This window comes from Chelonus insularis, unplaced genomic scaffold (assembly GCF_013357705.1).
Source record: "Chelonus insularis isolate UGA/USDA-ARS -01 unplaced genomic scaffold, ASM1335770v1 contig_359_pilon, whole genome shotgun sequence".
In the NCBI taxonomy this organism is placed as follows: domain Eukaryota; kingdom Metazoa; phylum Arthropoda; class Insecta; order Hymenoptera; family Braconidae; genus Chelonus; species Chelonus insularis.
Window position 1 is genome coordinate 13599 of NW_023276523.1, and position 72089 is coordinate 85687.

Consider the following 72089-nt stretch of genomic DNA (forward strand, 5'->3'; position numbering starts at 1 on the left):
TAATTTTGATAGTAATTATGTCTGTATTTTTATTAAAATTTACAATTCTCAAATAAGTATTAGTGAGAATAAAATTGGCTAGCAAGATGATTTTCGGTGAGTAAATTTTCATGTCTTTCTGAAATCCATTTTGTCGTGATTTTATCAAAAACTGAGAGTGTAAAGCTGCTTGCTGTCACTCTTGCACCAGTTTCATGCTAACGAAACACTTTTTTTTTTAGTTTTCTAAATTTTATCTTCGAAGAAAAATGCTCAGATAATCATTTTTTATAAAATTTTATAATTTTACAACTTAACTACAAGATTAAACAAATAAAGTGTGAATTTAGAATTAAATGAATATTCATGTTATTAAAATTCTTATATGGAAATATATTGATTTCACTGAATATTCATTCTTGATGAGAAATTTTAATTAAATAAACATTTAAATCTTTAACTTAACTTAATCTTAACTTCTTAGTTAATCTAAAGTTCTCTTTTATTTGTCTTGCAGGAAACATATTCTGACGCGAATAATGAGCATGAAAATGAATCTGTGAATTTTTGTGAACAAGATATGGATGAACATCAATACAACAAAGATAAATATGAAAATATTTTTGAGCAAAGATATGACTAAACATCATAATAATGAAGATGAACAGAATCGTTCTTTTATTGGTAATCCTGAAAACGTGCAGGATAAAAGTGATCGGTGGTCATTTACGAATAATTTTAAAGATGTAGAGAATAAGTGTAATGATTCCTAACCTTTACATGAAAAATATTCTTACGAATTTCTTCGAAAAGTTTTTCCGATACTTGCACTCAAATTGAAATATAATTTAGTTTTTTAAGCTTGCTCTGAAATTGCTGATATAGTTAATACGTTTTCCAATTCTTCTGGGAATATTTCTGTTTATCATTTTGAAGGAATCAGTAAATTATTTTTAACTCCAATGATTACTCATCATTCATATCCTGAACGTCACTGTTATGTAGGCCCACAACCAAATACAAAATGTGTTAACAACAAAAAACTATGTTGTTATGCATGTAACACAAATTTTGATTTTAAAAAGAAACTTGAAACTATATAATTTTATTAAGTACATCCCATTAAAAAATCAGCTCGAGCGTTTGTGTGAGAAATATTATGACAAGATGGTCGATTCAATATCAAGAAAGAAAAAAAGAACAATTGACGATATTTACGATGGTTCTTTGTATAAACGAAATGTTCCTAAAAAATTTGTGAGTGTAAATTTCAGTATTGATGGTACTCAAATTTTTAAGAGTTCTTAAACGTCTGTGTACCCTGTTCTGTGTACTTTAAATGAACTACCTCCCAAAATGAGAAGAAAAAACGTTATGCTTGTTAGTTTATGGTTTGGTAAAGGGAAACCTTCTATTAATGAATATTTGAAACTATTAATTACTGAGTGTCAAGATTTATATAAATTAGGCTTCACTTATACGAACAATGGAGTTTCATACACCAAAAAATGTCAAGTTTTAAATATTATCGCAGATTCAATTGATCGACCAAGATTGAGGTGTGGAACTCAATTTAACGGTGACTACGGTTGTCGTTTGTGTTTAAATTCTGCAGAAAGAGTAAAAACAAATAATAGCCGTAAAAGAATGTACCAAATTACTAAATCTAATCTATTTGGTGATGGTTTTCGCAATCATAATGATACATTAATCCACTGTGAAAAAAGGAATACAAGGAATGAAGAAAATATCTGTAGTGTGCGACATACCAAATTTTAACATTATCAATAACTTAGACGTTGATTGGATGCACTGTGTAGCATTAAGTGTTTGTAGGCAGTTTTGTAATCTCTGGTTAGATAGTTGTAATCATAGAGAAGATTTTTATTTCTATCCATTTCTGAAGACGTTCAATCAAATCTTGTGTTCTTATCGACCGACCTTAAAATTATCTCGGACACCAAGACCGATGTCTGATCGTCATTATTGGAAGGCTTATGAGTTTGTGGCATGGTTATTATATTATAGTTTGCCAACAATGAAATTAGTGATTCCTGATAAACAAGAATACATCAAGCACTGGAGTCTTTTAGTGGACGGTGTTTCACTTTTGTTAAAATCATCAATTCTTAAATCAAAAATACATTATGCAAACCAATGCTTGATTAAGTTCATTGTAGGAGTTTAAGGATTATATGGAGAAAATCATCTAACATTCATCTGTTAGCATATTTACCTGCAAGTGAATTAAATTGGGGACCGTTGTGAATTCATTGTGCCTTTACATATGAAAATTATAATCAAGTTTTGAAAAATTATGTAAACAGCTCTAATAATGTACCGTTCCAAATTTGCTTCTTTTTTCAACTGAATTCAGCAGTCATTAATTTGGAACGATATTGTGACGACTACACATCTTCAAAAGAAAAATATTTGATACATCAGATATTGAATCGGGATTATCTGCCTAAATCTTCAGTTTCTATTCATGATAACCATCTACTTGGATCTTCTGTAAATTTAAAATATCGGTGCTCTATAGTGGTCTGGGTGCGACCCGAAAGGTCCACACGACTAACTTCCCAGTGGAAAAAATGAAAAAACAATTCGAATAGAACCCGTTTCCATTCTTTATGACAAATAGAATTGTTATAAACGAGATGAGTCTGTTTTTATTCATTTGATATGGTTAGTTACTTTATTTCAGTAGAAGAAAAAATTGTGCGCTAGAAGAATTCAAATATACCTCATAGATCTTTTTTTTCATTATTTACAACAAACTTCATTGTTATAAACGAAAAAAGTATGTTTTCATCTATGTCATACGGTTAGCAACATTTTTTTAGTAAAAGAAAAAATTATGCGTTAAAAGTACTCATATATATAGAAAGGGTCCCTATTTTTATTGTCTATAACAATTTAAAACTTATTGTTCAAATATTACTATGATCAATAATCACTTGTTAGTAACAATATTCAATTGTTATGAACACAATTCCATATTATTGACAATTATTATTGACTATTATAGCGTCTTTAATGCTGTTTTCTCAATCCTGACACGAGTTTAAAATTCTTTCATTGCTGATTTTGTTTTTCAAAATTTTTTTTTTCGATGAAACATTGTCACCATATTTTCATACAAGTATTCTAATCATTTAATATTCTTTTTTTTTTAAAGATTTCGAAGTTTTGTCTAAAATAATTTATAAATTGAGAAATTCAGGTCATTTTCCATTTTCGCTAGTTTTTTGGTTCTGCAAAAAAATGGCTAGACCGATTTTGCTGGAATTCTAATCAATTCTGAGTTACATAATTACGCGTCGAATGCAATTGGTCCCACAGCGATATCATTTTTTGTTCTCAGACGTCCACTGGAAAACGATCGTATTCGACTCTGGGGACCTTAAAACGTGGAGATATGTCCAAATTCGTGATTCAAAAAATCGGACCCATTCCTATAACTTTCCACTGGGAAGTTAAATATTATGACAAGAGGGTTAATCAAGTAAAATTCACAGTAGGAGATTATGTGTGTTTAGTAGTAGGTAAAAAATATGAAGGACCATATAAAATAATAGAAATAATGCCAGATGGTAATGTACGTATTAAAGTTGAAAATAAAGCAAGAGTAGTGCATCCTAATAGACTTATACTATCAAATATTGATAGTGGCGACAGCGAGTAGGAGAAAATTATTCTTGTCATATTTCTTTTTTCAGGCTGGTGACGAGATGGATCTAAGTCTAGAAGGGATAAAAGTGGTGGTACATATAACGGGTTTCTATGGTGAGAACTGACAATTGATACCTAAAGAGATAGCTATAGTAGGGGTAGATGAGCCAATGATAGAAACTTGGATAGTGGATCCACCTTATGATTTCTTTAAGATGAGCCCTGAGAAGAGAGATAACTGCACGATAAAAGAAGCATTGCTGGGAATTAAATGGACACAAAAAGGTTATGCATGGAGTCAGAGTCTAGAAAAATTGGCAGATATACTCAACAAAGTTGGAGACATTTATGTGATGAGAGCTGAAGTGGAAGAAATAGTGTTATATTATACAAGAAGAGAAGTAATTAATTTACTCATGACTCCAGATTTACCATTAGCAGATGAAAAGTGTGCTCATCATACAGTAAAGAATAGAGGGGGCAAGTGTGCACTGAATATAGCTTATCGAGTAAAGGATAGAATTCTGAGAGAAAGAGTGTTAGTACAAATCAAGTTAGAAGAAAATTCAGGGGGTAATAATAATAAGGGAGAAGGAATATATGAAAATATGAGACCATTATTACCTATGAAGAGAATTGCAAGATCAACAGAAGATGTGATGAAGAAGGGTTTTACAGAGTTGCATGAATTAAAATACAGTCATAGTGTAAGACAGAAAAAAACTAGTGACTGTGAAGAACTACGATACACTCCAAGGTTACAGGGAGCAGGAGAGAGAGAAGTAATAGAAAGGAAAGAAACAAAGAAAAGAGGAAAGTGGGTGAGCATTAAGACTATTCGAACTTGGTATGCAAGTATAATTACGCTCATGCTGGCACAACCTGCAGAAGCCATGTTAGGGTATGATTGTGCATCAAGCAATATGAACGTGACAACTTTTTCATTATTGGATGTAGGAAAATGTCCATCATATTCACCGATGATAAATTCCACCACAGTAAGGCTACAATTACTACAACGTAAAGAGTATCAGAGTATTAAGGTGATACAATGTAAGAAAGTGATAAGGCGTGTAGTGATGCACTGTGGTATGCATTCTCATCGTTCTATAGTACGATCAGGAAATATCCAATACAGACAAGACGTTGGAGAGAAGGAATGCAGAGAGATGCACAATACGAAGTTTGTTAGAGTTGGAATAGAACAGCGAGTATATGGAATACGAGCGAATGACACAGCGAATCTTGATATGACATTCGCAGGCAAATCAGCAACAAATGGAAACTGTGAAGGATCACATTAAAATGATCCATATGGAAATCGGGAAAAAGTAGTGATTGAAGGATCTTTAGAAGTACACATATATGATTATTATGTTGAGGTCAACTTGGATAATAATAATGTAAGATTACGATCAGGTACTACATGTGTTTTCACCGAAGGTTTGTGCGTAGACTCAGAGGGAGGAAATACCTATTGGAATTTCTTACTTGAAGATCGATATCGCGTAATAAAGAAGAAAAATTGAAGAAAGAAAAACCAGTTGAAACAGTTGTAAGGAATAGAGAAGAGCAGGTAGAAGCACAACAAAGGAGTGACGTCAAGGTTGTCCCAGAACAATACTATCCTGGCCTGAGGGAAGTCCAACATGGGCATATGTATAAGAATAAAAAAAATATATATAAGCAGAAACAATATATATAATGAATGTGTATATGTAATGTAAGATGCACTGAATTTTCTTCTATGTAAACAAATTTTTCTTTAAGTTATCTTTGCACGATAAAAAAAAAAGGGGAAAAATAAAGTCATGTATTAATATCATATTAACTTTTGGATAATCCAGAACATCATGTCATTGATAATCTATATAATCGACATGGATGGATTCATGGTGAACAAAAGGTTCTTATGCAAGGAGTTTAACTGGATAAATGTGTCAAGTGGAGAAGTTGGACATTCTTATCATCAAGTAGGAGAATATAAACGGCTAAGTGATGTAGATAAAAGGGCAGCAAGATATCTAAGAAAACGCATTCATGGGATGAAGTTTGAGGACCAACCAGGAGATAAACCGCAAGAGGACATCAGTAAAAAATTAAAAGAGTTAGCAGGTGAAGCAACAGCTAAAGGTAGACGCATAGGATACAAAGGAGGCACTCATGAAAGAGATTGGATGGAAAGATTGGGAATAAAAATTCATTTTAACTTAGAAAACTTAAAATGTCCAAGGTTTGATCAGTTATATCTCCGATATGAGACACCTGAAATCAGAAAGAAGTTAGCAGAATTAGCTTGTGGACGTCACGAGAAGATATAAAAAGTAAGAGGGATGATTGCTCATTGTCCACGTCAGGAGATTTATTTATTCATGAAATATTTGGATGAAGATGATGAAGAGTAAGTCAATGATCTGAGGGAAAGGAAAGACATAAGACTATCGTGGTAGACACATTTTTAGGGGGACAGTAAATCGATAAATTAGAAACGTGTAAATTGAGGTAAAAAAAAAACGGGGAAATATATATATATATATTATGAGAAGAAGATAGGGGAGTCGAGAGAAAGAATATCTGCAGTAATATAAAAAAAAATATATATATATATATATATATATATAAATACTTTTTTTTTGGTTGATTGGAAAGAAATATATATATGTTGATATGTATAAAAATATTAAGTCACTATTGTCCTGCATGAGAGAGCATCAGTCTAACTAGCTTATTTTTTTTTGTTGTAAAAATTTTTATAGCAAGCAGAAATGGCAGAAAAGATATTAGCAGAGATAAGTGTTAAGCCAGAAGAAGTAACCGAATCTTCAGTGACTGGGAGTGACTATTCGATAATAGCACACTTAGCTGAATTATGCAAGGAATATATGAACGCTGCACCAACGTATGTAGTAATAGACACCCAAAGAAAATTGGTAGGATGCTCAGTAATGGGTATAGAGAAATATGGAAGCAGCAAGACGTCATTACGAGAAGCTATGGAGAAAGCAGCAAATAAGCTCTTGAAGGTGGTATTGCAAGGTACTAATGAAGTCAGATTATTAACTGATGACTCCTCAAGTGAAACAACCTCATCCAGTAGATCATCAGAAGAAAAGAAGAAAGGAAAATCACCTGATGAAACAGAGATTTTCAAGCTAGAACTAGCAAAAAGAATGATGAGAGATATGCAAGGATATAGAGCTAGGATACACCGAGTAAAAAAGAGCTTGCGTCAATTAACTAACGAGGTTTAACGATTAGATACTCGTTTAGGAGAAGACGAGACAATGGTGAATGTTATTTTGTTTGGAGAAAAGAAAGAGCATTAACGTTGTAAATAAAAAGAAAGGGGGAATCTTTGAGAGAGTTTTGAATTGTTAAAAGCACAAAAAAGAAAATTTGAATTGCACTGAGTGAAAATAAAATATATATATACATGTATATATAATCAATTACATTATGTATATATAATCAATTACATTATAATATGTGTGTTGCAGGAAAATAATGAAAGGGATAATATTAGTAAGTTGGATTTTGGTGGTAACTATAGCTTTAGAGATAACCAACATAGAACAACCAGCAGGGATGTATTTGAGCCAGTGCAGAAAGTATTATTGATAAATCGACAGAGGAAGTTTGCTACTGCATTTGAGCAGAAATTAGTCAACTTGAGACCTGAACCAATTGCAGACACAATCTTAAAATTCAAGAAAATGTGTAGCAAAACAGCCTTATTTGATGTACAACATCAATTAAATCTTTATCAGCACACAGAATTAGAGAGAGAAGTAAATCTCAGCTTCTTTTTCTGGTTAGACTTGTACCATACAGTGCCAGAAATAAAAGACGATGAAAAAGGAAAATTCAAATAGTAAATTTGGCCCTAGGGAAAATGCATATGGACCGAGATCGGAAAACTGGAGATTAAGGGAATGAGACTTTTGCTTTCAAATCAAAATTCCAAGATGATATAGAAGAGTTAACAGAATTTGTTACTGAGGAAGTAGAAGCCTAAGGTAATAGTTGTGGAAGAGCCAGGAGAGGAAGAGTTGACAGTAGAACTGTGGATTGGACAGAAATTAAATAAAGAATTGACTATCATAAAAACAAATCTCTATCTTTCTTTGAGAAAAATAAATGCACCAGTGTGGTTTGTAAAGCACTAAGAACCTTTCCTATTTCTTCAATTCTCCATCTAAAATATATTCTACGTGGTCTCCGCACCCATGATGAGTAGAGGACGATTGGGTCTTGACTCGAAAAAGAGACTATTCTGTTACTGAGACGTCACAATGAAACATCTTCATCATATCTCTATACAATTATTCCAAACATTTAATATTCATATTTTCCATAAGATCTCGAAATTTTGTCTAAAAAATAATATAATTTATAAATTTCAAAATTTAGGTAGTTCACCATTTTTCCAGTTTTTTAATTCTGCAAAAAAATGACTAGACTAATTTTTGCTGAAAACCTAATCAGTTCTAAGTTGCGTAATTAGGCGTTGAATGCCGTTAGTCTCACGTCGATATCGTTTTTTGTTCTCGAGATAATCGAGCGGAAAAATAATTCCGAACGCACGTACGAACATATTCACATAGGTACATATACGTACATAGACGTCCTCTGGGAAACGATCGTATTCGACTCTAGGGATCTTCAAAAGTGGAGATATATTCAAATTCGGGATTTGCAAAATCGGACCCATTACAATAACTTTCCACTGAGAAGTTAACAAATGACAAAATGTAATTTTGATGACAATATTATTAGATCGAGTACAATATTATCTTAAGAGTACTCCAAGTTTCTTTTATTGATTAAATAAAAAATTCTTCAATTTAACAAATTTTATCAAGTGTATTGATAAACGTAGCACGAGGACATAATTCATCAACAATCTTTTCGTTTTTAAAAATTTATTTACATAAACAAATAATTCAATTTGTTCATTCCAATTTTCTACAATATTTAACATTTAAATTATTATCACTTTAAGTTCAATCCGTACTAAATTTTTGGAACAGTTATTTTTGAAAAAATCTCGGAATTTCATTGAATTGAGGAGGCAGAGAAATAATGAAATGATTTGAAAGAAATGTTTTAAATTACATTTATTTAAACAAATCAACATTGATCGCACATTACGAGTAATGTATTTTAATCTCGTACAGATAATGAATTTTCCTAGTCAAGAATTTTACCTTATTGATACGTTACGTTTATAATTTTATTTCAGCACAAGATCAGGGGGTGAGCATTATTTCGATTAACGAAAAATTATACTAATTTTTACAATAGCTAATATATGATCAATCTTATTCCAATTGTTCGAATAGTCTCTATCGAATAGTCCTCCATTACAAAGTAATTTTCTGAATAATATGTAGTTTTCAACAAAAAAATTTCATAATCAACTTAAGCTTCGTACAAAATTTTTTATCTGATTACATTTTATTTAGTTATATCTTTAATTTGTTATTATTAACGACGAACAATCTTTTGTTCAGAAAGTTCGAAATTTTTCCTTAGTTTTATTAATCTGTAGAAAACGATGCTTTTTATTGACAAATTGATGCAGTCTCCATAAATTTAAAGCGCTATATTCTAATTTCTTTCAGAAAATTCTCCATTGCAATCAAGAAATGGATTTAAAATGATATGTACAAACACACAATCAACGTTATAAGAAATCAAAACGATGATCAATTCATATTATTGTCTATTCTCATGGATCTTTGAACCTTTTGACATTTCTAAAAAAATGAATTTAGATAAAAACTTAGCTTTTGCAGTCTCACTTGTAGATTATAAGTATTAAAATTAAAAGTGATCGGCATTTAGATTAAGCGCATTAAATTACATGAAATATTGCATCTCGTTAAAGCGTCAAACGAGTTTTTATACAGATCAGTACAACTACTTTTATTTTAATTGATTAAATTACAAAAAAAATACAAGATATTATTTTAACGATACATTTATATTTTTAAACAAAAGATTAAAAACTAAAATAAAATAATGATAACAAGAATTACAATGACAATAATAATGATAAAATGTAAATAAATAACAATAAATAATGGGAATGATGTATGAATACAGTAAGTTCATTACGAACCACTAAAATGCTCTCAAATACTACTAAAAAATTACACCATTTTAATTATTATTATTTTAAATTATAATTACGAGTATAATGTATGATAAATAAATAACAGCATTTATAAAAAATTGACGTTAATCACAATGAAAATCCGTTGAAGATTTTTACAATTCATGTATGGAGAATATAATTATGTTAAAATGTTACAATGAGTAATTCATTTAACTATAAATGAAAGATCTTGCTGTTAAATTCATGCATCGATATACATATACGCATATATATACACATTAGTGATATTATATTCATGAATTAACATGCGTTTTTATGCAACTATAAATTATAGAATGACTAAACTTATACCTAAATATAAATTGCAATGTTGCAAAAAAATCGCATGTACTACACTAAATCAAAATATATTATATCCACTTTTTCAATCTTTATAAAGATAATCATAATTATAATCATGACAGTGACAATAATGTTAACCATATTCTTTAAATAATTATTCATTGTTGTAAATGTGCACATGTTGTAGGAAATAAACTAAAACTGTATTTTCTAATAGTAAATTTATTCTCAACCTATGCATCATTATATGTATTTAAATCTACAATGATAAGTATTTCTAGTTATTGTTTTTATAACGATTCCTAAAACTAAAAAAAATATCGATCATCACAGATATGGTAAAATAATGGAATAATATTATAATCGCAACTCATTTTTGATTACATATCTGATACAAATAAATAGAAATGTTGTTTGCAATATCTTTTATAATGATACTAAATCGTAATAATTTTATTCGTATGTCATAGTATGTAGTAGAATAACAGATATGAGTATTGAAATAAAGATGATTAAATATAAATGGCCAAAAAAGAATAATGTCAAAAAATAGTCGATGAAACAAAAAAAGGCTTATCTTCAAGACTACTTACATTCAAAAATTGAGTCAGGTTCTATTTAATATTGCACGGCCCGGCACAGGACTGTTACATGATTAATATATAGTCCACATGTAGTTTTATATATATATATATATATATATATTTATAATTGTATATATATAAAACATGATACGAGTTTTTTTAAATAATTCTTTATTCTATGTTTATGCATATCACTCAATACTTGCACTTGTTTATTATGAAAAAAGTTAATAACATAGTTTTACTTCGCTATAAGTGCGAACAAATCGTTTATTCAACCATCTTATCTCTGTAACGAGATCAATTTATTTACCATGTTGTAATTGTTTATTAAAAACTTTTTTCACTAAAATTTTATGATTGTATTCTTATAGTTTAAAATATACTGAGCAGGCAATTATAATAATAATTTATCAGATATTAATTAAGTACTATATATTATGTTTATAGTACTATAATCAACTTTTTACCGTGTCTACTTACATTTCAATTGTTTAGTTTACTATTATTCATCAATTATCAATGATAAGTATCATGAATATAATTGTATATCACGATAATCTACTTGTCGTCATATTCTTAAAATGGATCATCACAACGTCTTCTCGTTGTAATTTACATAAACAAGCTCATACGAATGTAAATGAATTTTTCTACGTTCCCTGCACTACAGACTACACCCAAGCCTCGCTATAAATGTCCCCTGAGCAGATAAATACCCACAATTATCAACATTTCCAGTACTTTTGTGTCTTCTTAATCGCTTATTTAATAACATTATTAACAATACTATTATCATCATCATTGATCTGCATCATCCGTATTGTTGAAACATGCGTAGGCCGCCGAACGTAGTCAATGTCGAGTTGTTTAGGGCCAACCTTATAATAAACGAAACAAAGGTGAGCCAAAAAAATCCACAAAATCGCATCATTGCTAATCACCGCAGGCAGTGTAAAGTATTTTAAACAGTTGTCACATATTGACGAACTTCCGATTCATCCCAAGGATATCGTGAAGATTCTTCACTTCTGGCTCGAGTGGGACCACGATGAGTTGCTTTAGAATGATATCTTGGTACTTCTTCACTGTGTGAACGTTTAGTTAAATCGATACCTTTGCGAGGAACCTCTAGAAGTGCTTTAGAACGAGTTAAAAATGGTCGTTGTCGACTTTTAGGTTCTTCACTAGTAGACCTCGTAATGGTTTTTGGTGATGTTAACTTTTCCTCTTTCATTTGAACATTTTCTGCCTTACTACGTAACTTTTTCCGTTTCGATTCTTTATAAGATTTGACAGGTGCTTGAACAGGTGATGGTAATATTATTTGTATCGGACTCGGCGACACTGGAATTGGCTCCCAAATAGAGGGTTCAATATATTCCGGTGTCATCGTTCTGGATGGACTTGGTACCGGAGATTCATCGTTCCATGCACCTTGATAAATGGGAAACGGTGACACTTGGTTAAGAAATCTCCAACGTGCTCGTTCTTCTTCATCTTCATCTTCTTTCTTAAGCGTTGGTGCTGCTGGTGGTGGGTGACACGTTGGTGTAATATGATATGTGTCATCAATAATATCTGTTTCATCTTGAGGCTCTGGTACCTCTAGAATACTTAATTCTGAAACCGATCCATCATACGGCGTCCATTTGATTTCACTAATTCTCTTTGGTTCACGCTTTTTAATTCCTACACAAGGCAATGGCGAGTATCCTTCATAAGGTGCCCATTTTGCATCAGTAATTGTAATTTCTGGTGAAATTAAACGTTTAACAATACGACTATTTACCCTAACTATTTGTCTAGGATCTGGATCGGGCGATAAGCTCCTTCTTACGCTATAACGTTGTTTTTCTTTCATACTTTTACTCTTAGGATCACCTATTTTTATTTCTTTTTTTTCTGGTTGTAGAGAAAAATGTGCCATACCAGCCCATTTGGATCTTTGAATTTTTCGTGTTTCTTCAGAATTCATAGTTCTTTCCTTTGGCTCCCATTTTTTGAAAGATCCTACAATAGCTTTCTGTTGGACAAGTTTCCCTCGTTCTTTTTTAGTGACAGGGGCTTTAACATCTTCGCTACCATGTTTTTTAAGCTCTGGTTTCTCCATAACAGAATCAGGTTCTTCTGATGATAAAGATTGAGTAAATATTGTTTTGTTTTCTGTATTTTTGAATATCTGAGTTTTTTTCTCATCGACAGGTGAAGATGATAACATTCTCGGTTTCGGACATGTACACCGTGGTTTAGGATTAGGCATAACTTCTGGTATTTGTAGTGTCTTCGATGTTGGTGGTAAACTCTCACGAGCCATTCCTGAAGCATCACTCAAATGCTTTCGCAAATCGTAAGGTGTTTTTAAGTGATCAGGAGGTAATGACCATTTATCAGTTTCAGCACTGTGGTGTTTCCTCAAGTCACCTCGTTCTGGATGTTTTTTTTCTTCGGGCGTAAGATCATGACAACTACACTTGGTACGCCGAGAAAGATCTATGTCCGTTTTCGATGTATGAAGAGCCCATCGATATTCTGCTGTACTAGATTGTCGTTTAAGATCCCAAGTAATGTCATTGGGAGATAAGAAATGTCCTGACCATCTTGAAGTTTCTACACTCCGGTATTTACGTAAATCAGGGTGAGGTTTGGGAGAATGTTCGGCTATCTCAGGTGGCCCTTTAACTGTAGTACTATCACACGTACAAATTAAATTAGCGAAACTGCTTTCAAGAGGTGCTGAATCAACTGCATCAAGATCTTCGATAGTGTATGAAATTGTATCTTCACGTTTTTTACCACAATCTGGACAACGGCCAGATATTCCACCACTTATTCGTCGTTGATCTAATTGTTGTTGACCAGGAAGCTCTAGAAGTTGCTGCTGTGAAACGTGCTGTTGCGTTGATGCACCAGATGTGGACGGGACCGGAGGTAGTGTTGACGGCAACAACGACTCGTCATGCTGCGATGGCGATTCTTGATCGCCTCGGAGGATGTCAGAAGGGCTCAAAATGGCATTCGTTTCTTGCAATACGGCCCAAGAGTTCTCTGTAGCTTTGTCAAGCCGCCTTGGTGGGAACGGCGACTCCGGAGACAACGAGGTTTCGATCGAGGCTACTACCAGTGAGGTTGCTATGATCTCCGGTTCCACAGGCCTGTTACAAAATTATTTAACTGGTTACTGTTTTGTTTTACATTTTAAATTAAATATTTTTTCATTTTTGGTGAACGAGGCGTCCTTACGTACAAGCTCTTTCGATTTTATAGCCCCACGTTCTGTGATGGACGCCTCCAAAGGGTGTCATATACCTTGAGCTCGGTGAATATTTCCGTGAAGAATCCAGGCTCGCTGTTGATACGTAACATCTTGGAACTTAGTCGATTGACAATCAACAAACATCGATCCCAAAATTTGTCCTTGCTGTCTTCCACCAAGAATGGTTTTAGTGGGTAGCTAATTTCGTTGCCCATATAGCTGTAGCTTAGATACAAGCATGTTAGCACAGTAGCTTGTAGTTCTCTTTCTGATGCTTCTTCACCATCTACTAATTCACGCACCAGCATATAAACGAATACCACATTTGCCGGATTTATAAAAGCAACATCCTGAAACAAAATTAAAAATAATAGTTGTATTTGCGTTTTTAATTAACCTTATTTTCGAATTGTTTTAATCATTAAAAGCATATTTATACGGAAAAAAATGTACCTAATACTGAAGATATTGAATAAAAATTATTATGATGAAAATGATTAATTATTAATTGAAATAACAGTCAATTAAGATAACAACGATCTGTAATTTTCGTTTAAATTAAATAAATGTTATTTTCCCCAGTTGGCTATGACTGTAATTATATGATATTCTCTGAAAATACTGCGATACATCAATTAGTCGTTTATTAATTAATTAGAAATGATTTTACGATATTTCTTTTGAAATGTAAATATCATTTTTTATTTATTTATTATTTTCTATTGTTTATTATTTCATGCTACTTTTACGTTTATAGCTTAAATTGTCGACAGAATTATCCAGGCATGTTTCTTCGCTCTAGAGAAATAGCTTGATCCTCCATTGTCATTAGTGAATTGGAGTGTGCTGGTCGATTTAGACTACGTCGAGTAGACCGTGAAAGCAAAGCTTCAAGTTACGATGTAGGGAGTATAGAATGAATAAACACGTGCCCCTTATTAGCCCGATGTAGAAGATATTGCGATGGTTGAACGTGAACAACATCATGTACTATCCAGCATACATATAGTATAAATATATTCTTGTAAACTCGGCAGATCTCTACGGTAACTTGCTGATTAGATCGATGCCCCTAATACTATATTAAAATTGCTATGGATCATTTTTTTATGAAGCTTTTTTACTGCCTTTTTCTATTAAAAATTAATATAAAATCTATAAAACCACCTTCATTGACATACTTTTTAGATAAAAAATTCTGTCATTTACTCATTTACAAGCTCATTTATTTTATTCAAAGTTAATTAAAAATTGAAATAAATGAACTTTCATTTGGAATCATTTTCATGAAAATTGATTTTTATTCAGAAAAAGTATTATAGGAAATATTTTTGAAATCTCATCAATATTAATACATCAGCAGAACATCCATATAAATATGGATAAAAGATATTTTATTTTTTCGTAATAGTCACCCACGTATTTAAGCGTTAATGAGTACCAACGGGGGTGTAAAAACACGATTCGTTACCCTTCTTATTATTCACTTAATTTTTTATAATGTGGTTGTTAACAATATCGAACGTGCAATTTTAAACTTGACTTAATTTCAGTTATAAAATTACAAAATAATTAACAAATATTGAAGAATAATATTAAAATATTAAAAAAAAATGCAATTAATTTGTTAAATAAAACATGTATTGATAATATACACATGTATATCATTAAAAATGAATAATGATGTTACATTAGCTCAATCCAGTTGTTAATAATGAGATTAAGCACTTTAAGTGAAAACTAAATTATTCCGTTTATCAAAAATCAGATTAACTGCGTATAATAACACCGTCACGTTTTAAAAAATAATAAATAACATGTGACATTCTATTTTAAGAATATCATAAAATGATTATTTTATTCATTTCATTATCACTGTGGTAAAACGATCATTCTTAACTCTAGCATCAATAAAATTGTTGAAACAATAATTACAGAATGACATATCATAATATTTTAAAGGTTTTAAAAATAAAAAAACCATTGTTTTAAGTGAATTTTGTGATTAAAAAACTTCATGGTGTATAAAATCTCAAGTTATTGTTATGTCAAGTTTCTAAAGTAATTTTTACTAAATTTTCAACAATCAGGCAGTAGATTAGTGTAACTAGAAATCTCTGATGACACTTGAATAGTAATTTAGTATCTTGGGAAGATAAAAATTATTGACTTAATGTGACACGTGTTGATATGAACCACAGTAGTTCAATCATTATTCATTAATTTTTTATTTTAATTCCTGTTACCAATTTTTTCAAGGTTGTGTAAAAATAAAAATCATTATTAAACACAATGCACAAATAAACGACAAATTAATATACATTATGTTGCTTTACTAAAATTATTTCAAGGGTTTGCGAAAACTCCAAGGAAAACTCTCTGTGAATTCATACTAGCTATTAAAATATAATTTTTTTAACTCTTTTTAAGTTTCTATTCACTCTATTCAAAGTTAATTTTTTTTTTATTTTCAGTCATTGTGAACTTGAGTGTTTCTGGAACATTTTAAAAATAATTTATGTAAAAAACTTTCAATGCAAAATATCCTGGCGGAGTTGTAGAATATTATTAGTTTAAATTTAAATATTGTGACATTTACAAAAAAATTTACATGCTATTTTACTGAGCAATCCTGAAAAATGAAAAAAAAAGTTTGTTCATCTTTATACCATATTAAAATAGTTAATTGTTTAATTTTCTTAGTAGAAAAATATCTTTTATGTGATATGATTGAATATTTTTACCGTCATTTTTATTTCGAGTTTCCCAGAATATCAATCAATATTTACCGAAAGTAATGTGCAGTATCAGCCAGCTGCTTAATTATAGGTGGCTGGTGCCATAGTTTAACAATTGAATAGTAATAAAAAAATTCCATAAATATTGATTCATAATTTCAATTAATATTAAAAGTAAACCAAAGCTTACAAGTGTTATTGAATTCACCATGTGTGCTGAATAATATTTACCTGCCATCCCTGGAGAAGTAAACTTCTATCGACAGTTCTAAGCCACATGACAGCATCGCCAGCTTGGAAATCTCGTAATCGTGTACATTTTTCATGAAGATAAACACCAAAACATCTGAGCAATTCTGATGTCGATGCTTGGATAACTGTTTTACGAGATCCTGCGGGTTGAGATCGTTCTGCGATCTTCTCACATTTGGGATTGTGCATTGCATGATTATTATTTGATGTTGGTGCTTTTGTCTAGAAATATATCATAAAAATTTCATCAGTTTTATTATTAGACTAACTATTCGAAATTTCAAAGTATTCATGAACCCTAAATTGAAGATTAGAATATTTATGACACTATTTCAATGAAAACTATTCAGAAACAATCTAAAACAATGAAATTTATAATTGAATTATTATATAGATTTATATAGTTTCTGAATAAATTTTCCCATGTGGACCAATTCTCAGATTACATCTCCAAGTTTTGTTTCATGAAGCAGTCATCAAAATTATTTTTATTTACCTTGATGAAGAATAAATTTATTAAATAAAATAAATAAATGTGAAATTTAAGAACTAACTTAAATAAGAAGTTTACTGTGTTGATTTTAATTTTAGTATTTAATAACTTTAACGACTTAATTCATGTAGAATAATTAATAACTAAAATGTAACAACAAATATTTACCTGTGGAGTTTGAATATTCTTATTTTTATCAACAATTGGAATGTTGTCTAATGGTTGACGAAAAGTAATATTTTTATTTTTATTATCCAATTTCTTTTTATTATTATTAATTGTACTAAATCGTTTCCAAGACCAAGCATTAATAAATAAGGAGTGCTTTTTTAAATTTTTCTCTAATGCATTTTTTTCAGAAATAATTCTTGCATTGTCATTGTTATTAAGATTAATATTAATATTTTGTAAAGTATTATTATTATTTATCGGTGGATGATTGTTCACCGTGGCTGCCGGCGCAACAACCACGACATTTTTATTTTCACGATTTTTGGCATTATTCAGTTGCTCATAATTGAAATTATTGAGTGTGAAATCTGTCGAGTGTTGATGACCAATCGGCGGATATACAGAGCTCCGGCGGTCTTTTGGACTCAATGATAAGACAGTACCCATAACTGTAGTTTGATTTTGTATTGGTTCACTTATTTGATGTTGCAGCTGATGTGGCTGCGAACAAGAATGGCTTTGAATTTGTGCTTGACTTTGGCTTTTAACTAATGTTTGTCCATGTGACTGTAAATGTATTTGGAGTTGATGATGTTGTTGCTGTGATTGTTGTGAAGGTGGTGTCGGGGGAGGCGATCTAGACGGACTTGGAGTAGTAATTCGTGGAGGCGGTGGTGGTGGAGGAGCCTTAGGTATCGAGGCTTCCCTTGAGGGTCCCGTCAGCGAGGTTGCATCCCCTGGCTCTATGGCCTCCTCCACGACGGGACCCACCACTTCACTCAGACGACCTCCCAGCCTGGCGACGCCTTTTACCTTTTTTTTCTAACACACTACTTGCAATAAGTTTCTTTCTTATGTTTCTATTGTACTTTCCTTTTTAATAGGATTTTTTTTCTTAATCACCACACACTATTCACGGTCCTCTTAACCACCTCAAATTTCTCTCGTCGCTTACGCACCCTCTCTCGATGGAGAGCGCGCCGCGACGAATATGGCGTACGATCAATACACAAAACAAGACGTACGTCTGCCACAAAAAGCAACGAATCAATTGAAAAAATTGCTACTTAAATTTGAAATTGTTTTCGAAATAAGGAAACACGAGTAGCTTTCTTTTATTAACAATGCTGGTAATATTTTCTATGTAATTATGTCTTTTTATGTTTAGATATGAATCACGTAGCAGTATCAAACATTTGATGGATGAATTAAGTTCAGAAACAAGTAGACGAAATGGCGAACATGAATCTCAGCCCTCGAATGAATTTAGTTATTTTCATAAATTGAGTTTTAAAACTTTTTTTTAAGCATGCTTTTACTTAATAATTAGATAAATTCTGTTCATCAAATTACTTATGTAGAAACCTTTTCAAGACGTATCACTATTCACTTAAACCAAAAATTCGTCACGTTCACAGTGAATGATTTTATTGTATAGCTTATACATAATTCATAAAACGCATAAACAACTTTTTAAATGAAACTAATTATTGAAAATGATTTATTTCTGATTTTTGAGTTCATAGATAAAAATAGTTAATAAATGATTACTTTACTCCTAAAATTCACAAACTTGTATTTAAAATGGCTATGTCACTACTTCTAGATATACTTTTCTATTTATTTTTGGAATTTTATCGTTTTTCGGAACCCCGGTCAACACAAAATCAAAATGAAAGCGTCGACGGAGTTCGTCGTCGCTATCGTGCGCTGCCAGAATATGGTATTTTGCCCTCTTGGACAACCAAGACGTACACTGTACGTCCCTTTTAGATTTCATGCGCGCGCACTCGTTCGATAAACGCAAACGTCAATTGTTGGGGGTGGCAAAGAGATAAGAGAAGGCTGCAAAAGGAAAAAGAAGAAAAAATGATAAAAAAAGAGAAGTCGATTAGAAGGTATGATAGAACACGTCATGTTGAGACATTCCTCTTATTGCAATCTCTTTCAAGTCAGTGGCATGATGCTTTTCCTAAAAACCTTGATTATTTTTTCTCCAGAAAAATCAACAGCTAAGTAAATACAGAAAATTGAAGTATAATAAGCGCTCTATAGTCTTGTCTGGACTAGAGGAAACTATTGAAACTTTCTAATAAAAAACCCCTTAGATTATATTATAACTAATGCGATTTCAAGCCCGAAAGTCGTTAGAGTGACTTTTTCATATAACTGTTATTTCATCACATCATAAATAAATCTAAAAAATAAAAATAATATATTTTGATATAAGTATTAAAAATTTTTAAAAACATAATATTATCGATGATAATAATGTAATAAAAACAATAAATATAGTAGTTAACAAAAATAAATAAGGTAGTTTGATAAATTGTTATAAATCATCTGATCACCTATCAAAAATAAATCACTTAGGATATTCTTTTTGATCATTTGAACACTTTACCACAAAATGTAAATTTTATTGAAATCTCTTTTCTCATTACTAATAACAACTGGTCTGAAAATTTTCTAGCCATTTAATATTAACTAATGTGGACCTTTTTTTTTATTTGCTACTTTATTTTTAGTAAAAAAAAAAAAAAAAAAAAAAAAATAAACCAAAAAGTATGCTTAGTAAAAATTTAAATAAAAAAGAATTCTAAAAATAATATTTTCTCGCAGATCGCGTTGGCGTGAAACCAGCGACCTCCCTTTTTTCTCTTGCTAAGTATCGATGTGACCCCGATTCACGATCTACTACAATAGTGTCATTATTGTTGTTACTGATACCGTGCTAATATAATATATTGTCGTTGATCTGCAACCTATAAACTGTATTCTCCTATTTCTATTTCATGTCAAGAACAAAAACAGAGTATCAAACTTTCATTCGCTGATCCTAGGTCATAGGGTAGTTTCATGAAGTTCTGCCAACAGTGTTGCAAATTCAAATTAAAACATGAAGTAGACATACATTAGAAAATTCTAGAGAAGTTTGAAATAATTATCCATTCTTTACTTTATTGATAAAGTACATGTTTCAGTTAATAATGGTATTCGAATTTGTGGTGCTTTAAACTTTTATAATTAAAATAATGAAAATCAGATTAAAACTTACATATTCTCTATTTAACCAATGAAATTTTTTACTAATAATCTGGTACAACTTCTTTTGTTCTGGCCCTTGATTTCTATCTAATTGTATACGCTATAGCTAGTAAAGTACATGTTAAAGTTTAAAATACCAGTGGTACCAATAATTAGCCAAGTTCTATTACATGGTCATTGACTAGTATTTTAGTTCTCTTAAAGTTAGCAAAAAAAAAAACCTCGATAATTCTACACATTATATAATTATCTAGATTATTATTATTGCAATTACACTAATTGTAAGAACAAGTTTGTTTTAAATCTCAAAATAATATCTACATGTATAAAAGTTAAATGCATTTTGAAATTCTATGTATTCCTTAACGCATTAAGATAGTTGCAATCATTATAAATAATTAAATTTTCATATGTACTGACACAACAGCTTATTACAATACTATTGTTGAATAAATTTTAGGATAATAATGTTTAATACTATCAATCAAACAATGATTCTGAAATTAAAAAGAACTTATTTAATTTTACGTCTAGATAAAAAACCTCCTTGTCGTTAATTAAAAATATAAGAACAGAAATATGAGTTAAATGAGAACATTCTTACAGAAAATTTTTTAATTATATCTATTCTAGATATGTAAATTTTTCTGAAATCAACAATACACTACAATCCAAAAAACACCGTTCTAAAAATTCGTATGAAAACGATTTTTATGAAAGACTTCATGTTTATTTGTGCATTATTATCATGTACTTGATAAACAATATAGTGGGAAATTATATTATTTACAATACATTATAAACTTAAACAACCAATCTGTTATTGTAACTGATAAAATAATTGACACTAAAATTTTATGCGTATCGTAAATAACGGTATATATCATCTGGAATTCTTGAAAAAATAATCTCTATTTATTTATTCAACGAACAGAATGATTGACATTGTTTAGAAAAATAGGTGGTATTTACATTTATGATTATTTTATATAACAGCGGATTCAGAAATATAGTGATGTGACTATCATGAATTCAAATGGAATTTAAAGATAGTTGTAGATCAGTCTCTTGCATAGTCAGACAATGACGTATGAAACAAGTTTTTGGTTCTCAGTTTTTCTCTCGACCGTTATCAATAACAGCTTTGCACAACTTCCAGTTCCAACGAAATTTACATCAGTAGAGAATCAAAGTGTGGTTTCAGAATCTAACTCAGATTTAAATAATAATAATCACAGTATTTCCACTATTAATCAAAATAATATTGCAACGAGTATGCCAAGTACTACTAAAAGAAATGAATGGTGGCCGCCAAGTGACCAAGAAATTACACAAACATCTCCTTATTCTACCGAAATAAAGCAGCAAGAACCAGCTTCATATTATATCTCTGGTAATTGCAAAATTATTGTATTGTAAAAGAAAGTTTTTTTGTATGACATATTTTTGATTTAACAAAATAATCTTAATGTTTCTAAACTAAAAAAATATTTTTAATTATTCTTTTGATAATAAAAACTTTTTTATGATTAATCCTACATGCTGATGATCTTTTAATTTAAAAAAAAGTCTAGGTGTAATCCGCAAGATCCGTACGACTAATTTCCCAGTGATAAGAATAAAAATACCATATGTTCTATTTATAATAAAAATGAATAGCATAATTTATAAATTATCAAATTTAATTAATTTGCTTTTTTTAAAATTCTGCTTAAAAAATGGCTGGACCGATTTTGTTGAAAACCTAATTAATTTTAAATTCAGTGATTATGCTTTGAATGCAATCGGTCCCACCTCAATATTATTTTTTGTTCTCGAGATAATCGTAACGAAAATGGTTATAGTTCCGTTCTAGGGACATTTCCAAAAATCAATTAATTGTGCTGGGAAACACTTAACTAATGAATAAATTTTTTTAGACCGTATGATGGACGGTGCAATTCGAGGGGGGGGGCACATGTGACAAATACAGGCACTATTAAAAGCGGAAAAAAATAATAATAATTTGTAAGAATCCACTTATAATCATACTAAACTGTAACTACTATCCAGTAGCTACTGTTTTATTACTCACTCTGGTTTATTATCCTAGAATTCATTCTAGGTAATATTTTAAAATTATAACGCAATAATAGTATAGTGTTACAGGATCAGCACATGTGTACTACCACACTCCGCCGTCCTTCTTATGGCCTAAAATTCATAATAATTCGCTAAAAATCGTCCTGACCTAGTCGTGGAGTAGTCTATATGTGTTTCGTTGGCCAAAAGTGGAGGTAGACACAAACATCCACTTAAAAATTGTGGTATTCGACTCTTGAGACCTTGATACGTAGGGATATATCACGAAATTGGACCAATGACTATAACTTCCCACTGGGAAATTAATAGTACATTATGGATCCAGGGCCTAAGTGAAATATTATTCGCACTGCACGTCTTATGCGACGTCATCTGTCTAAGGCGATGATAGCTCGCTTGGGTTGTGTATGATGTTTTATGTACTAAAGGTTTAATATAAGGGCTTAATTGTTATGGCTGTTGAAGAGAGTTTTAACGGGTCGATTAGAAACACGGTGGAAAGAGCTCCTGATAATTTTTTATTTATAATTCCATTTGAATCACACTAATATCACCGGTCTATAATCGGCCGTTCAAGCTCCGCTCAACAGGCATAATAAGTGAGCACTTATATAGCCTAAAGCATATAAAAAATATTAAAACATCATTTAAAATTAAATTCAATAATCTGAAAATTCCAAATGATTTAAGGTATTCAAAAATATCTGTAATTTCGAAATTTTTCCAGTACAATCACCTTCTCTTGCATTACCGCATTATCGCAGTGAAGCTTGGAGTCATTATGGTTATCCAGAATATGTATATCCAATTTTACCATCAGGTGTAAACAATCAAGTACAAAGTCTTACATCGAAATATGCTGCTATAGGTATTTTTATTGGACTTCTGACTCTTTTTGCTATTATTCAAGGTTCTATGATGACAACAAAGCGTAAAGATGCAATGACTGATGTATTAACCTCTAGAAAAAGGAGAGAATTATTCCAATCTATTGACATTGACCATATGGTAACATGAAAAGTTTTTTATACTCATTAAAATAAAAAATATTCAGAGACTATATTCAAAATTTTCTATAAATTTTAGACACCAGAGCAGCAGGATATTTTTAACAATGACTCAAAAGTAAGATGTATTCAAAGAACAATATGTTATGAAAATCGATTGTTATCGGAAGATTTCGGAGCTGGAGGGATAAAAATAGCAAAATATTTAACGTAAGAATTATAAAAAATATTATTAATAGTAGATATTAAATTAATGACGTAACAGATATAAATAAATGGTATTTACTTGGAAGGCGATATGTTAAAAATTCACTAAAACATGCACCTGGTTGGGATCGACTTATTGATGATGCAGGAGCAGCAGGACTTCGTGGTGAAGATTGCAATGTACTTTATCGTGATTGTTTCATCCCAGTTATTTCAAAATTTCATAAGTAATTTCCTGTATTCAAAGGAATTGCAACTGAAGGAAAATTATCTTACGTAGTAAATGACAACCATGTGATTTAAATAGTAATTTTTTTTTCATTTAATTATAATATACTGTATTTTTATTCACTACAAACATCCAGCCCGTACTATTTTCAAATCACTTTATTCTTTTCTATTTCATGTAGTCTTTTCTCTTCAAAAGTGTCTTTTTAGAATGTTAGATATCAAATGGCAAATAAAATGACAGTAACAAAGACAATCAATAAAAAGTTTGCAATTTTCGCTGAAGCTTTTAACTTCATTGTTACAATATAATTATCATTATCATCGTTATTATATTACCATCATTATATTATTGTAGCATCATTATCATCATTATTATTATTTTTTTCTGACTGGAAAAAGTTTCATTGTCTTCATACATGAATCATGTTAAAAAATTACTTATATCTATCTAATGAGCCAAGTTAACGATTTTGATAATGGATATTCAAATTAACAATAAAAAAGTTTAATTGTTTAAATTGATTTTTATATTTATTACTCTATCTAAGATTAAATTCATTAATAATTATAAATATAATAATAAATACTAAAGTTAATCAAATAATCTAACTGAGAATTATTTTATTTTTGATGATGTTACAAAATTGTTCTCAACTTAGAATTTGAAAAATTTTTTCTTGACTACTAGCCAAATAATAATACAATTGATCGATCAATATTACAAAAGTATTATTTCTATTTACAAATTCGAATAACAAACAAATGTTATGTGTAATTTGTCCTTGACTAGGTCAAAAAAGTGTCCTTAATGTGATGAGAAATGTTTTTCAGATAAGATGTAACAGATTTTCAATTAAATCAATAGTTATGAGTAATAGAAATTGAATGAATTTATTTATTCTTTCAATTTCTTATTCTTTTGTTGTAAGAGTTATGCTGGTATTTCTTTATTTATTATAACGAAAACTATTTTCTGTTATTGAAGAAGAATGTTTACTCCATAAAAAGCATTGTTTGTTGAGAGAAAATGTTTCTGTCAATATTAACTTTTTCATCCCTACAACATTCGACTTCTTCAATTTACAGCGTAAGTAATTTTATAAAAATGGCACTATTTCGTTGATTCATGTTGAAAATCAGTTTTTAATGAAATTCGAGTATACAAAAGTAAATGAAATAAATAACTTGAAATAGAACAAAACCATATTTCGTATAAACATTCAGAGAAAAATGATTTTTCTTACTCCATCGTTAATTATGATAAATCAAATTAGAGAAAGTAAAAAGATAAAACAGGAAGCACATAAATTCAGGAAGATTACAGTTATAATTTGACAGTAATATAGTTGAAAATAAATTAACAAACTTATAATAATATGTATGAAAAGATAATGAGAAGAGAGGAAAGTAAAAGAAGCAAAACTAAATAAATAGGTATAAAAATATCAAGCTATCTATCAATAGTTGGTTATTGATGCAATGATTGAAACAAAAATGCTTGTGGTATTTTCATTCATTTATTATATTTATTGATTATTTATCGAGTCAATGAAAAGTCATAAAATAAAGACATAAGCCTAAAATATTCTTTACAGATCAAGAATAATTTGTTTTTCTAGAAACATACTCATTTTTTCATTACCCTCTGCTTCTCACTTATCTTCAATTTGTTACAATATTGATCTGATTAGCAAATAATCATTCCATTGTTTGTAATATTTAGTCAATGTTGACTGAGTACAGTAAACTTAAAATTTACCGAATATAACTACGATTAATTCATCAATTGAAATAATGATTCAAGAAAATAATAATTAATAATTAATTAATTAATTAATAATAATAATGATAGTAATAATATTTACAACTCACTAAAACTATTTGTTTCATTTTTTTCAACTAACACTCGCCCAGGTATTATAAAATAGTATTATTACAAGAAGTAGTGCATTCTTTAGAGTTTATAGAATATTTTTCATGTCAGTGCTTTTTTCCATTTGTTGCGTAATACAATCATTTGTACATGTAATAATTATTCAAGTGTATTACGTGTAATCTATGATTTTTTTACGCTATTTACGTGCTCAGTGATGTTTTCATTTAGGCTTGGCGGTGTCACTTCGTTCTAACACTTTTCATACTTAACGACATTGAACAAAAAAATATTTATGGTTCATTCATCGATTAACAATTAGTGAGACTTTGATGTATTCAATTTGTTTCTATACATTAATGTTTTATTATTAATTATGTATTTTTTGTTTTATTTATACGTAATCTGTATGTATAATACCCCTAAGTTGAGGTCACACAGCTCAGAAGCTCGTATTTCTTCCACTTTTTTGTTAAAAAAAATCTTTCCTTCTGTCATTCTATTTTTCACATGTTATGTTCATTAAATACAAATTATCTTATTTTTTATTTATCATTAATCACGAAGAAAGGAAACATTAGTGAACGTTGAGGTGTGCATTGTTGTATTTACAGGGACGGGCAATTCGACAAATGGTCGATTTTTTGTGAGATCATAAAACGAGTTTAATTAACTGATAAAAAAGTTATTTAAGTAATTAATAATGTTAATCGATAATCAAAAATTATTCATATATTTCTTCTATTTAGAAATAAACAATTTGTAAATAAGTCAATAACTTTATTAACATTTTCAATGTTTCGAATGAAGTTATTAAAAAAATCATACAATTGAGTAGATATATAAAATTAAAAAAAAATAAAAGTTGAACTACAGATCAATGATTATGGAAGACATTCCGGAAAAATTATAGAATGTAAAAAAAGAAATTTAATTCTAACATGTTCACAAAAAATATAGGCCAAGCATTTTTCTATCTTCAAAATATTAATAATGAGATTATGCTTTTTTTTCATTTTTTTGTTTTGTGAATATATCTCTTTATCGATGAATATTATCAATTCGTTTATACTTTCTTGAATGATAATCATTTGAAAATTCATCACTTAGTCAACAACATTTCATTTGTAATTTTTTAAAAGCACAGAATTTGAAAAAACTTTACGTCTCAATTGTCTTCTTTGTTCATTCAGCCACGTACATTAGTTTTATTTTATCGTAACGGTGTTATCTCACGTCTAGCTCAAGAAGAAATATGAAATAGAGAAAAAAGATACAATTAATCTATCATCAACTTTATAGCCCGCAGCTTTTGTCTTTTTACTTGTATTTTATAATAATTTTTATACTATTCCAAACAATCTATCTCACTTTGCCCCCACAGTACGTGCACACCAACTATATTTTATTGTTTAATTAAACCTAGCATGCTTAGAAAATATTTGAAAAATGAGTCTATAATAAATGATGTTCAACTTCATCGTCTTTCTTCGTTTCATCATTACTATACACACTTCATTTGTATAATAATTATTATTGTTTATTAGTCCATTAATAAATTCTGTTTTATCCCGTTATTCTCGTTGTTTGCACTATCATGAATTCTCAATACATGTTCGTCAATGATTAGTTAACAACTTCTTCCAATCACTAAAATTCATCTTTTTAATAATTTCTTGTTTACTTTGCCCATCTACATTGCTGGACTAGACTTGAGATACACCTCGAAATGTTAAAAATTGTTTTACTTATATAAATAGCTAGTGTCAATGCGTACTGCAGGTATTAATGACATCTGGTAGTCTTCAGGGCTCGACTAAGTCTACTTATATACTGGCCAACCGTGAAAATTTACCAAAGCCATTCTAATACATGCCACGTGTCTCTGTGTTCATTTATTTTTATTCTCAAAGTTTATATTTTACATTACATATCACTTGTTATCATATTCTTGTCTATTTTGGACAATTGTACTCATTAATTATAATGACAATAATAATTAATAATAATTAAAAATAATAACTAATCATAATAATAATAGAAATAATCATGATAATAGAAATAACGACAGATATAAAAAAATCTCATCACACATTTACTATCAAAAATCACGTAATGAATATAAGAAAAAAAGATAATATTAAACAGAAAATGCAGAATAATTAGTCATGAACAACATAATTATTCATAGAATGGTACTATCGATGTATTATAACAATCAATATAAACTCTGTTATCTTCCAATTGTCTTGCCAACATAAAATAACAATACTATCTAATAATTTACTAATTCTTTTTACTTTCTCTTAACATTTTTACTTGGTATTTTTTTATCAAACTTCGTTTATTGCAAACGCTTTTTCAGATGCAATAAAATATCAATATCTAAACTTTGATGATTTTGTACCATTTTTTCTGATTTAGTTGGTTTTATTATCTATAAGAAAAACAATTCACTCAATGTAAACATTACTGTTCACATTGAGAAATTTGACGTTATCAAAAAAATTGAGACACGCGGCTACTCATATGGTGTATTCCGGAGCATGTAAAACAAGTGATGGGCAAACATTCTTCTGGCTATTGTTGCAACAACGGTATTGCGGGCTAATCGCAGTCGATGCAATTAACGTCATAGTTAACATTGACTTTGTATAGAAATCACTTGGTGGTTACCTTCTGTCACGATACAGAAGATAAGTTTTCATCGCCTGTGGTAAATTTAATTCTTGTATCTTATCCAACCGATGCTTGCCAATTCGTTGCCGAATTACTCTTCTACATAAATCCATAAGGGGCAAAGGTTCAGCTACAAAATAAAGTATACCATTTAATATATTTACTTCCTCTTATTGATTCTATATTACTCATATCGCTAATAAGTAACATAGAATATATGAGTGTTTAGACAGCAAGATTGTTTCATTAGAAAAATGCTAAAATTTAAATATCATTTTTTGTTTTAACTAAGAAACTATTTCTTAATATCTAACCACCTTTAGAATAATCATGATATAAAACTTACGATCAAGGCCACCAATGTATTTCATTGTTATTTCACAATGTCCCCACACAGCTGAGACAATTGGATATAACTTTCTTCCTTTCAATCCTCTGAAGGCTACACCCAGGTACTGGCCATCAACTACAAATGCCAATGTGCCTTCATCCATATCTAGTACAACTGTAAATAAAATAAAAACATATTTCTATTTTGTACGTAAAAGTAAGTACTTTAATTAAAAGTTTTAAAAAAATTTATTGGTACCTAAAAATTTATCTGGGACGATGAATGTTTCATCAGGTTTTAGTAACGCAGGATACGTTACACCATTGTTATTTTTCGAATCATGATAGAGTTTATTCCTACCAAGATCCCAGCCCCAACTTAATGCATTGTTGCCGACTAGACTTTGGTAGCCAACACTATGAAGTGGTGCTTCGGCTGTCGCGACACCAACCACTGCGTGAGTTCCTCGCTGTCTCGTACTCCAGTGAATTTCCCAAACATGCATTCCTTTTGTATATCCAACTTTCCCTCGTATGCAATCGGTACTCTGGGCAACTGGATGGCGATGAAACGTTAATTTATCATCTTCCTGAAAAGCGTAAAATAAAGAAGGTTTTTATATTATGTTACATTTATAATTATTAACACTCATTGTTTTTTGAATTATCATAATACCTTGACAAATATATTGAGGCTTCTATCTTCAGCATTCCAGCCATGATGAACTTGTGTTTCCCTAGTGGCGGGTGGCATATCCAGAAGTACATCAAGTCTAGCTGGTCTCGAAAAGTCTTGAGCAAGTTCTCTAGGTACTACAGGTTTGTACGCCACTGTTCCTCCACCCCCCAAACCAAGTGTACCACCGGTACCTGCTCCATTTTCACACGATACGCTCTTTACGCTACCTAAAATTTAAAAAATAAAATTAAAATCTCATCAATAAATTGCATTGTTCGAATATTTCTCATAATAATTGCCGAAATTAAGAACATAATTCAAATTATAATAAAATTAATTGATAAAAAACTTTTCATTTTCTCGTTATTTTTTTTCTTTTTTAAGGAATAAATTTCCATCATGATAATGAGTTTTAATACATGAAAGATTTAATTTGAAACAGCTGAGTAATGATTTTTGTAACATTTTTAAAGTCAATTAATCAAATACTAACAACAATATTTTTAATTTTTTACTATAAAATAAATATAAATAAGAAATTCATATTTTTTATTTACTGTTATCAAATGAAATTAAAATATTCTTGAACATTCAACATTTTAATTGATTAAAAAGTTAAATAGGATATTTTAACGACATGCTTTCGAATAGGAAAATAATCAATAAAAAACTATAATAACGTATCAGGATTATAATATTCAAATAAAGCTGTTGAGAGATTTACGGTGTAAGAATACTTTTTATGTTCTTCAAATAAGTAAGAGAAGGTAATTATTGATTTTAAATATTATAGTGTGCTAAGTATAAAAAAGGATACATTTTTATTTAGTTTACACATACTGGTAAAATATTTTTTTATATTGAAATATGTGTTAAAGAAATAAAGAAAGATAAGCACCTGATATCGTTTGACCCATGGTCATGCCCCGATGATGGGTGCGATAGTGGGGGTGGTGTCGATGATGATGGGGATGGTGACGGAGCTCAACGCAACCCGCCGACAGCTTGTACCTATAGTGTCGTGAACTTGTTGTAGTGTGATGATGACCGGTGGTAGGTGGTGGTACTCCACCGTCCTGTCCACCTCCTCTTCTGGGACTTCCACCTCCACTGCCCACAATATAGCTGCCCCCGCGACCAGCAATCACGCTGTCGTTACAAAGACCGTTGGCTCCAGTTGTGCCAGTCGTCGGCCTAGTCGCACCACGGCTGCCGCCCCCGCTCACGCAACGATTTGCCTTATACCTAAAACGAATTATTTATCATTAAAAACTCATTCTCATTGATTTTTTGCACCTAAAACAATGCTAATTATTTATAAAATTTTACATTTTAATTCTCTTGATTTTTTGACATTAAACAAATAAGCGAGAAGTAAGATACATAAAATAATCGTTAGTAATATGAGACATCAAATGTCCGATAAAAATAAAATTACTGCCGATAGAAATTCATCTTCAATAATAAATGAACCCGTATCATATCGTTTGATATAAAAAAATATGCTTCCTACGTTCATACGTGTACATATATTTCTTAACACCACTTAAAAAAACAAAATTGAAAGACAAAATGACTATCGATCCGCCAATAAAATGAAAAAGCAGATGAATAAGCCATGTAGATTATGCTTTGACATGTGTTTCTTTGTTAGTGTATAATGTAAACGTAACCACTATACGAGTGAACCAGCTCAACTCAAGTTCACCCGCTTCCGGCGTCCCTGCCATACTTCCGCTCATGGATATTTCAGACAAACATTTTGAATCCGCTGTGTGTTCGATTATTCTCGTTGTTATTCTAACATTTCCACTCAAATATTTGATTTCATTCTTCTATTCGAATGATTTATAATGATTTTTAAATGTCAAATAACTGGAAATTAAATTCAATTGAATGACTATCAATTTATTGAAAATGTTGTAGAGTTTTCCATTTTATCTGATTTTGATGTAGTGTGATAAATTCAAAACTGACATTTTTACTGAATAACACTCCAATCGAATGGTGAGAAAAAAATAAATTCATTGTGAGCAATTGAATAATGAATTTAATCAGTATCTTTATTTCGATTAAATCGCAAAGTAAAAGTGATCGTTGGCCTATCATTTTCCGGAATTCTAATAGTTAAGTTGAAAGTCTAAAAAAAGTTAATATGATTTATTAAGATATGTTACTCAACAATAACTATGATACTTCAATTTGTTATCAAACTACAAATACCAGTAAATTTAATAAAGAATGTATATATGACGATATAAAAGACCCGAGATTAAATTTAAAATTCAGTTTCAACTTCAAAATCTTCAATTCTTTTGATTTTCCAATTGCCGCATATAATTTAATTCTGTTTTGGGAATCATCAACCTCATTGAAGATTTTGATGTCTCAAATTAATCCAAAAATCTTATTTTGGTCATCAATGTCATCGTAAATTTTTATATTTTTTTTGTATGGTATTGATATATTTTCAAGGTTTAAAAAAAGTTTTATATAGTACATTTGATACCTAGGAAAGGAAAGTAGTCTAGCTCAAACCACATGTAAAATTATAACCCGAGCTGAAGGTGTGGAGTTTTGAAAAATTTATAAATAAATAAAAACAAAGTAATATTATTTTTACCTAAGAATTTTTACTGGGTTGCTCAGTAAATTCCCGAGTCAGAATTTTACTCTTATTTTGCCGCTGAACCCCCTAAAAATCTATATTTTCTCACTGAACCCGCTGAAAAAATTTATTTTTGCCGCTGAACCTCCTGACAGAAATTATTTTTGCCGCTGAACCTGCTTACTATACTTTATTTAAAATAAAAATTTTTGTCTTCATCCAGAATATCTACGCGTTTTCCATAATTATTATGAATTTATTAATGAAATATATATTCTCAAATTAGTTTTATCAACATTTGACGATTAAAAATTATTTGTAGTGATTTAAAATAATTTCTAATAGTTAGTAATGATGAGGAAATATTTTCTATAATAGCTAATTGTTTATAACAATACATTATTATATTTAATATGATTATTTTATTACTACCGAGTACAGAATGCTTTTATAAACTATGTTTAATAGTATTCAGTTCTTTTGATTAATATTTATTAAAAAAAAAATTATTAAGTTACTTTTAATAATCAGCGATTATTAATTGCAACTTTTAAATTTTTTTTTCATTATTTTGTATATTTTAATTAATTTTTCATTATAAGATTGAGTTACCATTAATAGTATTTCATTTATAATATTAATTATTGTGAATTTAAATAAGTAGAATTTATAAATTCGACACAGCGCAGTGGATGCAGGAACCTGGACTCGATCTCTCGATGCTAAGCAAAATTTCTCGTGTACAGAACTTGGATAGGTGACCGCCAGGAACACCAATGATTTTTTTCTACTTCCTGCTAGACCCCCTGAATGAAAAAATCCCACTGAACCTCCTGAATTTTTTTCTACGTTAAACCCCTTGAAATTATTTTTGCCGCTGAAGTCCCCGAATTTTTTAAAAATATTATGCCGCTGAAGCCCTTGAATCGGGAATTATGAAGGAGGTTCAGCGACAAAATATAAAAATATTTTATATTATTTTTCTTATACGAAAAAATAATTTTTTCCCGCTGATGCTCCTGACTTCAGGAGGTTCAGTGGCAAAATAAGAGTAAAATTCTGACTCGGGTTTTACTTCACGCGCGCATATGGTTCTGCATTATTGGGATATTTCAGTAAAATTTACTAAACCGCTCAGTAAATTGTATAAATGTATACTTGTAATTCGAATTTGAACTTGAAGTGGTAGTTGAAGATTTTGAAGTTGACAAAATATTTTAAACTCTATTTCGGGAAGATAAAAAAATCGAAAAAGACATTAGTAACAATAATAAAATAAAAAATAACAGAGACGTAGTAATCGGTATTTAATACAGGGTTCATAGGTCATCATATATTTAAACGGTACGTCAATGGATAAACACAACAGGGTAAAAATATGGAATACATAGCACGTAAAATGTGATAGAGGAACACAAGTATAGTATTGATCTATTTTCCTTTTGGCCCCACCTCGAGAATGTAAACCAACCCAAATTCTCTCGTCTCTTTGCACTTAATCGGTGTCTCTTAATGCACTCTGACAGACATTGTGCCATGTGAATAAACAAACTGGAGATTAATATGATATTTAAATGAAATTTCACAAATTACTACTTAAAAACTCTCTTTTTTCGACATGAAGATACGAGATTTGAATGATAATAGCACGACCAACAAAAAATAAAGATTAGACACAAATAACATCCGCAGTGATATAGAGCGCGAAAGTTGGTGTTTGTCTAACGTATTTGGTTAAATTTATCTGGTTATTTAGTATGTCTCAACGTTATCGAAGGGAAACGAGTAATTGCACGCGCACGTGTATACGAGACCATAAAGGGATTTGGCAGAGGGTGGTGGGTTTTAGCAACGGATTTGCGTGAGGAAGCCTATATCCTGGGAATATTGGGGATTCGTTGACACGTTGAAACAGCAGGAATCGATCAAACACCAGCGACGACGAGGACGAGATTATCGTTCAACATGCACACCACCAGTTACACCAGTCTAGTTATATAGATATACGTCCTCCTATTATCTCTTTTGCTGATTGCCAATGAGGTTTCCAATTTAACTCGGCAACAGAGGATTAGAGCAGATTCTGTGGATACTACTATGAAATCAAAATATACCATCATATATTTAACATTATCACCACACGTACAACCTTTTTTTTATATATAGCTTAACAACAAATAGCCTATTTCAGTTAAATATCAATTATTATTCATTTTAATAATTTAATCGGATTCTGTTATGATTCAAAAAAGTTTAACTCCATTTTAATCTCCGTCATATAAAGCTAAAATTATCAATTGAAATTTTTCATTTCTGTTCATCCCAATATAAAACTTCTGCCAGATAATAACGATTAAGTTTTTTTCTACAATTTTTTTGCTTTATGTATAAAATCATACACACACCTACACATTTATCAGCTGCCACAACAAAGGGCCATTTCCCCCAGAACAAGCCCCAAGGATTTAGATGGGAACCTTTGGTCGAGACTCTTCTCTTTTAACTTGTATTCTTTTGTCTTAGAAACGATATTTTTTTTCTGTTCTCCCTTGATTTTTTTCTCTTTACTTTTTTTTCAATTCCACGAGGATTGAGAAACAATTTCTCTCACAATTAAAATCAAATATTCTAGAAAACTTTTTTGCTGGAAACTAGATGAGCAAGCTACAATAAACAACTTGCTTTTAATTGCAATGTTAAGTAAATAGAAAAAATATTCACTGTAGGAATGATCAAATAATAATGAATTTATAAATATTGGCAAGATCAGTATAAACAATTCATGAATAATATCATCATTAGCTTCTTGAAATTACATTCAAACGTTTAATATAAAAAAAACTGTGAAAAAAGTGTATAATTAATGCAAAAATTTGTTGGCATTATAGAAAATGACTCAACTAAACTCAATGTTCATGTTTATTACTGGGATTCTAGGATTCATAAAGGAACAATACAATAACGTAATTCGATAATCATGAAAACGCACGAAAACGATAATTTGTTAATCTGATAGTAATGGTTGTGCAATGATCAATAAAGTAGTGAACAAGAATGAAATCTAAGTCAACATAGATAGCCGAATTTATTGTAATTGTATATACGTCGTGTATACATCTAAATATGAATGAAGTTATTCATAAAGTGAGAGACAGGAGCGATCAATGTACACATTAGACATACAAGTGGAGCGATATTTTATCGAACTCTGAACATTTTTCAATTACATACATATACCACTGATTATTTACAATTTAAGTATTCACATTGAACTCTGTTCAGTTATTATTTATTGGATGCTTGCGTGAATGTTATCATAAAATATAACATTATACCCGATGTATGATGACGTCTACTACGATTTCAATGATGAAATTAAGAATTGAGGTGAGAAGATTTTCTCAAGGACTACCTTGCTATCGAAGGAAAAACGAAAGGTTCAGAAATATCAAACATGTGTTATAATGACATCTTTCGTAGTATTACTGACGTATTTTATATACTTTTGACGCACGTGTTAATATATTTTACTTTATGTAAACCTTTATAGTATTCACATGTAGGCGTTCGTGATAAAAGTTTTATTTGTCCTTGCAATTCACAATATACATTAACATTATCGTGATTCTATTTAATAGATAAACTCCCTTTCGGATATATTATTTCAAGCATCAAGGTTACAAAATTTCGGGAAAAAATTGTATTCGGACAAAAATAACAAAATCGAAATAGAAAAAATGAACACGAATTAGATGTTGTTGTATAGGACAATGAACAATTGTACATTGTTACTAAGTTATGGTATTGTTACTTCATCATGCTTGGACCGTGTTCACATAATTAGGCTGTAAACGTTTTCAGACAATCACTATTGTCTTCTTACGGAACATTCTGGCAAGATTATACCCTTTACGCCTATATTCTATAAAAAAATTCAAGACACCCATTGACAACGAAAAATATATTCAAGGTTTTTCGAAAATACTTCAAGTACCTCTAACTATTCAATATCTAATTAACTCTGCTAATGATAGCCAATCAAATATACATCTATACACAATTTTATTAATTTTATATTCACTCTAATGCTCTATTCTACATAATCAGTTTAATAGTATAATTATACTATAATATCCTGAATGACTAAACATAAATAATAACAGAAAGGTTGGATTCATACATACGAAATTACACTAAATTTACTGCTATTTATATTTTTAACGATAAAATAATAAAAAACTATTTGTCAGGTAAAGATAAAAAAAAATTTCTCGTTTCAACATTGAAGAATATAAAAATAGGATATTTTTTATAAATTAATTTATCAACAATTAATTTTATGTAAAAGATTAATCATCAATATTTTCAGTTTGGATTTGAATATGGAGAGAATGTAAAATCAAAATGGCTGACATGAGTCGATCAGCGAACAGCTTGGTAGCCGTGACCTTGTCTGGTCTCGACCCCACTGTACAGCTTACTTACACATAACATTACATTCTTCGCGACTTGCCCCACTACCTTATTTGCATAAAGTACACAAGAAAAGGAGAAAAGATGTAAACAAACTTCATATACACTCAATATTGTAATACAGGAATAAAAAAATGTTATCGAATTTATTAAATGTTATAATAAAATAAAACCATATGGAGAGTGATGTAAAAAAAAAGAATATATACTTGTTAGCTTGGTCACCAGCGTGAAATGACAATGGACGCGTGTACTAACGAGAGAAGAATATAAAGAATAAACTTATTTGTTCATGTTCAAAAATAGTGAGAAAGAAGGGGAGAAAGAGAGTGAATAAGAAAGAAGAGAGATCATTTAGAGAAAAAAGATCTATCTAAATGAATATTTATTGATAGAAATGAAAATGATGCCTGTCACATAAATAATAAAATTAAGAAAGGTTTATTGAAAAGGGTCAATGATCGCTTTATGAATATAAATAGATAGTATCAAAGTAGAGATAGTACAGAAAATATATTTGCAATTACACTTTATGATATTGACCATGAAAAAAGTGAAAGTAAAGAATTTGAAATAAAAGGTTGTATTGAAACTGATCTACATGTTTTCTCACTTTTATTCTTTATTCATTTTTTTGTCCTCATCCTTCTGGCTTTATATACTTTTATTTCTTACTCTCTACTCATTACCGTTTCGTTGAACTCGTTCAAGTTCTCTTGCACGATTACGCACTCCTGAAAGTACTTGCTCTTCTTTGTTTTTCTTTGTGGTTTGTTGAAGAAAGAATAAGGCTTTTAAAAAACCGTACTCTGTTCGCAAATCAAGACACAAGGTAAAACCAGGTAAAATGGTATATGACTCAGTTAAACTCCCTTTTTTTGGAATAAAGTTCAGATAAGGATTTTTTTGTTACTTCAAGCACTTCTATAACTTTTCGAGGTCAGCCAACTTAAAAATATTCCTGGGTGTCGTCTCTTCATTCAATTTCAGCAGCAGAAATTAGATATGAAACAGCTGCTGTTGTATCCCACAGTGATGAGTCAATATACTTGTACTATACTAATATAACATAATGTAATATATAATATAGGAAACATTAGTGATTGAAATCAAGTGATTACGTCAGCTTCAATAATCGTGTCAATTTACTATCACATATTATTGTTCCTCTTTCTTCTACTTAGAGTTATAACAGTTGATCCATGTGAAAATATCACGTCAAATTATTGTATTCTTTTTTCATTCAGTTTATTGTTAAATTATTGATTGTTACAACGATCTAGTCTTTTTACAGATAAAAAAATTCTGCTTTAAAAAAAATAAAAATGATGTATTGTTTATCTGTTGTTTTAACAAAAAGAAAAATTATATCACTATATTTTTTTACAATAAATAATTATTAAAATTGATTATATCCATGAGGACATCCAAATTGACAAGATACACGCACGAAGTCATGTGCAACAGACGTGCGAATTGGCTGTCTATACATGAGCACGCAAACTAATAAATTCCTTTCCTTTAATTCTCTTCGTAGTTGCTAACAGCTCTAGTAGCTTGGAACATCTGTATAATATTCTCAAGTAATTAAATAGTAAAAATTAATTTTAAATCAACAGTAAGATACTATATTTTACAAATACTTTTATAAAAAAAGTGATAAATTTATTATGCAAATTATTTTCACGTGAAGTTAAAAATTAATCGACAAGATTATTTGTAATGATCTTGTAAAAAAAACATTATATATATATATATATAACATTATAAGTCAAGTAAAGAGCCTTTGTGGTAACGTCGTCTTCAACCGTAGAACCGGTATCGGTCAGAGCCCTCGTAGCTTTATCGGATACATAATACAGTGACATCAACACATTGCACTTTATTTCCTTTTTTCATTCACCTTTCTTTTTCTATAAAATTAATATTCATCAATATGTAAATGCATAAAAATCTTTTCAAATCATTCAAAAATCATCATCTATAAATAATGGACTTTTAATGAATAATGATCATTCACAGATTTGAATTTATATTAAATGATTAATGGCTAATTTGTAAGAAATATAATGAAAATAGCTATTACCAAGTTGAATCAAGGACATTGTATCAAGGAGAAACTGACGAAATTCTGTAATGTGGTACAACATAACAAGCAGAGAAGCCAAACGTGCAAAATAAGCACTTTCAAGTTAAACCTCTTACATGTAATTTTTAATGTTGTAAGTTTTACACTTTTTTTCTACTCCTTAGATTCAATAGCCAATATGTATGTGACAGATTAAATGTAACAACAAACAATGTAGCTAACCGTACAAGCGAGTGGACAATAAATGGAAAAGCTTACAGTAGTCTGAAAAGCATGTTTGTCGATAAATAAAACTACAGAAATAATAAAACTATGAAATGAACTTAATAAAAAGATCAGTACTTATTCTTCTTTATCATCTGGAACGTAAATGGTTAAAAATTGATAAAGCACGTTGAATTAACTTTTCATACAGTTTCAAAAGGATAATCATAGTAGATGAAAAAACCATATATATATACATACACTTCTTTCAGCACTAGTGATATGACAAATAGATAGAATAAATGATGAAGTATTTCATTTTTGATGAAAAATGACTTGTTGAACGAGTAAACTTTATTTAAAAAAATTTAAACTTAATACAAAGAAAAAAGTGTTTGTTAATTAGGAATATTAAATTCTGAACAGTGTTAATGAAGTTGTGAGTAAATTTCAGAGACCATTAGAATAGTCAAAAACCTCCGGAAGATAGAGAAAGAGAGAGAGAGAGAAACTATCAGAAACAGTAACGATTAAAACGAGAGCTACAGGTGAGTACATGACGTCGAGTATCCAATTAGGATTCGTTAGCCTAAGGGTCCATTCTACGTCCTGTAGCCATGGGAGCTTGTTGTCAAGGGCTACAGTACCGGTAGATAGAAACTACAATATTAGATTGAGCGTATCAATATGCGAACATACTGAATTCGGTTCGACTACTCAAAATCGATAGTGAATTGGTATAATAAATCATAGTAACCATCTTTCACTTACACGTCTTTTTACCTACTGCTTATTTCCTTTAATTCGAGTTATTTATAACCAGAACTGTAAAATGTCTGCGATCGATATATAATGAAGGAGTGAATAATTTTGAAGCAGCTCGTGCGTGAAGAAAACACATGTCTACAAAGCAAATTAGTGTGGAGATAAGTAAAAGGACAAAGTCATTTCTGAGATTATAATCAAAAATATGTAAATAGATGTTAAAAATTGGTACAGAGTCTTTTACATAATTTCTGTTTAATAGGTATAGTGAAAACTATTTCTTAATTATGGCCAAGATACTTAGCGCGTAACTAAAAAACTTTTACAATAGTGGGATGTTTAGTTCCTCAAGGACGACCAGATGCCAAGAAAATTTTTCTATTTTTTTTGACTCTTCTTATCTCCATGTTAACAAAACTTACTAGTTTCTCCAAAGAAGCTGTCAATGCTTAGAAATATCATTTCAATATCTAATAATAATAAATAAAGTTTTAATATTCTATTGATTCTTTAATTATTCAACTATTCACCAGAAAACACATCAACCCACCTATAAATATTTTAAAATTTCATTTTATAACAGGGTATTTGATAATTCTTAAATTTATTTCAATTTCTGAGAGACTTTGAAATTTTTTGATAGCTAATGAAATCAGTCAGTTATATGAAACTGAGTTGTGTTGAGTAAAAAAAAACTTAACTAAAACATCTGCTGTACAAGTGACGACACGAGAAAGTATTGTAAAACTGTTATGTACAAAGAGAATCAAGGATGACGATACGCGCCTGTGTAAGTAACACTCAACACAAGTGCTGAGATACGAATGAGAGATGACTATTTTCATTTGCAAATAAATTGTTGGGGCCACCCACACCACAAAGAACATGATAAGCTATAAAGCATTGTATTGGATTTCTGAAGGTATTTACAAAACTGAATAAACGCTCGTATATTCCTCATTCATTTTTGGAGCACGTTGATGAAAATTTGACTGATTCTAGATTAAAATATATGGAACTATATTAAAATTAATGTCAACTATGCGTGATACAGTTACATTCATAAATTCATTCATTAAGAAATACTTAAAGCTTACAGAGATAAACAATCATTTTTAATTAAAAGATCATAATAATACTTGGAACACATGTTATTGTATTATTGATAAATACATAATTATTTTTTTTTGACAATTCATAATCCATACTGGCTAACCAACATTAAATTTTTAATTCATTTTTTTTTGCTTTTCACAAATTGGACAGACATTGTGAAACTTGGAGGCTAGATTTATTAGAAAGTATTTAAGGAGTCATTAAGAAGGTCAAATACACTTTTTCTTATTGCTGAATCAAGCTATGTTAAGAGTTACAAAAATATTTTTTTGGTAAATTTACATTTGAGCAACATTATGAGTTATGTTATAAACTACGTACAGTCCAGTAAATATAGGAGGTTTTACTCCATTTGTGGGCACATTTTTTGTAAAATGGACACTTTTTTAATTTTCCAACGTCGAAATATCCGCAATAACTTATAGAAAAAATGTGCCTAAAACTGTAAGTGCGCCGGTTTTTTTTTTCTATGTTTTTTTCACATTTTAGTGATCCTGTGTATCTAAGCGAGATAGCGTTATAGGCAGTGCCGCATGCTAGAAAAGGATATAGCTAGTTAAAATAAAAGGCAATGCATTTTTTATGGAAGAAGTCTTTTTTCTTTTTTTTGTGATTTATTTTCTGTTTTTTTGTAAAGAAAAATATGGAATATTATTTATTTATAAATGGCATTTGTAAAAAATAATTCTCTGTAATAAATATATAATAATGTAAGCAATAATAATTAAAAATGCATGTCACATGTGAAAAAGGCAAATAAATAATATTCTATAAAAAAGACTTCTCCTGAAAAAAAATCGGCGCTCTTTCAGTTTTGGGTACATTTTTTCTATATATTATTTCGGATACTTTGATGTCGGAAAATTAAAAATTGTCCATTGTAAAAAGAATTGCCCACAAATGAAGCAAAACTTCCTATATTAACTGGACTATTAGGAATATAATTAATTTCCCCTTGTTTTCTGTTTAATAAAATTTCCATGAATTTCCATGAAAAACCTAACTAATGATTTCAATGCTCGTCATTTTTTATTGTAAATAATCGTTGAATAGTTGAATGAATGTATTGTACATAGATAAAGAAGTATAAATAGTACATTGAAGGAAAGTAAATTGCTTCATTAGTCATCATATAATTCCGATCAATATTTAACTATTCTGTTAAAGATAGTCATTTGGACAGCGTTAAATTTGTGTGTAGTAAACTTGAAAGAAATTTTTTTTAATTATAATGTAATTTTTATTTGTTGTAGTTGACTCTAGGCTATGCGAAAATAATCACATTCAGAAAATGAGTTTTATGGAATTTTGTACAAAATTAGGCAAAAAATGCATATCACATAGATAATTTACTTAAAACGTAAAGTAAACATTTAAATATTGACTTTATCACATCTTTGTCAGAATCCCCGGTACTAATATTGCTTGATGTTGAGATAACATAAAAGTAAACTCGTAAAGAAAAAACATGGATAAGCAGAAAAAACTTTCTATCTTAATTGGAAAGATGTTCGAATTTTAAAAATAACTTATAAAATACGAAGTGAATTTTGATGGAAATTGCAGATGTGACTGTGTAAAACGACAGTAGAAAGCATCAATTATTCTTTAAAAAGTAGTGTAAATTGATTTTGGACTGTTATTAAAAATAACTTTGGGATAGAACGCATTTTTCAAGAAGTCATTAATAAAAATTGAATCAATAATTTTCTTTGTTGAAAGAATATTGTGTGTTGAAAAATACAATACAATTTAGATGTATTATTCATATACAAATCTTTAAATAAATGTAACGTATCATTTGTATATATTTAACGAAAAAATTTTTAAATTGAAGTAAAAATATATTTCGAGATAAAAAAAAAAAAACATTTGTTATTATATATTTTCAATAACACATTTCCTCTTGAAACTTGCGAAATATTGAAAATACCACATAAAAGAGGAAAAATGTAGAGAAAAGAAAACATTTTTAAAACCATAGAATCAGTATTATATATACATGATCAAGCGAAAAAGGGACAGGAATTATGGACCACAGGGACAAGAAGGTAAAGGAGAAAACGTGACGCAGCAACAGGCGGTAAACAACATCCTGCTGGCTATTTTATCTGGAATTTTGAGACAAACAGCCCTTCAAAACCAGTCTTATAGAGAGTGTAAGATGTACTCAGTCGATTGTATAATATATGAATACCTTGAAGAGTAAAAATGGAAGATTATATATAATTTTCAAACTGTTATGCTTTTATTTATTGCTATACATTGTCAAGTAGAAAACGAATATTTATTTTTTTTTAACATCTTTTAAGATAATTTTTTAATTCAACTGTATTAGGCTACATGACTTTATTAATTAGCCATTTCAAGAAATGTATTTGAGATTCGAGAACACCACGTAGAAGGTGAAGAAAAAAAACTTCTTTAAGACAGAATTGGCACATATAAGTTGGCTCCAAAAAACCAACATTAGATATATTCTCATTAAAATACGTTGATTTCGATTAATACGGAATGATGATAACAACACAAGAAATTACAACTTTTTAATTTTATTTACAGCACTGAAATATATCATGCTAAACCACAAAGGAAAAGCGCACACTGTACTTCACGTTGATGCGGTATTGTTCGAGTGACTAGGCGTTAGAGCAGGTAGATTTCAAATATAAGGTGTTAAGCTCCAAAAAGCTCAACATATTATTTCTAGAAATTCTCCATTATTTTCTCTAAGAAGAATGTTGGTTGTGGTTAATATTATAATTAAGTGATATTTAAATACTTTTCTACCCTAAAATTGTTAGCTTTGTCAAACAGGTAACAAAACTACCTGGCAGTTCATTGCTTAACCCATTAATGCCTACCGTGTCCATATTGACCTGTAAATTTAGGTAGAATAAACTCATGACTATGCCAACCCTTAAAAGTTAGTGTGGTGTATCGATAGTTTTGATATTGCAGATTCGGGAATTAATAGATTACTTTGGGTGGTTGGGAATATGATTGAAGTACCAGATTCAATAGCGTAGAAAAAGTAAGCAATTTTAACTTACGTAAATACAGTAGCAATGCTGAAACTCTAGTAAATCTGAGTGTACTATAAATTATAAAAGTAAATGTTCGCTTTTACTTGACATCATTTATTCAGACAAATAGTAGATCAAGTCCACGGGAGACTTCTTTTACGATAACCCTGTCGTTATTATTGTGCAACATAGCATATAATTATGGGCATTACGAGAGTTAGATGGGTTTGCAATGCATTCACCGTGAAGGGGACCTTCGAACGTTAATTCTTTTACTTTTTTTCCCATTTTTCTTCTTGTCTCTGCATATCTCACATATAATGTCTCTAATCGATGAAATCGTGTCAGAATCAATGTCGTAGCGATTGGTCATACAAGTTTGTATTGATAGAAAACAGTATTTGTACTGAACGTCAAGGTAATTCAATATGCAACTGAATGTTATACGTCCAGATGATGATAAAAAAGATTAAAAAAGTTATCTGCATATTATAATTGACCATTTCGCCATATTTTTATCATTTTTTTTTCACATTTTGCTCATTTGTCTTTCTAAATACTAATAATTCAATAATATGAATATATAGAAACTCAGATAATCTTGAATTAATATTTGTTATGAATGTTCAAATTCGGTTTCATTATAAATATGAATTATACGTGAAGAATTATTACATGTCAGTCATCGTGGTTCATTCGGTGGTAAACACGTGTATTTATTTTTCCTACGATTCTAATGAAACTTTCACTCAATGATGGTTTGTTTGAAATATATTTTTCCCTCAATGTAGTATTTTTAAGCACATCACAACATTATTAGCAAATAAATAAAAACTAGTCGAGTACATTTTATTAAGATTTATTACTAGGTTTTATATTGATTTTCTCCATAAAGATATATGTACTATATACGTGTACATATACTAGAGTAAATTTACCCTGAAGAAGTAGGATCAAAGCAAGAATGAAAACTTTTTTCTTTATTTTTCATAAATACACTTACTGTACGCAACGAAAAGACGTAAGTAATTTCATTTTCAATATTCTGTTGAGAAAAGAAACTTGGGTTTTTCAATGAAATTTTCCAATAAATTTAGTTTCATTATTATGTGTATTAATTGTATTTAAGGTGAATGGAAATACCAAAATTAAACGTACAGCTGATAAATCTCATTGAATCGTAAGAAAAATTGTTTAATTAATGAAAATTTTTTTCAACAATTTTCAATGTTATCACGTAACATAATACCAAGTTTTATACTTAACAAATTAAAGTGAGGTGCTGAGATATAACACGGCCTGATTACTCGTAATTTATAAGTAAAAGACAAAAGCCGTTAACACGATTACCATTGCAATTCTGATTGTGCTATGAACCAAAGAGACTTTCTATTCTATTTTCTTGCTGTTAAAATTACCATCGAGTGGTATTAAGATATATATATATATATATATAAATTATTTAATTGTATATTATAATTATATAAATAATAGAAATGTTTGTAGCAATATATTAGTCTTCACTTAAATCATTCATGCATGTATTTATATATAGCCATTATATAATGTGTTCGAAAATTGGAATGTAAAAAGTAAACACGTGCTGACCTTATGGAGGTTAAACTAATATATAATTCAACTCGCTGGGCGTAAAAAACAAATAAGTAATTCAATTTAAAATGTAGCTCGAATTTGAGTATTCATTTAAAAGGTATAGTATCGTAACAGACGCTCTGTACTTTTAGGTTTCGGAACCAAGGTCAAAATATTACGAAAATGCCACGTTGAAAACGGAACACAATGTGGATGGTGAAGGGACAATGGCGAGGAAGTAAAAACGATCAAATAAAGAAACGAGAAAAGGAAGAAAATAAATTCTCAAGCAACTTACGTTCGTCGCGCCTTAACCGCCCAATCCATATTATACTGTGCTTACGACGTATCCAACTAATAGTAATGAACAGTTGCACACTAATATTTGTTCAATTATTGATTACTTCCAATTTTTAAATTTCTCTCCTAATAATATAAAAGAACTACGTTTAATAAATATATATAAAGATGTATATGTATATACATACATATAGGTATTAATATGAATAATATTGCACTCGTACACACATCAACACACTTGGTCAATTATCTCATCGACATTTGCACACAATACAAGTTCTAACGTTAGCGTCACTAAAATAGTTCAGGATACTTTTCATGTCGTTTTCGAGATATGTAAGAGTGCGAAAGTAAACAATCGATATTATTAGCGATGTTTTTAATAATTTCGAACAATTGATGGTTAATTAATTTTTTTTTTTATATAATACAGAGTCTGCCGAGCCGCGTTTTAATAAAGTCACACTTATAATTCCGTTATGTATATTTCTTCGTTTGTAACTACACTTGTGATGAACTTTTAAAAAAAATAACTAAGCAACTGGAGTAATTACAGATGAAAATAATAATAATTTAAGTTAAAAATGAGCCACAAATGAACACTCCTTTTAACGGCTCAGCAAAGACTGAGTGAGAGCGCGGGCGCTGAAGCCGATGCGCATGGCAAATTCGGAGTAGGGATAAATATAAGTGGGGAAGTGAACAGAGGGAGTAGAAGTGTACAGTCTCGTGTTCATGCATATTGGTACCCTGCAACTGATTCCCTTGGGTTTTAAGAAGGGACACACCCGGGGGTCGTTTTATACAAAACCCTAAAAGGGACGACGTTGACTGTACGTTGAGTGCAGGCCGTGCAAGATGAGAATATAGTATGGATTATGGAACTAGTACAGATGTAAAGAGTGGATAGACTATATAGAATCGAGGGTCGGCGTTCTTCGAAGGGTGAAACCCTTGTGCATTGGGGTTTCACAGTACATACTCCCGAAGGGAAAGGGACCGATGATAGAAGGTTCGATGTGGAATTAACCCTGGAGAAATTTCATGTAATATTTGAGACTGACGCACGGACAGTTTTATCAAGAGTATGGTAATCATTCCAGAGCTTTTATTATGAATAATAAAATGGATGTTCGTTTATCTCACAATCTAATGTTGCAGTTATAATAAAGTTGCGATGAGGATATAGTTAATTGCATTAATCCTGTAGGTTTGTGTTAAGACATGCGAAATGTTCTTGAAGAGGATTGGTCTAAAGGTTTTAATGAGATTCAAATGATGTCACTGAATTGAAGCAAAGGAAATTCAAGTCTTAAATGTATTTTTTTATTTTTTACCGTGGTGATATGCAGTTATCTTGGATATAAATGGTTTCCGAATAGACGATAGTCTATCCAAAAGGTCAAAGATTAGTCAATTGATTCCAGTTTACTTTATAAACTGTATAAAATTTTCAGAAGGACCCGTGATTTTTGAAATATTGTCCTAAGCAAGTAGTAATTTCTCTCGTAACCATATATCACAAGATATTGCTTCTATCAACTTCTTATCCAGTCGATATTTATTAATTTATTCCACTAAATTTTCTTCCATATATATTACAGAAAAAAGTGTAATACATATTTCTGGCTTCTATACCTAAAATTATATACATCACTGTGAAATTGCACCTTAGGTTTAGGTATGCGAGGCATTATGGTGGGATTGGAGATCCTTAAGGCCCAACTTTGAACCAGAATTTTCAGGTAAAAAGAGATCGACCGAATAAGGTACATGTCAGAATGGAATGACAAATGTGCAGACGGTATTAAAGAAAAAAAAGAAAATAATATGAGGAAGCCGAGAGAATACTGAATGTAATGGTATGTATATACAGCACATTTGTATCTTCGATTATTATTACTATTATTACTTTTATGGAATACAAAATTATTATCGATAACAGTAATAGTATTTTTTTATTCACCAATATTAATATGACTTTCAACTATTATGTTATCATTACTATATTCTAAATGTTATTATTTATTTACATTATATCAGTAATAACAATAAGAATAAGTAGAGTGTTGACTCGATCGTTGTGCCGTTTACTAAGAAAAATAGTTCCCTGCAAGTCTTTGTTGATGTCGCAGCCATTTCCTTGCTCTCTCTACCTTATTCCCAGCTATAAAAGATCTTGTCGTCGTCTCACGGGACTACCTTGCCAACTTGCTCTCAGGGTGAGCGACTTTGCTCTTCGTGAGCCCTTTCAACGGAATACGTCTGCCTCGTAGTGATATCCAATTTGTTAAAATAGAAGTAGACTCATCGATATCTTGTGATAAATAAATCCATTTCCCATTCACTGTATTTTATCCTCTAAAAAATTTCAATTCACCTGTATTACGTAATATTTTTTTTTCTTTAAAATAAAAATAAATAAATACCGAGAGTTTTAATTATAAAATAAAATTATTCTTAATACTTCAAATGTATTTCAGAATTCTAGGGTTGTCTTAGAAGACTGACAGTAATAAACATACACGATTTACTTTTGTTAATGTATGAGTGAAAAGAAGGTTACAGGTAAAATAGCCCGAAAGTTTTTTCTCAAGGCCTGAGAGACCCTTTGTCTTGGGACTTGAAGCGTGGAATTTTTAAAAATCGCTACAAATCCAACATTTGTTATGATTTAAATAATTGAAAACTATTCAACAATAAATAGATTATAGCTTTATAAATTTCAACATTATTTGAATATTATTATGTGACTATTATATTCAAAATACAAAGATAAGAGTCATAACTTAAAACCTACGACGTTGATGCATTCACTATACAATATGAATTTAGAATAATTTATTTCATGGTATACTACTATACAGTATATAGAAAGAGTAAATATATATACACAATTTATAAAAAAAAGTTACCTAAAAAATTAGAAAAAAGGTTTATAAAGGGAAATTATGAAAGACTTTGTTGTTATTGAAATATAAGTATGAATGAAATACGATTTGCATTCATCGCTAAAAATTATATATATACATATATACACGTAGTTACGTAATTACAAACAACTATTAATACTTGCTGAGTAGTAGACTTTTCAATATTTATTATATAGTAATAACCTGAGAACTATAACTTTTTATTGAATTTACTAAATTTGTGATGGAGACATTCATATTTAAATACTCGTTTAACCTTCAATCAATGTTAGATGCCACAACTTTTCATTTAGTGTATAATTTATGTAATTTTTATTTATGCTGTAAAAAACACATTGATGACATTTTTAGCATGCAAAAGTTAGATGTATGAAATAGATGAATAAAAATTTTTATTTTGGTCATTTTTCGGCGCAATCAATTTTTATCCACTTTTTAGATGACATAAAAATGTATTATATTACGGCGATGTAGATCATAATTAAACTTGTCATTGATTTGATTAATTATTTAAAAATTTTTCACGTTGAAAATACTTGATTTTTAGTGTTTTATACATTTTTTAGACAACTATCCGAGCGAGTATAAGTCAATGAGAATTTTTCAAAATTTATTCGAGGTGTTTTTCACGTGAAATTCTCGAGTAACGATGTTATCTATAGAGACTGATTTATTACTTTAATTCCTTTTGATTGTTTTGTGGTTTTGTCTGATGCTCCAAAAAAATTCGTAGAAAATTCTTTACGCAAAATTTTTTAATTCTTTATTATTGTTTCGGGTCAAAGTTTCTTGACTGTCTGGTGGCCTAGATAATTTCGCGGAAAATACTAGACATAAATCCCTCTATCATCGATAATTTTTAAAGATTAAAATAAAATAGAAGGGTTTTTTTCCAATAATTTTAGTTTTATTGTCTTTTAATACTTATTCAAATCAAGTAATTTAAACTAAACGAATTTTCTTCTCGTTTAAATAATGTTTATATTTTGATGTTTATTACAAAACAATGCGGAAAACTTATTATTAATTTATATTATTTTTATTATTACAGGACTTATTTGTAACTATAAAATAAATAATTGTTATCTGTGATACTTTAATGATTGTAAATAAACGAAAAATGATTTTTGTAGCAAAATACAATCTTCAGTATAAATTTAACAATACTTATTGTATACCAAGTAAATATGTAGAAATAAATATTTTTCAAAAATCGTAAACTTCTTAAAATATATTTAAAAGTTAGGAATACTTTTCAATACTCTCCTCAAAATTTTTCGAAGTAAAAAACAACAATGACTAAAGTTCACATCAAGTATAAAATTATTAAATCCAACTCTAATGGATTTTTATTTCCTTTCTTTCGATTTCATTCTAAAATTTCATACAATTTCATAGCTTTCTAGTTTACTTTTATATTTAATGTACGGTTTAAAATGGAGTATACTCCAAAATATTACACTTACACAGATTTTTTTTCAGTGTCCCTTTTTACCCTAAATTTTTCTGTTGAAGAATAATACAGTCTGTAATATAGACACACACATGTGTATGTATATATAAACAAAGTGCCTGCAGGAATCTTAGCCAGAATGACGGTTCTTTGTGTTTTGAGCTGTGGTCATTGGGTCCAAGAGAGACTAGACTGAGGAGCCTCGAGAGAAGAGAAGAGAAGGATAATAAAAAAGAGAACTGAGGCTCGGACGTGAAGTGAATGTCAGCTTGAAGGCTGGCTTTTGTCAGGACCTGAGAGTGTCTTTGGATTCTCCCTCTCAATCCTGTCCTACCTACACACGTGTGTTTCTACTGTTCTATATTCTACATTCATTTATATTGCACATGCAGCTGGTCGCGATAGATAGCTGTACAGCTTGTAGTGAGAAAAAGGTGGAAGAAAAAGAACACGATGAAAGAGAGGCAATGACCATACACAAGAATCAACAAGAAACGAGTAGAACAGATACAAAGATAATGTAGTGCTAAGAGTAAAGCCTATGGAAAATGTCATTGACCGTGCTAAGCGAGCTTATATCCTATTAATATAAATAACCCTCGTGTAAGTAAGTGTACACATAAAACTCATTACTCACTACATTATTGAATATTTGGCGGATTATATTACATTTATGGACAGGGAATTATTACATAGTTCAATTTCTAAACAGCCCGCGATTCGGTAGCTTTTGCCGCAAAAGACAAGTTCCGGAGAAAAAAGAGACTAATTGATGTCAATATAACCCGCTAGACTCTCTCAATCAGACTTTCAATAGATGGTTTAGCGGGTTTGGTGGGTCTTCCTATTGATAGAATTTAGCGAGTCTTCAGTGGGTACACGGAAAAAACAGTAATAGTTGAAAACTAATTGATAAGAATAATTTAAATAATTGAAAATTATTTTTATCATCTTTCAAGTATGTTAAACATATATTTTACGTATACACCGTATTATTTTAATATTGTTTATCAGAAAGTATAAGGAGCTGTTTTAGACCGCTAATAAATGTTAGCCAGAATTCTAGTAATATTTTATAAAATAAGTTTTACTAGAATTCAAGTCACATTTTCTATAATGAGTTTAGTTGATTAGTCAAGTACTCTGATCATTTTTCTCCGTGTGCCCATTAAAGACTCGCTAGATCCTACTAATCGAAAAACTCGCTAAACCCTATTTGTATACAATAGATCCTACACACTGATAGAAGAATATATTTGGTGGGACTAAATGAATTCATTAAAATTATTTTTCGGCATTTATTTGATACAAATAAAGATTTATTTGTAGGTAATAAATCTTTTTTGCTTAGCTGTCTGATATTATTATATTCATAAAACCATTAAATAAAAGTTATTTCATAATGTAACCTAACATTTAATTATGCTTTACCGTCATTCTACCTTACCATCGAGCCCAATCGTAGTATTTAGATGAGAGATAAATATTTGTTAGCAACTAAGAAATCATTCATTGAGCCAAATAAATCTACTCTAATAAATAATTTCTTAACTGTTTACAAATGTTCATTCGATTTCTCTTTCTAATAACATATTTATTAGCTGTTAATAAATTATGTTAGATACAAAGAAATACTTCTATCAGTGCAGGATTTGCTGATGAATTTACAGTTATGAGTGACAAATAAAAGATCAAAAGAATAGAGGGTTTAGTGGTTGAAAATGCGACTAAAATTTCGATTCGGGATCACTTTATGTTACATATGAGAATCATTCGTGTCGCTTTGGGAACCCCTGAAGCCACCAGCATCACTTTCTAAACGCAGGCATATTACTTTCGTGGTCCATATCCTCTAATTTCGTTTTCTTGAAGACTTATTGATGATGATAATTCGTTGGACGTCAGAACCACGCAACAATAATCACATTACTAACATCACCTTATTTGCTTTATGCATACACGGAAGCTAGAGAGATATGCACTACTTTGGAACGTGCATTAGCGACTGAAACAGTACGGGTAAAGAGAAGCGTTGAAATTTTTGCCAAATTGCATTCCTTACTCGGGGGAATTTCACTGCAGTTGGGTGAATTTCCTGTGGTTACCACTACTGGAAATGTTGATATATATGTACGAAGAACCAAAATTCGATAAAATTAATTTTTTTAGAATTTTTTTTTGTTTCATCAATATATATATATATATATGTTATAGAATCATTTTTTTTATTATCAAAGATTTAAATATACTCTTCAATAAATAAAATGAAAATAAAAAACATATTTCTCTGCAATAATTATTTGCACTGAAATAATAACTTCTCCATTTAATTTTCATTATTATTAAACATAATTAAATTGGTTGGAAATAATACTTTTTATACATTCATAAAATATATGAATTAATTTAAAAAAGTCATGTTTTCAAAAGTTCTCTTACTAAATAAATATATATTAATACATAATTTAACTGCTCTCAAGATAAAATTGAGTTTCAGACTTAAAATTTGATTACAAAATAAGATCAAGTTTTGAATTAGCACTTGTGTAGAACAAGCAAGCCACACAGTTATTAGAACAGTGAGAAAGCTTAGCGGCTTTTATTCTAATTTGTAACTATTCATTCTTATGTGCCAATAACTATATATTTACCAACTTACTTATTTTATCTAGTCTGTATACAGGTCTTCTTTTTCAATTAACTTTGACCTCGTTTACAAACCACAAATAAAATTTCATTCTCTAGTTCGACTTCTCTTTTACTTTTCTGATCTTATTGTTGAATAATTTAACAACTGTAAAGTACCTTATTTTCAGGCATACAAATGCATAAATCATTATCAACATGAAAAAATAATTGGATACAGTTTAATATCTGAGAAGATTAAGAGGTAAAAATCTAATGAAGTTTTAATTAATATTTTCTTCTTGTTTTTCTAAATCTATCAAACATTTTTATTTTTATTAATCAATTACTTAATCCAATATTAATTTGAAGATTACTTGAAAATAAATGTATTTACTTAAAAATGGAACATTAGATTAGTAAAAAAATTTTAACATAAAATTTATTGTTTGAAAAATTGAATTGTATCATCTGTTCATATAAAATAATTGAACAAAAAAAAGCCACAGGCGTTAGAATTTTTTCAGTTAAATAGAATGATTTAAAAATCATATAAAAAAGGTAAATTGTTGAAATTCGTATACCTACAGACAGCTGATATCTGTGGAAGCGGGTATTGTCTATTTTCCTGTCAGCTGGCGAAGGATGCACCTACCTACCGATACCGTTCGAAGCCATGAACCCTCAGCATGACTTGAGTAATGTTACTTATAATTTAAACAGAAAATCTTATATGTACGGATATGTATTGTAATGACAATGGGGTGAAACTATCAAACAAAAATAATAATTTAGCTGATGACAAAGGCACGTATGCTATCGATTATAACATTTAAAGAGCGGGGTGATAATAAATTTGACTGAATAATTCAAACGACCCCTACGTATATTGTATGGACTGAACAACCTTGCATCATACACGATATTCCATTCTGTTCCTGTGGGACAATGTAATCGATACTTCGCTTCGCGACAGTGGAACGATTGCGGTTTAAGGAATGGGAAATGTGAGTACTCTGATTCCCGACAGCACTCGTGTTTTTTCCTATCGAGTTTAGCCTTTTAGTTTAATTTACTTAATATTTTTTATCAGTAAAATTTTTATTTTCATTAAATGCGAGGAAAAATTATGCCATTGATTGTTCTAGATAGCTTACATAACACCTATGTGTTTGATGAAACAAAACAAAAAGCAAGGAGAGTAATCATTAATACGTGAAGGGTAAAATTATTTTAATAGAAGAATGTTTTTTAGATATTAGATAAAATATTAAATCGATTACACAAAAATATTATTAAAAAATTACTTAATAAATAAATTAAAAATATAAAAATCGATTAAAAAAATTCATTTGCAAATGAACTCTAATATCATGATATTAGAGGTTCTAAATATTAAATAAACTGATGTTTAAATTTGTTATTTAAAAAATATATATTTTACTGTAAAAATGGATTTTTTCGTTCTGTACATATTTTTGTTATTTAGACGTAATACTTTCATATTGAATGCATTTTATCGTGGTTTTGATGATTCTTTTAACATAAATATTTATTGTCGGTTTTAATTGAACTTCAGTAGAAACAAAGTATCTTTTATCTGTAATGACGTATTTAAAAAATAATATTTATATCGGAAAGTAATTTATTTTATGAATATAGGGGAAGAAGGGGTAAAGTGGAATACCGCGAAAGAATTTAAATCAACAAATTATGCATTATATTAACAAATTTTAATAATTTTTAGTGCATAAATAAATTGAAAAATTAATGTACAAAAAGTATAATAAACGTTTTTAAATTCATTTTAATAAATTAGTACATTTTCTCGAGCGTTTCATTTTGCCCTCGTGTTCCACTTTATCCAACTTTCCCCTACTGATGAATCTACTGTGTCAATTTTGAAAAAAAATCAGAAAATTGAATAAAAAATAAGGACAAAGAATTTAGGATAACTTGATTTCAGCAGGAAGTGCAGCTGGTTTTGAGGAATCGACCAGCTGTTGGTGTAAGGTTTTAGAGATATATAAGTATCAACCATCAATCTGGTGCAGGTCGTTGAAAAAAAAAAAAATGATTTTTTATCTCTTTTTTGATGTATCCTAAAAAAAATCTCTACTCAGAAACAGCAAACTTTTGAAAATAACCACGACAAAGCTGCTTCACTTAAATGGTTATACACATGATACAGTAGTAGAAGAAAATAACAACCAGGCACATTTAAGAAAATATTTTTTCAACTATTATAAGGCCGATAATAATTTTTTACGACTATGAAAATAATTCATTTAATTGCTCTAATTTATTTAACAAAGACTGATTTTTTTTTAAACTTAACACAATTATTCTATTTATTTGCCATTAACAGATTAAGAGAATTAAACACCTGTTGGTCAGTATTTCAATGTTTTATCCAAAAGTAAACTTATGTATATATTTGTACATACACATAAATAATATGAAATAATGATCATGAGACGATTATAATGCTGATAAATAAATGAAGATATAGATAAGAGCAATTAATATATAATTTCAATCATAAGATTCCCAGATAGACATAATTTATCAACATATCTACATAGTGACATAAAATAAAAATTATTAACCCGAGTCAAAAATTTTCATCTGTTTTACGACTCCTTAATAAAGACTAAACATGTCATCAAAAACTCTTGTTTTATTGTTGATTTTTCTCCTATTTAATATTTAAGTCTGTTTACCTCCGCGATTTTCAACAATACGGACAAAAGCATCTTTTTTCGTCTGCTCTTGTCCTCCAAGCTGACTAATTAAGGTCAAATAAGTCCATGATTAGTATATTTATTTATTATGTACCCACTGAAAAAAAAGTTTAATTATTGCAGAAAAGAAAGTGTATGCTGACGGGTATTTCTCTCGTAAGAAAACGTATTTTTGTCGGAAGAATACGTATTCTTAGAGGGCTGGAATTATAGTTTTGCCATAGGGCTTAAATTTGTTCTGCGATGGGAGTTAAACTGCGTTGAACGATACTGTAGTAATGCTGTAGAAACTATAGTTCCATATTTGACCGTGTACATTACTACACGTGTGAACTACACATACGTACACGTATTCTTATCGAAGAATTTAGAATTAAAAATTATCCTTATTAAATAGTATCATCATGATAACATAAATCTGCGAGAACCATGACTTTGTTAATCATGTGAAATTAAATTATTTTCAATCTATAATGCTTTAAATTAATTTAATATTTGAATTAAATTTGTGAAGTGATATAAATAAGGTTATGACATTTTTCACCATCATTGTTAGTATGCCCTCTACATGAAAACTTTTTTTTTATGGTACCTAAACGTTGGTTCACAATAACGAAGCTTCAGTTTAAATTATATGTTGAAACGAATATCGGTACGGTAACGAAATTTTTTTTTGCAGTAATTAAACTTTTTTTCAGTGAATATACATATGTAAACTTTACTTTAAACAAAAATTAAATATAATTAAATAACTTTGATTTCTTTTAGGCAGTTAAATATACAAAATTTATAATTAAAAAAAAAAATTAACCGGCAAGAAAAGTGGAGTAGGAAAAAAACATTGGCATATCGACCGATGAAAAATTTCAAACTGCCTGAGTGAGATTTGAACTTAGTACCCTTAATTCCCAAATCTGCAAAATTTTGTCTGTATCAAATCTAAAATTGATGATTTTACCTGTTTTACTTCGAAATTAGTCGGATTTTTCTTTAATTTTGGATCTACTACTGTGTTTCCTCTTTCAAGCTTCAATCTATCTGATTTTGTCCTTGTTGTAATAAAATAGATTTTGTAATATAAAAAATTTTATTGCAATATTGGGTTCGTTGGAGATAATTTTTTATTACTCGAGATTTTATCTCAGTCTCTCGTAAGAGACTAAGATGTCATCTCAGAAAGGTTCGTTGAAAGTAATTGTTGAATATGTAAAAAGTATTCTTTACCACGCGAATTTTAGACTGTGGTCTTAACTTAGATGTTATTTACTTCTGTTAATGGCACTTGCTTAAATAATGTAAATTGTCCTCCATCTGTATCCTTTAAAAGTTTATAAAGAAAAAGATAGATAGTTGCATAATTACGCAACTAAGAACTGATTAGGTTCTCCGAAAATAAATATATGTTTAAATGAATTTAATCTGATAAAAAAATTACTGGAATAATATTTAAACATCGTATTCATTTTTATGTATTACAATTGGATCATTTAGTATTATTGATGTTAACGTATTATTATGTGGATAAATATCAAGCTTATCCCAGTATTTCGGAAGGTAAATGATTTTCAACTATTGAAATAGATTAGTTATCCATGTTAGTAAATAAATAATTTCTTAGTAACTTAAAACAATAAGTCAATTCTAATGTGCAATTTTTAATAGTTTACTTGATACAATAATAAAGTCAATTTCAATATGTTTAAACAAGACATTTGCTAACTATTAAAAAACTATGTGAACTATTATCGAATCGTTTTGGAGTATAGCCATTAAGGTAAAATGTACTACAAACAGGACATGTTTTAATTAACAGGACAATATTGATACACTAGAAAAAATTGTATTTGAGTAAACTTATTGACTTAGTTATAATTACGAAAACAAAAGAATAATTGCTCTAATTAATCATCATAATATTTCCTTTAAACAAATTCTCATTACTATGGAAAACTTTTACTTAAGTAAATAGTTTTTTTATGATAATAAATATTCACCTCATATAAAATCAATACATAAAGGCTATTAAAGTCATTTGATATACTTCAGTATTGTTAGTATTAGTGTCGTATTACTATGTATTATTGAAATAACTTGTTGTTTTTGGTAGCAAGTTATTGAAAAAGCCGAAGCTGTCAGTTTTTAAAGTGTCAGAAGGGTGAACATTATTTCATGAAAAAAATTTGACATGGACATAAAATATTTCGATAATTAACTTACTCATTAGAATATAGTTTATACGAATAATAATGTAATGTTTTAAAATTACATTCATTATTTTTTGTTTCTAAAGAAATCGAAAAAAGCTAAATTTTCCAAACATTAAATTTAACTAAAATTTAGTTGACTGAGTTAATTATTTGTTAAGTTTATTCAATTTACTGAGTGCAAATGAGAACTATTTTTATTTCTTTAATAATAATCGTTTTTAGAATTTTATAAAAAATTATGAGAATACTATAATCTTAACAACTTGAGGTCGATTAAAGACAAAAAATGATTTTGTAGCTGAATCCTAAATTTACTGAGTAGATGGTTTATAAATGCAAAACATGCGTTTAAGTCTCTGTGATGTAATGAAATTCATTTTATCCTAGAAGATCCTCAGTACAATGATGTCGGCGATGTAAACTTGGATGTGTCAGTAGAAAGACGGCAAACTCACCTATATAAAGCAAAGAACGGAATGGGAAGAGATAATCCAAGACAGCTCTACGTGACTCAACGTCTTCGTCGGGTTGGCACTTTGTCTTTTGCACTGACAAGTAAACGCTTGAATCGACTATCACTCTCAATATTTCGACAGATCTCCGTGCAATTCTAAGCGTACCGTTCGACTTTCCCTTCAATCTTTCTCTCACAAGTACCATATAATACTTGAGACAATCTCTTTTCTAATTTACGATTAGTATGAGCATATCAAAGAAAATTATATTATTATTTATTATTATTCATCAATATTTCGATATTCATATGCAAAACTTATGATGACAAGTATTAATACTTATTTATAGTTATTCTAGACAGGATAATATTAATTATGAAAATTACATATGAATGCGGAATTAATCAAAATCACTCTATTATCACCATACGAATTTTCATTATATTTATTTCTTCAAATTTTTTTCATCTTTTTATTATTTATATAAAAGTAATTAAGCTCGTTATTTAATTACTTTAATCGTTTCAAAAAATTATGAGCAAATTTATTCTGATTGAATTAAAGCATGAAAATTAATAGATAGATAAAAGCTAATAGATGTTTTTGATGTGACTTGTTTTGTTTTAAATATTTAAAATCAATGTAAAAATAGTCTTTTATTGTCTAGAACATTTTTGATTCTAAAGATTAAAAACCATCAATTTTATTTTCATTATATCCTTCCTTTAATTTGAACAATTTATCCATCTTCTGGGTGGCACCTGTCTACTGGTCTGCTTACCTAAGGCTCCACTGATCTTCAGATATGTCGATCACTCCACTTTAAAATCCAAACTTAGATATTGTGTGTAGACGTCCGAAAATATTTACCATTTTTAATATAATATTGCATTACGTAGATGCGTCATTTTTCATATTATTTCTGCTCCAGATTTACATACTTGCTTTCTTGAGTAACCACGGATACTATTCTATATAATTAATATGCTAAATCAACAACAATGATCATTTCAACAAGAAATACCTTGAAATGTGTATCTTTTACTAAAGAATTTTTCTTTCACCCACGGGAACTTGGTACAATTGCTTACCTAAAACAAAAAGGGAAGACGGTTGAGAAATTGGAGTATCAAGAGAGAGGTGGAGTATTTACACTAAATTATCAAGTCAAAGTTTCTACATAAAGATTGTGTCGATTGTTCATCGAGGATGTACTCTGGTATCATATTACCATTGTTTACGTCAAATAAAGGCTTGTAAAATATTGCAGATTAACTTAACTATATATTCGAAACAAGGTATTTTTTGTAATTTATTACTGGATTTATCACACTGTTAACTGATAATATATGAACTCAACCAGTTAAAGTATAGAATGAATAATTTATTTATGGTGTAATGTGTCTTTACTAGAATATTATTGTACTTTTGTTATATGTAAAGTGCGGAACAAAAGTTCTTGAAAAATATACTGTAATTAAAAGCATGTTACTTATGCGTTAATATAATAAAAGTTTGAGGAAATTTTTACAATAATAGTTTGTTTTTTGTTTTAAGGTAGGATGATAAAATATTCATGTGAGATATTGATTATATCACTTGTTGCAATAGACAATAAGAAACAGTGAACTATGATTCTCAGAATAAAAATACTTCAGATGCCGTATTTTAAAAATATTTTCTATATTTATTTTTCTTTTTACTTTGAAATATGAATTCTGATTATTAAAAAATTGTTTTTTGAGTTAAAAATACTGCAGAATTTATATACAAATGTTTATATATATTTTTTTTCATTTCGATATGAATGTAATTTCGCTTTTTTTTTTTTTTTAAATAAGCTCATTTACTTGTCATAAAATGTTCTTACAACAAGCTTGGTGAAACAACTTATATAAAACTTTTTCAGTTATTACCTTTTTCATAGTACAAAAAATGTTAGTATTGTTGATAAGAGGAAAAAAGAATCACTATATAGACTTAAAAAAATTTCCTCTGATAAAAAAAAAAATTTCAGAGATTTGTGAATCTACTTTTTGTATAAAAGATAATAACAATAGAAATAAAATTCATTCTTCACTTGAAATATACATTTTTATTTTTGTTAATCTGTTATTACCCTATTTAATCTTTCTTGCTTTTTTCAAGATTGTTCTTACTCTTATGTCCTTAAAATGATTATTTTGTACAGCTCAAATGAGAGAATAAAGCAAACTAAAAATAAAATTCAAAGAGACATTTTGTGCTTTCATCTGACGACTCAATATTTTATAAGATATTAGTAATTTTTCTGTGACAGGCATAATTATAATGTTTCATTGATGATTGAACTTTTTTTAAAATCAATTTTAAATGGAAAAGTGAAATTTAAACTATCTGATGGCATTTAGAGATGTCAACTTATTCTGTTTCAAATAATTGGAAGTTGGTCGATGAATTCAACAGCCAATCAAAGTAGGAATAAAAATAGTTCAAATCAACTTATCGTATTTCATCAATTCTACGAATATTGATGAAGGAATTACAATAATATTTTAACGAAATTAAAAGTTAGAAAATTAATATTTAATGAATTGAAATAAAAAATAGAAAGTTATTCTTCAATTTCAATCTATTTCAGTTTATCTTTGTGCTTGATACGGTCAAAAAAATATAAAATAGTAGTGTGTTTCGTTAAAAAATCTGTGTAGAAAAAAATCAAGTTTCTTTCATTAAAAAAGGTAAAAAATAATTTATCCTCGACCACAGACATTCAGAATCATGATATGACGAAATCAATGTCCTCGTCTTTAGTCATCGTTCAATATCATATTTTATTGATGGAACATGTGTGTGATAGATGGAAAAAACGAAAAATAGGATAAATAACAAAGCACTGCAAACGAGAAGCTGATGTACTACATGCATGCATATTACGTACTAGGAGATTGCGGCAAAATCATTTGTACTATCTTAAATTCTCAAGTTTCCTAGCACTTTGCATTTCTTTAGTACTAGGAATGTAATCGTGAAAGATTATATTGCCGATTCTCGAGGAAATCACTTGCACAAGTTCTGTACTGGCTTTGTCTACCTTATACTAGAAGAAAATTGAGACCATCACCTATATCGACTGTCATTGCAAAAGCTTTCAAACTGAAATGTGTTGTATACATAAATGTGTTTTTTAAATGAAATAATAATAGAATTAATTGTTGTTTTTTTAAAGGAAAAAAATTTCAGATTAACTAATACGTTTTTAAATGAATTCATTACTAATCATTAATTTAAAATAAAATAACAAGTAGTAAAACAAATTAATAACTGTCGTATATAAAAATAGGTAAATGATATTTTGGCCATCTTTCATTTTAAATAATAGAAAAAACTTTTTCAATAGTCAGTAATTTTTACAAGGATTTTTATTTGTTTATTTTTCACAATTAATTGCTAACTGACTTTTTGCCATTTACATTTTAAAGCTCATGTAATCAATAATTACAGGATTACATAATTCTGCACTTAATGAACCAGAGCAGTGTTACATTTATGTAAGCCCATGAATAATAAGTCAATCAATTTTACACAAATAAGTTACATATAACTACCATTAATGAATACATTTTAATTTCGATAAATTTATTATGAATGTGACATTTCACTTTGGTTGTTTCATAATTTAATTTATAAATACGATTCACGTATGTATATTGCAATTGCAAAGATAAAAAAACAAAATTATGACAGAAGATAAATTTAACTACAGTCATTAGTTTTATTTCAATATTTTAAATCTCATGTTTTTACTAAATACAGTCGAACTTCTATAATTTTTAGCTCCGTAATTTTTACTTTATGTATATTAAATGTCAATTTGCTATAGTTTAGTCTATATGTTAACACAGGGCCCCGTAATTTTTATTCTTAGAAAAATTGGCCCAAGGTGTAAAAATTATAGGAGTTTGACTGTATGATAGAATTTTTAGTATAGTAGTATAGTAATGGGTCCGATTTTGCAAATCCCAAATTTTGATATATCCCCACGTTTCAAGGTCCCCAGAGTCGAATACGATCGTTTTCCAGTGGACGTCTGTGTGTGTGTATGTACGTATGTGCGTTCGGAATTATATTTCGCCTCGATTATCTCGAGAACAAAAAATGATATCGATGTGGGACCAATTGCATTCAACGCGTAATTATGTAACTTAGAATTGATTAGATTTTCAGCGAAATCGGTCCAGCCATTTTTTTTGCAGAACCAAAAAACTAGCAAAAATGGAAAATGACCTGAATTTCTCAATTTATAAATTATTTTAGACAAAACTTCGAAATCTTTAAAAAAAAAGAATATTAAATGATTAGAATACTTGTATGAAAATATGGTGACAATGTTTCATCGAAAAAAAAAATTTTGAAAAACAAAATCAACAATGAAAGAATTTTAAACTCGTGTCAGGATTGAGAAAACAGCATTAAAGACGCTATAATAGTCAATAATAATTGTTAATAATATGGAATTGTGTCCATAACAATTGAACATTGTTACTAACAAATGATTATTGATCATGGTAATATTTGAATAATAAGATTTAAATTGTTATAAACAATAAAAATAGGGGCCCTTTCTATATATATGAGTACTTTTAACGCATAATTTTTTCTTTTACTAAAAAAATGTTACCAACCGTATGACATAAATGAAAACATACTTTTTTCGTGTATGACAATGAAATTTGTTGTAAATAATGAATAAAAGGATCTATGAAGTATATTCGAATTCTTCTAATGCACAATTTTTTATTTTACTGAAATAAAGTAACTAACCATATCAAATGAATAAAAACAGACTCATTTCGTTTATAACAATTCCATTTGTTATAAAGAATGGAAATGGGTTCTTTTCGACTTGTTTTTTCATTTTTTCCACTGGGAAGTTAGTCGTGTGGACCTTTCGGGTCGCACCCAGACCACTGCAGAGCACTGATATTTTATTCTGTAATTAATGCTCATACATTTTGCTAAATTTATTTTAATTATAAATAGAAATGTAACGAATTATGAGATAAATGTAAATTTATCATTCTCGACTTATATTGACATTATATGATGCAAAACTCAATTCGATTTGTATAGATTCTAAAAACTGTACCTCAACACTGTAATTTTCATTTGCAATGTGCTATCATATATCAATCTTTCTCCATTTGTTTGTTCGTATCAATTTGGTAAGAGAATACATTAATTGTTGGAACCAATAAATTCTTCTTTCAATTCCTCTACATAAATCAAATCCTGTATAGATAAATGTACCGGAAAGTTTTTGAAATTATCCTTAAAATTTAAAACCGAGTTTCTATGAAGTCTTTATCTTTCGAGGCCTTCAGCACATTTTTAGGTAGTCTTTAAGAAAAAGGATATGTGAATATGGCTGAGTGTATATATGTACATCATATGTCGATGCGTGGTAACGAATTTTTCTACTATGATTCCTCACAAACAAATGATGCAATTGACATCTATTAGAATGTGAGAGATGCGAATTGAAGAATCTCAGAGTTGATTAAATTTTAAACTGTTTAAGGTAAATGTACCAGTGATGAAATAATTAAAGACACTATTATGTGTTGAGCTAAAGGTCTGAAAGAGAAATATTTTCAATTTTTTTTTTTAAATTGTTTCTAAAATCAAAAAGCTATTTTATAGCGCCAAAAGTCGCATAATCTTAATTAGTTTCATGCACGTTTAACTTTTACATCAATTCTTTTTTGAGAATTTAAAAAAGTACTATACATCTAACTGATTGAATTGTATCGTTGTAAAGTTTTCATTTCATTATAAAATACGTCCTAATAATAAGAATAACTATTTTGATATGTCTGATCATTTATTAAAATTCAGTTGACTTTCAAAATAACAATAAACTTAGCAAAAAAAAAATTTACAGTTAACTGTTTCCCATGATTGCAGTGAACCTTGCCTATACCAAAATATAACCCTTCGAGACCTTCTGCTATACCAACTACAACGAATAATTTTTGAGATGTACCGGTCAAACCGGTTTTCCTCTCGGATATTATTTCGGCACTGTCTTAGCAAGCAACTTTTTTTCGTAGTTCAAGACCACTTAGGACTTTTGTTTCGAGAAAGGTCAAGGCGACGATATAGAGCAGTTGTTACTTTTAGTTGAGACTGGTAAAAGGAAGGTAATGTCGTATAGTTAATGCTCGAACGAATTTCTAATGTACACTTCAAGCACTCGAGTAAATTGCTTTAGAACCCTGCTGAGAGTATTGACAATCCCGTGATTTCACTCATGGTTCATGTATTCTCCTTGATACAGGTTAATTAATTAATCAAACACTTGTTAGTTTAAATTATTACAGTAAACTGTAAGTAAATAGGTTTAAAAGTTAAATGGTAAACAAAACACACTTAAAGTACACAAGAATAAGATCATTAAAAATTTTCAAAGCTACGTTTCAATAACAAATATACTTTAATAATGGAACATTCTGCAAGATAATCTTTAATTATTATTATTAAACAAACTTGACTTTCTTTTGATATTTTTATTAAAATTAACGAAAGATTTTTTTCAAACCATTTAAGAAAATTTTTTACTGCCAGAGGTTTTTTTTTGAGTCGCTGCAGTAGTTGGAATTAATGGTGCATAATAGTGAATTTCCTAGTGCAAATATATCAAGTTAAAAATAAGTGATAATGAATGAAATATCATCTCTAAAGGATTAGACGTTAGAAGGTCTATTAGATGGACAGTTACAGGTGCTTTGTTTTACTTAATTTAGGCTATCGTTTATTGTAGACGTGCTATTAATATTTATTAATAAACTTTCATTTCTTTTTTGATATAATATTTTATAAAATGATGAAAATTTTGTTTTTTATCAAATACTAAATATTTTATTTAATCCTATTAATTGATAGCTGCCTGAATTTACGGCACAGTATACACATATTTTTGCAGAATGTAAATATTTCAAAAAACGTAAAATATACGAAAATTAATGTAACCATTTATTTTAGTCATCTATTGTTGAATAAAATATTTTAGCGTATTCTAGAGAGCATATAAATTTTTTTATTTTTTTCCAACCAAACGCTCACAAATAAATCTAACAATAAAGAGATATATATTAAAAACGGTCAAATATGCTACAGAATTATGACAGATAAAAAGCACCCAAGAGTACTGTGACTGGGTTAATTAAAAAATTAATCGTTGCACCATCACGAAACAAAACAATGCTCTTGATTCGAACAAAAAAGTCACAAAGAAAAGAATCGGAGAAGTATATGGGTGTAAGTGTAAGTGGGAGTAGAGAACGTTTTATGCATAATTCATAGTCGCGTCTTCTTCGTATTTTGGTGTTTAAATATTTGAATACTCTGATGGTTGTAGTACTGAGAAGCCAGACCTGGATAATATTTCAAGTTTCGTTGGTTTACTGAACGGTGGATAGTAGATTACTCAGTCTAAATGAAAGAAAAGGACGGCTGTGAAAGATTTTTTAGGTACCTATATGCTCATCTACTTTGAGGGAAGATTTCAAGAAGAAAAGTGAAAAGGAACAAGTCAAAAGCGTGATTCAGCTAAGAAAGCCTTTTGTATAGGAATAAAATATCTTTCTTTTTTTGCTGGTTATAAGCACACAATGATCAACTCTTTTTTCAGTTTATTTTCTTTAATTTTGTGGAAAATTGTGGTCAGTTAAATAAAATAATCCTTAATGTATAATTTCATTAAAAGAATTACAAAAGCATTTAAAAAAATTATCGTCTGCTGTATTTTTTTTTCAAGTGAAAGAAAGAATTATATGCACATATATGTATAATTATCTGCGTGAATAAAAAAAATTCGGAGGATGAGAAACTGGCGAACAAATCGCATTCTGAATGACTTTGAATAAGTGAATGCTACTCAGTGAATAGGAAGTTTCAGTTAAACGAGCTTTAAAAACTTGTAACGAGAATGCGCACCCTGCATAAAAGAATTGTCTGATGAAAAAAGATTAAACAAAAACAGACTGTGAAATACCAAAAATATATGCTCAAACATCACAAGGAGAAAATGTTAACGGTTACATAATATTACATATGAAATAATGGTTAACTCGTGTTAAAAAATTGAAATTATTTTCCTTTATAAATAAATATCCAATACGTATCTTCAATACATGCACATTAACGTCCACATGTATTAAAACGCTTAGTGATTGTACAAGGGTGCCTTAATACTTTCAAACAGTACTGCTGTATCTGGCATCCATATATGTACAATTTATATATACAGTCTTCTACCATATGGTGAATTTTGGGCAGGGTTTAAAGGCCAAAAATCGTCACAGCACAAACTACACTCTGGCGCGTGCTTTGTGCAAATTGAAAACTTTGATTTATCAAATTTATTTAAATGAATTGCATTAAAAAGAACCCATGGAGTTTTATTGAGTGCAATTTAAAACGATTGTATTGCAATAGAGACCACAGACAAAACTAAAAACGATGATAAAAAAAGTGAATCACTCATTTCGATGCTTCAGTAGATGTATGAAAACTCTTTGTGACTGTTTGTTGCAAATTATTAGACAAGTTTCATCATAATTTCCGAGACACTACCAAGTGGTAGATTTTAGCAGACATGAGGGTGCCCTTTGCAAAAGCAGAGAAGATGTACAAGTTGCCAGCGGGTTGGGTGTTATACGGACAGTTTATAATGTCATTTGGCTCCTGGACTCTATGTGGCTGTTGTTGATGTTGCTTACAATGAGATGTACTTTAGTTACTCATGCATTAGTTATAGCTATCAGGCACTCTCAAATTGAATGAACTTGGAAGAGTTTGAAACAAGTATTTCCAACCCTTATTTATTTAGGTGAATTTTAGACATCAATGCAAATTAGCTAAACCAACTGAAAAGCAGAATTTTATCAACTGTCATCTTGGCTCCAGTTTCAACTCAATCAGCTAATACTTTAGAATTAATCTTATTATTGAAAAGTATCGACTTTTGTTTCAAAAATGGTATTAATAAAATGGACTTTTGATGTTTAAATCATAACTGTAAAATTTAATGAAGTTTGATTCAAATCAGACAAGATCCGACTTTAATGATAAAATCTAATCTGCTTTTAATCAAGCAATGGAGTCCAACCTTGATCATTTAATTAACCCTGCTTTAAAACAGTGTAACTTACTTGATACTAGAATTCTACAAAATCAATACATTAATCACACTTTAAACTCATAACGTATCAACGTTTCATTTGATTCTGAACATGTTAGAGTTGGTTTAAATTCCTACTTCAACTAATTAGACTAATCTATGAAATTTCACCTTTTAAAATTACTTCAGAATAGCTATCTAACAGAGAAACTAATTTGTATTTACCTCGAAAAATAACTGTAGAATTCATGTAACATGCAATGCATATTTATAAAACATTTTCAATTTTATTTTTGACAAAAAATTCAAGAAAATGAACATCTGTAAGTTTCTTTTTTAAAACTTGCTGGCTTTTGGAGTGTTTTTTTTCGAGTGTTAACACAAATTTAAACCTATTCTGTAAAAACGATAATTAATTTCGTACAAAGTACCAACAGAAACGTATTTTTATGCGTAGCTGTTGCAAGAAAGCTGAGGGTAGTAGAACAAAAACTTTTGTGGTTTTATAATGAAGGTAGGCAACTATACTCAAATCTCCAGGTAGTTTTTATGCCATAAAAATGGTGTTATTCGAGATTGTCACTATAAACATTGTTGCGACAAAATTTCTCCCAAAGGTGATCTAAACTAGATAAATTCCAACTCTAAAAAAAAGTAATTGTAAACAGGAGATTTAGACCGATGTGGAATAAAGCTCGAGTGAATTCGTTTGATCCGAAATATACGTATCAGTTACTGGAAGATATGCCTCAACTAAACAACTGTCTCTCACCGTAATGTTTCTTCCCATATATCTCATTCTACATTTTCATGACCTCACTCTATCTCAGCTTTTAGCTTTAGTCTTCTTGGCATGAAACTCGCTCTCTCTCGCTACCCCTCTCTTTCTCTCTATCATGCACCCCCGTAAGGATCAATACTAACCGGTGGTTATCGTGCTGATACTGTGTGCACCACTACTCTTCCGAATCTACTAGGGTACATCGCTCCCTCTTGAATTCCAAATAACAATAATGCTTCAGCGATGAGCGTTCCTGAGTTGATGGGTTCTCATATCTACCATAGAAAGTATATAACAATTGAGAATAATTATTATCAATAGATATGAACGCATTAGTTTAGCTATTTATGAAACGTGTGGGAGTGTGCCAGTTTGTGATGCTCTATTTAGAATAAAAAATCATTGCTTATATTGTAGTGAATATTTTAATAAATGATACAAGTTTTTTGTATTTAAACTTCTTATTTGTTACGAAAATGTTTGCTAATATTTCAAGAAAAATTCACTTGTATTGAAAGTAATTTTTATTCTTATGCTTGACATTATTTCACAACTCGAAGATATCTTGAGTTTACTTTGAATTTAAGAGCAATTTAAAACAAATAATTTTATCTGGGTAGAAATTATTAATCGCACGCTTGTAGAAAGTAAAGAAAACGGAGCTTTCTTCGTTATTGAAGTGCTGAAAAATAAATTAATTCTAGTACTGCGATAAATATTAAAACGTAATTGATCAAGTTTTAAGTGATTATTATTTAATGCATAAATATATTTATTTGTAATTACAGTTGGAATATTTAAAATAAAATTTCATTACTGTGTCACATACACTGTAAACCCCAGTTTTCCAAAATGCATTATTTCAATGCGGATAAGTGTGTTAAATATGACATCACCTATTTGATTAACATTGTAGTCACTTTTTACACACCTAGATCTGCGTTAAAAGTGACTTCAATATTAATTATCTAGGTGACGTCATATTTAACACACTTATCTGCATTAAAATAATGCATTTTGGAAAACTGAGATTTACAGTGTATTACTTCGAAGAATAGCTCGCACTGCAAATCCCAATATTTCACATACGTGTTAAAATAACACACGTGAAGTGTGTTCAATGTAAAATGCCTACTAATAAACTATGCATGATTTCTAGATACTTTTTACACGTTTCCATAGTGTGTGAAATTTTTATAGTTTATTTACGACATTTAACATTGAAGAGGCTTAGTGTGTTAAAAGTGTTTACAACTTGGATTTGCAGTGCGATAACTGAAAATTTAAAGGATCGATTAACGAGATCCTATTTTTGCCCAAACTTGAGAAGTAGCCACACTTACTGCCAAAAGTGCACCATTTTGGACGTAGTTTCCAGCTGGCGTGCGTCAAACTTTGCGAATCGATATCGGGGGGGATGAGTAAGAAGAGAGATTCGTGGAGAATTCTAAGCGAGTAGAAAACGCGCAAGAGGATTTCTCAAGCACTCGAACTGCAGCTGCACTTCTTTAACCAATAGCTTTAATGATTTTTAGAGTTTTCGCAGTCGAATTGAAAGCTAAATTTTCTCGTTTTCTAGCAATTGGAATGAAAGAAGAAATTAATTCAATAAAATTATTTTTTAGTTCGATTAAATAACCCTCACTGTTTCCTTCGATGAACAATTTGTGAATAATATTCAAAATTTCATGAAAAATGTCTTAGAAATTAAATATCCAACTCATCAACAATTTTCATCATCATTCTACTTTCAGAGCAACCTTTTAAAATAATTTCATTCATCACTTGTAACAAGATTCATGATGAAATATCATATTTAAGTAATTTAGATGAGGTAAAAAAAATGAAAAAAAAATTCATTATCAACTTTGCTTTCGATTTTTTCATTAACTTTCCACAATATATTTCATCATTTTAATTGTAAGTTTTTCTTGCTGCAATGACTTTTTTTATGTTTCACCAAAATAATTCATGTTAAAGTGCCCTTAGGGTTAGGCTGAAAAAATAAGCACAGGCATGAACACGCTTTTGTTGTGCTCATATAAATGCAACGTTGGATAAAAAAAAAGGTAAATTACCCGGGGCTAGAAAGAAAAACGCCCGAGTGAGTACTCCATAGTCACACCTCAGGCCGGAGGGTTGACGCCCTTACTACACACGAAACATATAGAAGTAGGAGACGTTGAGTTTCCACACAAAGAAGAGAATGGTCGTTCGTAACGAGCCGGAAAATCGGGCTTATACTTTACTTCTGGATATGGACAAGTTACGTCATACATCCGGTAAATGTCACATAGATTCTATGTACCTACCTACTTAAATATAATCCAATGATATATCTCTGAAATATTCATGATATTTAATTTTTAATACTACCAGACACCTATAGGCTTCTCTCCAACCAGTCCACATTGATATTTCTTTGAGTAGAAAATTGTAATCGATTACAGAAAATTTATCTACAGTTGATAATACACAGACCTTAGAGAGTTGATATGGTCACACAATGTTTATATATAAAAATAGAGAATGCAACTTAATGAAAATTTTCATTAATATAAATGGAATAGATTTTTTTTAAAGACCAATTGGTCATGGAATCACTGTCACAATGAATCCAAATGTTTTATTTTCATACACTTTAGAAAGTTTAGAAGCTGACCATAACAATTTATCGGGTGTTTATGGCATTTTACATTAAAAAAAAATGAATTTTTTTTTTATGTCAAGATAATAAAAAGAAAATATTGAAGAAGAACTTTTATTAGACTAGTAAAATAGTTTGATTTTATCGTCGATATTGTGCCATTTTTTTTTTCAAAATAATTATTGATTTAATATGGCAAGAGGTGAAAGCTGTAGAGTTATTTAAATAATTTCATTATTCCCCATATTAATCCAAGAGATATTACAGAATAATTTTATAATCAACATATTGATACGATTTAAGCAGCTTTTAGCTCAATATCAATATAATTCGGATTCAGACGTGAAGCAAAAGTGAACATATCAACACGTAAATATTTTAACACAATTGGCCAAATGGTTTTGTTTTAATCACTTTGGTAAATAAAATGATTCAAAATAATACGACATTAAATAATTGATGTAGAGTTTTTTGTTTGAAATTTTAACTCTTTGTCACATTAGAGAACTTTTTCACTTGAGTTATTTCTAAAAATTATGGCTCAGATTCAAGTAATGAAAAATTGATTTATTTCATTGATAATTTACAGTAAAATTATGCTTTTTTATGTATAAATTGACACTCTTTTTGATAAATTGTGAATGTATATATGTATGAACTGTCAACTTTGGTCACTAACACACAACTATTTGATTTCCCAGACGTAAACTCAATGAACGAAAATATACATTCGCTATATCCAGAGGAATAATTGCGGGATATAACGAGTTATTGGTTTTTCGTAGACAGGCGTTACCACATAGTACACGTACAGATGAAAATAGAAAAAAACCTGTGTCTGTTTGTACATTCAGGACTATAGAAAATGTTGGACGGGTCAATTCGTTCGGTCTCAACAATGAAACAAAAAAGAATATAATAAAAAGTAAAATGTAATTTTATCTTTTATAAAAAAAAAATCCGAGTGTATTTGAATTAAATTGTCAATAACATGAAAATTTTATCCACAAGCTGGTGATATCAACACCAATCCATGAGTTTTTCTGTAGTTCCTAGAACAAGCAATTTCATTTATCAAACACGTACACTAAAGCTTTAATAATTTATGCTTAAGGTGTGCAGATGTTTCAAACAGCTGTTCACCATTAGCAATCGTACAC

General features: G+C 29.5%; 4 protein-coding genes across 7 annotated transcripts in view; 1 reads left to right on the forward strand and 3 right to left on the reverse strand.

The window, feature by feature from the left end:
* Nucleotides 1-13716: 13716 nt before the first annotated feature.
* Cdk5alpha (Cdk5 activator-like protein) lies at nt 13717-19325 on the reverse strand. 2 transcript variants are annotated; one of them, XM_035083524.1, is made up of 4 exons: nt 17609-19325; nt 16927-17169; nt 14011-14307; nt 13717-13856 (listed from the first exon to the last, which is right to left on the reverse strand). In XM_035083524.1, exons 1-4 carry the CDS (start codon nt 18056-18058, stop codon nt 13761-13763), a joined length of 1086 nt encoding a protein of 361 aa, XP_034939415.1. In that variant the 5' UTR covers nt 18059-19325; the 3' UTR covers nt 13717-13760. The 2 variants fall into 2 exon arrangements, with proteins under 2 accessions (XP_034939415.1, XP_034939416.1); XM_035083525.1 differs by having other exon boundaries at nt 13738-13856; nt 13949-14307.
* Nucleotides 19326-21742: 2417 nt separating this feature from the next.
* LOC118067024 (uncharacterized) lies at nt 21743-24407 on the forward strand. Its single transcript, XM_035083536.1, has 5 exons — nt 21743-22052; nt 23469-23561; nt 23652-23749; nt 23828-23958; nt 24042-24407. The coding sequence occupies exons 1-5, from the start codon at nt 21743-21745 to the stop codon at nt 24184-24186; spliced, it is 777 nt and encodes a 258-aa protein (XP_034939427.1). The 3' UTR covers nt 24187-24407.
* Nucleotides 24408-25117: 710 nt separating this feature from the next.
* On the reverse strand, nt 25118-46535 carry gus (gustavus). 3 transcript variants are annotated; one of them, XM_035083538.1, is made up of 7 exons: nt 46150-46535; nt 45920-46047; nt 30646-30992; nt 29745-29974; nt 29328-29658; nt 29085-29243; nt 25118-28868 (listed from the first exon to the last, which is right to left on the reverse strand). In XM_035083538.1, exons 2-7 carry the CDS (start codon nt 45946-45948, stop codon nt 28732-28734), a joined length of 1233 nt encoding a protein of 410 aa, XP_034939429.1. In that variant the 5' UTR covers nt 45949-46047; nt 46150-46535; the 3' UTR covers nt 25118-28731. The 3 variants fall into 3 exon arrangements, with proteins under 3 accessions (XP_034939429.1, XP_034939428.1, XP_034939430.1); XM_035083537.1 differs by having other exon boundaries at nt 46110-46535; XM_035083539.1 differs by lacking the exon at nt 45920-46047 and having other exon boundaries at nt 46110-46535.
* Nucleotides 46536-59376: 12841 nt separating this feature from the next.
* The window catches only part of LOC118067027 (uncharacterized), a 19814-nt gene continuing 7101 nt past the window's right edge, over nt 59377-72089 (reverse strand). The window contains exon 2 of the mRNA XM_035083540.1: nt 59377-59429. Within this exon, the coding sequence (XP_034939431.1) occupies nt 59426-59429 (4 nt within the window). The 3' untranslated portion in view covers nt 59377-59425. The remainder of the gene's footprint in view (nt 59430-72089) is intronic.

Coding starts and splice junctions, on each gene's coding strand:
- Cdk5alpha (XM_035083524.1), bottom strand. CDS start 18,058: ATGGGTACTGTCTTATCATTGAGTCCAAAAGACCGCCGGAGCTCTGTA. Junction 14,308..16,926: donor TACTTCTCCAGGGATGGCAG/GTAAATATTATT, acceptor ATTTTGTTTCAG/GATGTTGCTTTTATAAATCC. Junction 13,857..14,010: donor AAATATTCACCGAGCTCAAG/GTATATGACACC, acceptor ATTTTGTAACAG/GCCTGTGGAACCGGAGATCA.
- LOC118067024 (XM_035083536.1), top strand. CDS start 21,743: ATGACGTATGAAACAAGTTTTTGGTTCTCAGTTTTTCTCTCGACCGTT. Junction 23,562..23,651: donor ATATCCAATTTTACCATCAG/GTGTAAACAATC, acceptor CTATTATTCAAG/GTTCTATGATGACAACAAAG. Junction 23,959..24,041: donor AAAATAGCAAAATATTTAAC/GTAAGAATTATA, acceptor TTTACTTGGAAG/GCGATATGTTAAAAATTCAC.
- gus (XM_035083538.1), bottom strand. CDS start 45,948: ATGGATTGGGCGGTTAAGGCGCGACGAAC. Junction 30,993..45,919: donor GCGGTTAAGGCGCGACGAAC/GTAAGTTGCTTG, acceptor AATTCGTTTTAG/GTATAAGGCAAATCGTTGCG. Junction 29,975..30,645: donor CATGGGTCAAACGATATCAG/GTGCTTATCTTT, acceptor TTTAAATTTTAG/GTAGCGTAAAGAGCGTATCG.